The sequence below is a fragment of the Schistocerca cancellata genome, chromosome 1 (assembly GCF_023864275.1).
Source record: "Schistocerca cancellata isolate TAMUIC-IGC-003103 chromosome 1, iqSchCanc2.1, whole genome shotgun sequence".
Taxonomy (NCBI): domain Eukaryota; kingdom Metazoa; phylum Arthropoda; class Insecta; order Orthoptera; family Acrididae; genus Schistocerca; species Schistocerca cancellata.
In genome coordinates, this window is record NC_064626.1 from 1161838981 (window position 1) to 1161890008 (window position 51028).

At 41.5% G+C, this 51028-nt stretch overlaps 1 protein-coding gene across 1 annotated transcript; it reads right to left on the bottom strand.

The window, feature by feature from the left end:
• Nucleotides 1–241: 241 nt before the first annotated feature.
• LOC126093629 (mitochondrial inner membrane protease ATP23 homolog) lies at nt 242–40692 on the bottom strand. Its single transcript, XM_049908734.1, has 5 exons — nt 40333–40692; nt 9181–9226; nt 8109–8190; nt 1656–1880; nt 242–592 (listed from the first exon to the last, which is right to left on the bottom strand). The coding sequence occupies exons 1-5, from the start codon at nt 40616–40618 to the stop codon at nt 395–397; spliced, it is 837 nt and encodes a 278-aa protein (XP_049764691.1). The 5' UTR covers nt 40619–40692; the 3' UTR covers nt 242–394.
• Between the last annotated feature and the right edge of the window lie 10336 nt (nt 40693–51028).

Below are 51028 nucleotides of genomic sequence, written 5' to 3' on the forward strand. Positions count from 1 at the left end.
TCCCACCCTCATTATCTTCAACTTTTCACACATTTTCATATCTTTCCTCTTCTCTGGGAAACTAAGTGGGAGAGGAAAAGAAAACCCTTGGGAGTCAAAAGATTTGTGTGTCCGCTCGTCATACTGCTGCCAACTTCCCTACTAGTTTTAGCAAGTTGTGGCAATTAATTTCTTTCCTATGGGTTATCTATCAATTTTGACCGTAAATCTATTTTTAGATGAAAAAAGAAATAAAGTTGGATATTTTTATTGCTTTATTTCTAAGGAAATATTTACAAAAAATGTGTACAGTTAACTGCTTTCCAGCAATTCAGTCACTACTGCAGTTGTTCCCTTCAAAAAATGTGGAGATAATATGACTGTCACATGATAGAGCTCTACCCAGCACATAGTACTACAGTTCATACCCATACATAGGCCCTTCCATATAGGCACGATGCATATCGTATGAATTACGTCGGATACGACGCCCTACTGGCTCGAGATCAGCGTAGCACTTTGGGAAAACACGATTCACAGCTGCTCGAGCCTCTTCCATTGTCACATTACGCACAGCAATAATTGAATGTGCAGCCTTTCTCTTCACACATTCCTGTAATAAGATTTGTTATATTAAAATCAATTTATACTGAAAAAAAAGCAATAAAGAATCTATCTCACATGAACAATGTACACTCTGTTTTCCTAAATCTTAAATCTCCGAGTCCCACCAATATGAACAAATACATTATTTTAAAATTAACTTATTACCTTAGTAAGAAACATACGTGAGAAATTGGCAAGAAGTAAACAATCAATTGTTTCAGTCTTTTTGCTACGCCTATCTGACTCAGCATCTTCGCTATACGGTGAGTAGCAATTTTCCTTCTCATAATATTGTTACATTCCATCCTGGATTTTCCATTGTTTTAAGTTTTGAACACCCCCCCCCCCCCCACACACACACAATTTCGTGTAATATATTTGAAAGCAAATTCACATTTTTCCTAGACAAAGTCCCACATCTCGAAGCTTCCATGGACTCAATAATAGTACTAAACAATGGGCCTACAATTTAATAAGTTTGTATCCCAATTACATAATGTCCCAGTGGTTTCATTTTGATAACACTCATAAAAGCAGTAGTAAAAGCTCAAATTTACATTACAGTAACTTCAGATATATTTGCTTTCACTGTCAATGATGTCAATATGCCAAAAAGACCTCTGCTACAATCACACGGCACAATCTTCGTGCCGACTGTTGCTTTGAACGCTATAAGTGACTTCTGCAATGCACTACATTTGTAGAAGTACCTCAGGCTACCACTAGATGTACAGTAACATACATGAAAACAGCAACACCTAAAAGAATGACAAGTGAATCCAGATTTAGAACATGTCTAGTACAGTTTTTCAGCCATAATGGATTAAGATTGGAAAGACAGGCGTAGCACCACCAGTCTCATCACCAGAGTGGTCAGGGTTACACTAAACTATCGCAGAAGAGCATTAAAGTGAGTACGAATCTTGAAAGCAACTGACATATGTGCCACTATATCAGCAACCGAATGAGTGAACAGGGCAGAATATCAGTCTCTGGGAAAAGGTTTGTCACACAACTGTTGTACACAACACATACAAGTTAGTAACTAATCGAAGACTGAAAATACAAACCTGATGCCGCTGCTTAATATTAAAAGGTGAGGCATCACCCTGATAGAATGCACTCATAAAGCTGCAATGTGTAAGATTTGCTGCTCTCACTTCCGTACAAGCAAGATGGTCCAAGTTTTTGAAGTCAAGTTTGTTGCGGCAGTAGTCAAACATGTGTATCATTTCATGTGCCAATATGCCTTGAACAATCCCTTCTTTGAGTGCAACATTTTGGCAGACAACAATCTGAAATAAAATTCATGAACTCTCAATTTTTCCCTGTTACATAAATAAATATCAGCATTCATTCCACCAAAAAGGAGAACCTTCAGTGATGTGGAACAATTTGGCGTACATTAACATAAGACAAAAACATCATAGAAACTTATTATGTATACTGTCTTATTAATAAACTATCACTGTTCTGCTAAATGCTATCCACGCCTAAACCACCTAAATTGTATCCAGTAAATTTGTAAATATTTTCATGCTCAGTTAATAAATGTCATCAGATTTTTCTATATAGGAATAGTTTTAAGGTACCAAAGTACATAACACAGTGCTCATTTCCTAAATTATCTTTTGATATGGTACCTTTGTTAGATTGGAGACTGCTCCAAAGAAACAAACAACTGGCTCTAGGATATTTGCATCATCATTTGCAAAAATTCAATCAACATAATATCCCCAAAAATTACAATGTTAACACTAGCGTTAGGGTTACAACCACAAAGCAACACTTGCTAAATGTCCTCGGATTTCACAATATGTTTTGCACACAAATAACAAGGCAGTTATCACATCTGGAGAATGTTGTAACAAACGTAGAAATAAATATGTGTGAAACTGGGCTTTTTGTACCATGTGCCCATCATATCATGAAGGGATTTGGTTAAAATTGTTGACAAAAATCCCACAATGTGAACAACTCAGGTATGTTAGACTTGTTGACACTAATATCCACACTTTCAAGTCACAACTGTGTATGATGTAATGGTCCAACTTCCTGTCTCATTCACAAATGTTGATGAACCTTTTGATAGATTTGTCAACCTTGTTTCAATATATGCTGTCCTAAAGGGGACCAAAGGTTACCAAACACAAGTAATCATAGAAGTTTACAACGATGCTTCATACCTGACCTCAAAAAATGAAGAACGCAGGTCATCAGTCTCTATAACATATCAATGAACAGTGAAAAAGATAGACTTCAGTGTCTTCAACTAAAGAAAAGGTATAGATCAGAAATTATAAAACAGAAACAAATGATAACTATATTCAGCAACCACAAAACAAATAAATTCAATGCTGCCTGGAGAATTATCAAAGAACTGGGCAATACCAACAGAACCTTTTGTGATAATACCAATATCACACCCGATGAAATGAATAAAATCTTTATTGATTCCGGCAACAATGGACACTCAACTCAACAAAACAACAACTATGAATCAGGCACTAATAACCATTTACAAAAGACAAAGTTATTCATATCTTATGACAAACCTGCAACATCCTCAGTCAACTGGGTACAAATTGCTGTCCCTGGAATTAAAGTAGCTCTGGCAAAATCAGAAGACTTGTATGGACGGTCATATTTTGTTATTAAAAAAGATAGCGGACATTATATTACAACCACTCTGTGTACTAATGAAATGTGTTTATATGGGTTGTTCTTTTCCAGCCTGTTTAAAGATAACGATAGTTATATGTATACATAAAGAAGGAGACAAGAAATATTTTGATAACTACAGTCTCATTTCTCTTGTACCAATACTTTCGAAGATAGTAGAACACTGCATGTACCAACAAATTTACAAACATTTCACCTGCAATGGTACACTTACAAACACAGTATGACTTCAGTGAAAATTCTTCTACACTGAAAGCTGTTTAAAATGTTGCTTCAACAATACTCGTGTCTTTGAAGCAAAATCATCCGACAATGCGCTACTGATTGACATAAGCAAACATCTGACTGTGAGTCATCAGATTCTAACAGATAAACTGAGGTGCTCTGGCATTCAAGATACAGAACTTACCCTTATAGAATAATATCTTGACAATAGGAAGCGGACAGTACACTTTAATGGTATGAGCTCTGGATTCCTAGATGTTTCAAGAGGCGTGCCTCAAGGTTCTGTAATGGGACCCTTATAATCTGTATTAATGCCCTACCTAGTATAATGCCATGTAAACTGTTCTGTATGATGATACCAGTTTCATTGCAACTGGAAACGACAGAGGATCTAAAGAAACAAAGCAAATCCAATCTAAGAATTTCTAGTAAAGACAATAAATTAATTATAAACAAAAATAAAACCAAGAATGTAGTTTTTAGTTTATGCAATACCAACAATGGTTGTACACCAGTTACACTTCTTGGTGTACTCCCGGATACCAAATTAGTTTGGAACCTCCACACAGATTCTATATGCACTAAATTATCAAAGGCTCATATAACTGTTTCATAAACTTAGAGAATCTGTAAGCGAAAACGTGATTCTCAGCTCTTATTATGCATTTTTTTCACAACCACATAACACACTGCTTACTGCTTTGGGGCAGCTCCACTGGGGTAGAAAGAGTTTTGTGGCAGAAAAAGGCTATCACATGTGTAGCGGGTATTTTCAAAAACACTGTACCTTGTAGGCTGCTTTTCAAGAAACTAGGTGTCATGACAGTCCCATCATTATTCATACTTACTTGCCTAGTTTACACAAAGGAAAACCAAGAAAAATACATATTAAGACAATATTTCATTATCACACGTGACAAAGAAAATACTGACCAATCCTTTACAAGATTAACCAAGGGTCACAATAGCTATACATATCTTGGAGTAAAACTATTCAATGCACTGATGCCGGAAGCACATACTACCTCATGCAAAAGCTTCAGAAATGTCCTATAAAACTGGCTTAAAAAGGACGCTTTCTATACCAGAGAGGAAATTTTTGATTTTGTTAAGGAAGATCTAAAATTTTAACTTATGCTCATTGTATGTATTCAGCTCTACATGATTTAACCATTTTCTTTATTATTACACATATCATTATGTATTAGACAATTTGTACAAACTTAACATCAACAGCATACAAAATGCTTGAAAATGAAAACAGATAAATACAGGCATACTGTTAAAAGGTGTGGTATGAATAAAAATAAAAAAGGGGGGGGAGGCTTTGAACTGTTAGCAATCAAGTCCTTCACCTTAAAATGCATAGTATGACCATAAATACGAGATAAAGAGAGAGCAACTCTACAGCTCTCGTGTAACCATCTTCTGAGCACATTTTGCCTTTATTCCTAGTGTATTTGGAAAGGTTTTAAAAATAGATTGTTCAAAGACAGGTTTCAAGATACATCATTTGCCTTACTGTCAGCACAATACTCAATCGGGGACATGGAAATGAGTAACTGTTTATCATAAAAAAAAGGCAATTCTTCAAGTTGTATGAAGCTATCTTCAGAGAGAAATTTAAGTATTACACTCCAATCCACAGTCTAAGCATGATCACATCTTTTTATCATTGTATAGGAGGGTAGAGAGGTAATGATGAGTTCCTGGAGTAAGATTCACTCTGCATAATGAAAGCAGTAGGAAATTATGAGGAAAGTGTTACCTCCTTCTACAGCTGCCACCAAGGAAAGTGGAAACAGTGGTGGTAAAATCTGAAATAAAGATACCATCAGTTCCCACTTTTCCCATTTGCACAGAGCCATGAGCCAAATGGCAAAAAGATGTGCAGGGAATAGAACTGTTTACAATTATGTCTTAAAGAATATAACAAGTTCCTCTTACATAACAGGGTAAAAAGTGTGGTGAAGTTGGAACATCGTACCACCCATTATGCATCACTACTTGAATTAGCAAATGAGAAATGTGAACTCTGAAAAGTTTAGAATTAAACTAAAGCAACCAGGTTTAAATTAAAAACGAACAGTGCTGTAAACCATATTATCAATGACTGAATTATCTGTTCACAGAAGACCGCAAATTAACTAACTTTTGTGAGGATCTTCTCACATGCCTTCATTCATACCACCAGAAAAATCTTTTAGAGTTGCATTTAATGATATATCAACCTTCTTGTACAAAAGAAAAATTTCCACAATGTGATATACGGGGTGGTCCATTGATCATGACCGGGCCAAATATCTCACGAAATAAATGTCAAATGAACAAATGAAAAAACTACAACAACAAAACTTTTCTAGCTTGAAAGGGGAAACCAGATGGCACTGCCATAGGTCAAATGGATATCAACTGTGTTTTTTGAAATAGGAACCCCCATTTTTTATTACATATTCATGTAGTACGCAAAAAAATATGACTGTTTTAGTTGGACCACTTTTTTTGCTTTGTGATAGATGGCGCTGTAATAGTCACAAACATATGGCTCACAATTTTAGACGAACAGTTGGTAACAGGTAGATTTTTTAAATTAAAATACAAAATGTACGTACGTTTGAAAATTTTATTTCAGTTGTTCCAATGTTATACATGTACATTTGTGAACTTATCATTTCTGAGAACGCATGCTGTTACAGCGTGACAACCTCTAAATACCACATTAGTGCAATAATGTTCAAAATGATGTCCATCAATCTCAATGCATTTGGTAATACGTGTAACGACATTCCTCTCAACAGCGAGTAGTTCGCTTTCCGTAATGTTCGCACATGCATTGACAATACGCTGACGAATGTTGTCAGGCGTTGTTGGTGGATCACGATAGCAAATATCTTTCAACTTTCCCCATAGAAAGAAATCCGGGGACGTCAGATCCGCTGAACGTGCGGGCCATGGTATGGTGCTTCAACGACCAATCCACCTGTCGTGAAATATGCTATTCAATACCGCTTCAACCGCACGCGACCTATGTGCTGGACATCCATCATGTAGGAAGTACATTGCCATTCTGTCAAGCAGTGAAACATCTTGTAGTAACATCGGTAGAACATTACGTAGGAAATCAGCATACATTGCACCATTTAAATTGACATTGATAAAGTGGGGACCAATTATACTTCCTCCCATAATGCTGCACCATACATTAACCCACCAAGGTCGCTGATGTTCCACTTGTTGCAGCCATAGTGGATTTTCCATTGCCCAATAGTGCATATTATGCCGGTTTACGTTGCCGCTGTTGGTGAATGACGCTTCGTCACTAAATAGAACGCACGCAAAAAATCTGTCATCGTCCCGTAATTTCTCTTGTGCCCAGTGCCAGAACTGCACACAATGTTCAAAGTCGTCGCCATGCAATTCCTGGTGGATAGAAATAGGGTACAGGTGTAATCGATTTTGATGTAGCATTCTCAACACCGATGTTTTTGAGATTCCCGATTCTCGCACAATTTGTCTGCTACTGATGTGCAGATTAGCCACGACAGTAGCTAAAACACCTACTTGGATATCGTCATTTGTTGCAGGTCTTGGTTGACGTTTCACATGTGGCTGAACACTTCCTGTTCCCTTAAATAACGTAACTATCTGACGAACAGTCCGGACACTTGGATGATGTCGTCCAGGATAGCGAGCAGCATACATAGCACATGCCCATTGGGCATTTTGATCACAATAGCCATACATCAACACGATGTCGATCTTTTCCGTAATTGGTAAACGGTCCATTTTAACAAAGGTAATGTATCATGAAGCGAATACCATCCACACTGGCAGAATGTTCAGTGATACCACATACTTATACGTTTGTGACTATTACAGCGCCATCTATCACAAAGCGAAAAAAGTGGTCCAACTAAAACATTCATATTTCTTTACATACTACATGAATATGTAATAAAAAATGGGGGTTCCTATTTTTAAAAATGCAGTTGATATCCGTTTGACCTATAGCAGCACCACCTAGCGGGCCAACCATAGCGCCATCTGGTTTCCCCCTTCAAGCTAGACGAGTTTCGTTCTTTGTAGTTTTTTCGTTTGATGCTTATTTCGTGAGATATTTGGCCCAGTCACTATCAATGGACCACCCTGTATATGTGGTGGTGAAAGCAATCATACAACTCCCATAATTTCATCCCGTTTTGATGCCAGTGAAAAATAATGCATCCAAAAAAGCAAAATTTGAGACACTGTCTTGGAATAACATTTAACAAAGAGAAAAATTCATTTAGGAGATGACAGAGTGGCGGATGTCGAGCTGCAAGGTCGAGTTGTGAGGCATGCTTCTGTAGTTCAGTTGGTAGAGTACTTGCCCACAAAAGGAAAAGGTTCAGGGCCCAAGTCCCAGTCTGGCATGCAGTTTTAATCTGTCAAGGGGTTTCAATTTATTTAAAGACAGCAAGATTAATAACATGGTTTTGCATAATTATGAGTACAAGTCACTTAAACTGCTACTTGGATGCTACTGGTAGCTGATTATGTGAAAGCAAGACAGGAGAAAAGAATAATCATAAGTAGAATAGGTTCAAAATTGTTGCATGGTTGTCAAAATCATTTACCTGGTTTAGTTCTGGATCATAGCCACCTGTAACGGAAATGTCACATACTTCACAGGATATGTGCCGTCTGATGTCAACTGGGCTGAAAATAAAAGCATTTATTCTGAGATTCGACAAAAAATTAAATATGTACTTTCATTATCAAAGATTAATTAATTTCAAAATCAGTAATGTGTCACAAGATATACGCTGATCATTTTCTCAAAATTAGCCTTAATGAATTAGAGATGGACAGGTAACACGAGGGGAGCGGGAGTAAATGCTCTTGTAATCCCACGGACACATTGGCGGATCAATCAGTATAATTACCCATGCATTCGGTTAGGTCAATAGGTGTGGCAAGGAGTGATACATCTACTGGTGCCAGGTCACGTCGGCAAACATCAGCGGCAGATTTAATGATAGCCATGAATTGTCTCGGCCTCTTGATGTGTACTACATGCTCTCCAGTGGACTTATTTATGATAACCTTGTAATACTTGGGATTTTCTGGACACTGATTTGGACTCTTGTAATTCCCAGCCATTGACATTGCACATGATTGCATCAATTTTCCTGATGCAGTGTTGTCTCCGTTATCCATTCGACTGCATAGTGTGCTTACTGTGAATGCACCAATGGCGTATGCATGCACTGAGAGTATGGTTCATATCAGTGTGCTTTCCAGCCTAACAAAGTTACAATGGTCTCAAGTACTAACGTTTGAGTTATTCAGTAAATATCTAGCGCACTTTAACTGCCAAGTGGTATCATCCTCTAGATGTCTTTGTTTCTTTTAGTTCAAGAAGAGTCATGGTCTGCTATTTTCTAGGATTCATTTGTATTTAATTGGTGTTCAATAAAACGTACATTGTTTAGGAAGCAGACTTACAACAGAGGGGTGTGGCTTACGAACATTTGAGATCCCAACACTATAAGTATGAAAACTGGCTTGAAGTCATGAGACATGGTATTTACAATCTACGAACAAGAATGAAATAATATCGCAGGATGTGAACAGCATGTGATACGAACAGAATATGGCAAATAACTGGCCAAATAGCCTTATTATAAATGGTTGCATTTGCCTTACCATCCAGAACTCTTTAGTGCTCCAAGCATGAGCTTCACAAGAGGACCTGAAAACAGAAAAGTCTTGATATTTATACTTATACAATGTAATGCTACACATGAAGTCAATAAATCAAAATATGACCTTCAAGCAGTCAATTGAAACAGTTTCATAACATAAACAAAATCTTCCCTAAAGAAAAAGAAACCATGATACTTTTTTCACAGAAAGAAAAGTAGGAATATGCCTGCTGATGCAAGACTACAAGGTTAGCACTGCTTCTCACTGAGTGCCCAACACTAATAATAGCATGAGGCAAAACGGAATCAGTTTCTTGCTACTGCACAGATTGGTAATAGTAAATCACTGCATAGAATATAGCTAGTACACCAGTTGAGACTAGAGAAAGAGTATAAGCAGTGACCGTGACCAGGGTGGAATAGAAAAAGTGAAAGAGAGAGGAGTGGGGGTGCATACTGATAAGACTAGTATGAAAGAAATTATCAAAAAGCAAGACAGAGTTGATAGACAGACAGAAAGGTAATCCAAACAGGTTAAAGAATGTTCTTGAGGAGAATAAAGAAGCATTTTTCCTTAAGCTATGTAAGTAATGAGAGCCAATTTAAGTGTTAGAAAGTCAGTTACAGATTGTTGTTACAAAGTAAAGGCAGAGGCAAAATAGTAGGTTTTACAATTGTAGACAGTTTTGCCTGCAGCCATTCATTCTGATTCACCAGCATCTACATACATACTCTGCAAGGCACCATATGGTGCACAGCAGAGGGTACTTTTTACCACTACTAGTCATTTCCTTTGCTGTTCCACTCGCAAATAGAGTGAGGGAAAAATGACTATCTGCCTGCCTGTGTATAAGCCCTAATTTCTGTTATCTGATAATTGTGGTCTATACATGAAAGGTACATTAGTGGAAGTAGAATTACTCTCAAGTCAGCTACAAATGCAGAGTCCCTAATGTTCTCTATAGTGTTTTGTGAAAAGAATATTGTCTTCCCTCCAAGATTACCATTTGATTTCACAAAGCCTCTCTGTAATACGAGGGTCGGTCAAAAAGTAATGCCTCCCATTTTTTTTCTACTTAAAGAAATTAAGTTAAGTGAAAAATTTGAATTTGGCGCCATTCCTCAAACCTTCTTCTGCAATCCACTGCAGTAGTAACTTTCTGTGTCAACAGGTGGCAGCACAGCAGAAGTTTGTAAGATGGCCGACATCGATGTTCGTTTGAGACAGCGTTGTGTGATTGAATTCTTGAATGCAGAAGGTGAAACGCCCATACGCATTCATGAAAGACTGAAGAAGGTGTATGGTGTTGTGACAGTGGATGTCAGCACTGTTAGACGATGGGTTCGTCGTTGTAAGGAAGCTGAAGGGCAAACACCGTTGACTGACGAAAAGCGGAGCGGCAGGCCGGTGAGTGCAGTGACTCCACACAACATTCAGCAAGTTGATGACATCATTCGTGGTGACCGTCGGGTGACTGCAGATGAAGTGTGTCGCATTATTTCTCTTAGTAAAGGCAGTGTGATCACGATTATTAAACAATTGGGGTACTCAAAAGTTTGTGCACGGTGGGTTCCAAGAATGTTAACCGATCAGAATAAAGAGGCAAGGAAAACAATAGCCTCCCAACACTTGCAGCACTTCCGTTTGGAGGGAGATGAGTTTCTGAAAAAAATTGTGACCGGGGACGAAACATGGGTGCATTTTTTTGAACCCGAATCAAAGAGGCAGTCAATGGACTGGCGTCACACAAGCTCGCCGAGGAAGAAAAAATTCAAAACTGTGCGATCGGCAGGGAAAGTTATGGCAACAGTTTTCTGGGATACAGAGGGTGTGATTCTGGTTGATTTTTTGGAGCAGGGATGCACAATAAATTCTGTTCAATACGTCACAACCCTCAACAAACTTAAAGCACGTCTTCAGCGAGTTCGCCCAACAAAATCAATGGCAGATGTTCTTCTTTTGCATGACAATGCAAGACCACACACCAGTCGTCACACCTCTGACGAGATTGTCAAAATTGGATGGGAAGTTTTGCCTCATCCCCCATACAGCCCTGACCTGGCACCATCAGACTTCCATCTGTTCGGGCCACTAAAAGAAGCTCATCGTGGGATTCATTTTGAAGATGAGGAGGCCGTCAAAACATCCGTGCGTCAATGGCTTAGGAAGCAGAGCTGTGATTTTTACCGTGCTGGGATACATGCCCTTGTTCAAAGATGGACCAAAACTGTAGAGATGGGCGGAGATTACATTGAAAAATGACAAAATGATCCTCAATGTTGTGGTTTTCAACTTATGTAATTGCATTTAAATTTCCTGACAATTAAACGTAGAAAAAAAAATAGGAGGCATTACTTTTTGACTGACCCTCGTACTTGCCTGTCGATCGAACCTGCTGGTAAAAAAACTAGCAGCACACTTCTGTATTCCCTTGATGTCTTGCTGTAATCTGACCTGGTGGGGATCCCAGCTACTTGAGCAGTACTCAAGAATGGGATGCACTAGAGTACTATAAGGGGTCTACTTTATAGATTAGGTATACTTTCTCAGAATTCTCCAAGTAAACCTAAGTTGGCCATTTGCCTTTCCTATTAGCAGCAATATGTGCTTGTTCCATTTTGTATTGCTTTGCAATATTATGCCTAGATACTTAATTGACGTAACTGTGTCAAGGAGCACACTACTAATGCTGTATTCAAATACTACAGGATTTTATTTCCTGCTCATCTGCATTAACTTCAATTTTTCTACATTTAGAGGAAGCTGGCATTCACCACACCAACTAGAAATTCTGTCTACATCATCTTTTATCCTCCTACAGTCACTCAATATAACACTTTCCTGTACACCACAGCATCACCTGTAAATAGCCACAGCTTGCTGCTTAATGTGTCTGTCAGGTTATTTATACATAGAGAAAATAAGAGTGGTCCTGCTACACTCCTAGCAAGCTCCTGACAATACCCTAATCCCTGTCGAACTTGAGTTCTACAACTTAAGAAGTCTTCAATCCACTCTCACATCTGTGAATGTAGTCCATATGCTTGGACCTTTGTAAAAAGCCTGAACTGCAACACTGTGTCAAACAATTTCCAGAAACCTAAAAGTAATGAAATTGGCTATTGCCTTCCATCCACAGTCACAGGATATCGTGATGAAAAGACAAGTTAAATTTCTCATGAGTGATTCTTTCTAAATCCATTATTATTTGTGGAAAGAAGTTTCTCCATCCAAGAAAATTTATTATATTAAAACTCAAGAGTATATTCAAGAATTCTGCAGCAAACTGATGGTAAGAATATTGGCATGTAATTTTGTGGGTCTGTTCTTTCACCCTTCTTGCATATACGAGTTATCTCCTTTTTCTTTTTTTTCTAGTCACTTGGGACTCTGCACTGGGCGAATGATTCATGATAAATGCAAACTAAGAAATGAGGCAATGTCATTGTGTACTCTGTAAAACCAAACTGTGATTCCACCCCAGACACTTATTTGCTTCCAAATCTCTCAGATGCTTCTCTGTGCCAAGGATGCCTATTACTATATCCTCCATATGGGAGTCAGCGTGACAGTCAAACAACAGTATGTTCATAGCATCCTCCTATGTAAATGATTTTTTAAATGTGAAATTTAAAACTTAAGGTTTCCTTTCGTAATCTTCTACTCCCACACCAGACTGCTCAATAAGTGACTGGTTAGAAGTCTTCAATTTGATTACTGATTGTGTGTAAGATCAGAATTTTCTTGGGTCAAAGCAAGATCCTTCAAAAAGTTATGATGGTGGAAGTTGTATGGTTTTGTATTGATCTTTTTACATATGCAGGAATTTCTGCTAACTTTTGCCTATCATCATTTGTGTTCTTTTTTTAACCGACAGTTCAACATTCTCTGGTTCCTCAGCATTTTCTAAATTTTGTTACTAAATCACAGTGGATGTTTCCTGTCCTTAAACATTTACTCAGCACGCACTTGTCCAGAGCACAATTTACAGCCACTTTAAGCTTAGCCCATAATTCCTCTATGGCCATCATATTGGAACTAAATGATGTCCATTCACTTTCTAAGTAGGATTGTCTTCGTTTTGCCAAAACAATGTTCCTCCATAGGAAGGATCACATGTTTGTACAGAAGTGATGGATTGCTTAGATTTGTTCAGAAACTTTTGTTGTATACTTTCGTAGTTTTAGTGAAGATTACGTGCTTGTAAGGGTTAGCAGTTTTCTCGTAAATGCTTGTGTTTAGATATCTCTGCACCAATACTTATATTTGAATGTGTAAGTGAAAAACAAAACAATTAATCCCTTTTTATCTGGTGACTACATGTTGGTAAGTACCATGAACATCGTCCAAGAGTTGTCTACTGTTTTTGAACAGTTGAAATTCGTGATAACGGTGACGTGGCTTTATGGAAATGATCCACACATTACTGGAACTGCTATCTCCTGCTGTCATTTAGATCTCCAGCTTTATTAATGTCACTGTTTCTATGATATGCCAAATTAATCGACTAAATGTTATAGTTAGATCTGGGATGCTTTTCTCAAGAAAGCGTCTGCTAACACCATCTATAACTGAAAGTGAGTTGGAGCAAGTGAGAGATCATTAAATGTCTCAGAAGCAGCCTCATAAATCTCAAGTTCCACGCAGAAGGGGCAGAAATGGATCGTTAGTTACATGCAGTTTTGGTTTCCGGGACTTAATGGGAACTATAGGGATAAATGGTAAGAAACAGAAAGGAGATCGATGTGCCGTCAGTGTGAGTGGAAGACTGCACCTTTGGGGAGGTTGAGAGTGCACGATTGATTCTCTACCAGATAAGGCTAACAAGGCTGAATGATGATGATAATAAAACACAACAACGAGGTTATCAGCGCCCGTTCCCAAAATAAATGTTGACAAGCGCAGCCAAGATTGTTTAAACAAGGATCAATTCAGAGCCGATCTTTGCGAGAATTGTAAATGCTCAAATTTCAAGATTGGACACAGCACATCAAAACAGGTAAAAATAATTAACTGTGGCTGGGTGACCACTTACAAATAACGGGTGACCAAACCACTTTACAACATATTAAGATCTCAATCCCAACATTTTGGGAAGAAGTCCAGACATCACACAAAAACCTGAAACTTTAGCCACACTCGCCTCGTTATTAGTTAAAATAGAGGGCAGGCTTGGTGGAAAACTTAAATCTTCCCTCAAACCCGCATATAAAACACACTCAGTTAAAATATGTTGAATTGACAGCTGTGTCCCCAACAAGGCTGAAGATGAATTAGACTGTGAACATCTCTGCAGCAGAATAACAGGCCGAAGTGGGTTCACATTTACACGAGTTGTTCCAACTGTCAAATTTGGTTACAATGACCCTTAGATCAATTCTATCTACACATACTGAAAGTTGATAATGTGACAGTTGTGAAAGATGAATACAAACATTTCAACAGAAGTTTTGTATCACCCCTTCTATTTCAAAATTCATGGGGGAAAAAAAAACTGACTGTGAGGTGTACGTATATAATCCTTTTCAATGTGCCCAGATCATCAAATCTAAAAGAACATACATTTGTGTAACACAAAAACGTCTGTTTAACACAAGGGAGTTTTTTCTTTTTTTCCTTTTTAACAGCAATCCTGAGAAACGTCAACATGTGATGGGATGTCGCATTCATGGATGTAGGCTCGAATTCACTGTAGCATACCAACAATAAGATCATTAAGCCAGCCCTGGTACAAGTTGTCCCACTCTTCCATGGCGATTCTGTGGACATCGCACAGAGTATGTGATTGTTGTCAACATCCAAAAAGAGCTTGTTGCAACCCATCCTAGATATCTTGCAGTCATGTTCATTGAACAGGCAGGCCAGTCCATTCTGGTGATCGTAGCACGTTGAACGAACGTGTTCATGAGAATAGGGCAATGAGCACATGAGTTATCACTTGTCAAGATGAAATGGTCACACCAAAATTTTGATGATGTGGTCCCATTATTGGTTTAGGAATTTTATCTGTACTGTAGAGCAATGAGTTTGCCCTTAACAACCACATCAACTGAGCAGTTTTTTTTTTCTTTTTGTGGGGTTTTAGGGCGCTCAACTACTGAGGTCATTAGCGCCCAGTCACAAATGTAACTGCACATATCTACATCTACATCTACATCTACATTTATACTCCGCAAGCCACCCAACGGTGTGTGGCGGAGGGCACTTTACGTGCCATTGTCATTACCTCCCTTTCCTGTTCCAGTCGCGTATGGTTCCCGGGAATAACGACTGTCTGAAAGCCTCCGTGCGCGCTCGAATCTCTCTAATTTTACATTCGTGATCTCCTCGGGAGGTATAAGTAGGGTGAAGCAATATATTCGATACCTCATCCAGAAACGCACCCTCTCGAAACCTGGCGAGCAAGCTACACTGCGATGCAGAGCGCCTCTCTTGCAGAGTCTGCCACTTGAGTTTGTTAAACATCTCCGTAACGCTATCACGGTTACCAAATAACCCTGTGACGAAACGCGCCGCTCTTCTTTGGATCTTCTCTATCTCCTCCGTCAACCCGATCTGGTACGGATCCCACACTGATGCGCAATACTCAAGTATAGGTCGAACAAGTGTTTTGTAAGCCACCTCTTTTGTTGATGGACTACATTTTCTAAGGACTCTCCCAATGAATCTCAACCTGGTACCCGCCTTACCAACAATTAATTTTATATGATCATTCCACTTCAAATCGTTCCGCACGCATACTCCCAGATATTTTACAGAAGTAACTGCTACCAGTGTTTGTTCTGCTATCATATAATCATACAATAAAGGATCCTTCTTTCTATGTATTCGCAATACATTACATTTGTCTATGTTAAGGGTCAGTTGCCACTCCCTGCACCAAGTGCCTATCCGCTGCAGATCTTCCTGCATTTCGCTACGATTTTCTAATGCTGCAACTTCTCTGTATATTACAGCATCATCCGCGAAAAGCTGCATGGAACTTCCGACACTATCTACTAGGTCATTTATATATATTGTGAAAAGCAATGGCCCCATAACACTCCCCTGTGGCACGCCAGAAGTTACTTTAACGTCTGTAGACGTCTCTCCATTGATAACAACATGCTGTGTTCTGTTTGCTAAAAACTCTTCAATCCAGCCACACAGCTGGTCTGATATTCCGTAGGCTCTTACTTTGTTTATCAGGCGACAGTGTGGAACTGTATCGAACGCCTTCCGGAAGTCAAGGAAAATAGCATCTACCTGGGAGCCTGTATCTAATATTTTCTGGGTCTCATGAACAAATAAAGTGAGTTGGGTCTCACAGGATCGCTGTTTCCGGAATCCATGTTGATTCCTACATAGTAGATTCTGGGTTTCCAAAAACGACATGATACTCGAGCAAAAAACATGTTCTAAAATTCTACAACAGATCGACGTCAGACATATAGGCCTATAGTTTTGCGCATCTGCTCGACGACCCTTCTTGAAGACTGGGACTACCTGTGCTCCTTTCCAATCATTTGGAACCTTCCGTTCCTCTAAAGACTTGCGGTACATGGCTGTTAGAAGGGGGGCAAGTTCTTTCGCGTACTCTGTGTAGAATCGAATTGGTATCTCGTCAGGCCCAGTGGACTTTCCTCTGTTGAGTGATTCTAGTTGCTGATTCCAGTTGCTTTTCTATTCCTTGGACACTTATTTCGATGTCAGCCATTTTTTCGTTTGTGCGAGGATTTAGAGAAGGAACTGCAGTGCGGTCTTCCTCTGTGAAACAGCTTTGGAAAAAGGTGTTTAGTATTTCAGCTTTACACGTGTCATCCTCTGTTTCAATACCTTCATCATCCCGGAGTGTCTGGATATGCTGTTTTGATCCACTTACTGATTTAACGTAAGACCAGAACTTCATAGGATTTTCTGTCAAGTCAGTACATAGAAATTTACTTTCGAATTCACTGAACGCTTCACGCATAGCCCTCTTTACGCTAACTTTGACATCGTTTAGCTTCTGTTTGTCTGAGAGGTTTTGGCTGCGTTTATACTTGCAGTCAAGCTCTCTTTGCTTTCGCAGTAGTTTCCTAACTTTGTTGTTGTACCACGGTGGGTTTTTCCCATCCCTCACAGTTTTACTCGGCACGTACCTGTCTAAAACGCATTTTACGATTGCCTTGAACTTTTTCCATAAACACTCAACATTGTCAGTGTCGGAACAGAAATGTTCATTTTGATCTGTTAGGTAGTCTGAAATCTTGCTAAACAGATAAACCTTCCTCCCTTTTTTTTATATTCCTATTTACTTCCATATTCAGGGATGCTGCAACGGCCTTTTGATCACTGATTCCCTGTTCTGCGCTTACAGAGTCGAAAAGTTCGGGTCTGTTTGTTATCAGTACGTCCAAGATGTTATCTCCACGAGTCGGTTCTCTGTTTAATTGCTCGAGGTAATTTTCGGATAGTGCACTCAGTATAATGTCACTCGATGCTCTGTCCCTACCAACCGTCCTAAACATCTGAGTGTCCCAGTCTATATCTGGTAAATTGAAATTTCCACCTAAGACTATAACATGCTGAGAAAATTTATGTGAAATGTATTCCAAATTTTCTCTCAGTTGTTCTGCCACTAATGCTGCTGAGTCGGGAGGTCGGTAAAAGGAGCCAATTATTAACCTAGCTCGGTTGTTGAGTGTAACCTCCACCCATAATAATTCACAGGAACTATCCACTTCTACTTCACTACAGGATAAACTACTACTAACAGCGACGAACACTCCACCACCGGTTGCATGCAATCTATCCTTTCTAAACACTGTCTGTACCTTTGTAAAAATTTCGGCAGAATTTATCTCTGGCTTCAGCCAGCTTTCTGTACCTATAACGATTTCAGCTTCAGTGCTTTCTATCAGCGCTTGAAGTTCCGGTACTTTACCAACGCAGCTTCGACAGTTTACAATTACAACACCGATTGCTGCTTGGTCCCTGCATGTCCTGACTTTGCCCCGCACCCGTTGAGGCTGTTGCCCTTTCTGTACTTGCCCAAGGCCATCTAACCTAAAAAACCGCCCAGCCCACACCACACAACCCCTGCTACCCGTGTAGCCGCTTGTTGCGTGTAGTGGACTCCTGACCTATCCAGCGGAACCCGAAACCCCACCAACCTATGGCGCAAGTCGAGGAATCTGCAGCCCACACAGTCGTAGAACCGTCTCAGCCTCTGATTCAGACCCTCCACTCAGCTCTGTACCAAAGGTCCGCAGTCAGTCCTGTCGACGAGGCTGCAGATGGTGAGCTCTGCTTTCATCCCGCTAGCGAGACTGGCAGTCTTCACCAAATCAGATAGCCGCCGGAAGCCAGAGAGGATTTCCTCCGATCCATAGCGACACACATCATTGGTGCCGACATGAGCGACCACCTGCAGATGGGTGCACCCTGTACCCTTCATGGCATCCGGAAGGACCCTTTCCACATCTGGAATGACTCCCCCGGTATGCACACGGAGTGCACATTGGTTTTCTTCCCCTCTCTTGCTGCCATATCCCTAAGGGGCCCCATTACGCGCCTGACGTTGGAGCTCCCAACTACCAGTAAGCCCACCCTCTGCGACCGCCCGGATCTTGCAGATTGAGGGGCAACCTCTGGAACAGGACAAGCAGCCATGCCAGGCCGAAGATCAGTATCAGCCTGAGACAGAGCCTGAAACTGGTTCGTCAGACAAACTGGAGAGGCCTTCCGTTCAGCCCTCCGGAATGTCTTTCGCCCCCTGCCACACCTTGAGACGACCTCCCACTCTACCACAAGTGGGGGATCAGCCTCAATGCGGGCAGTATCCCGGGCAACCACAGTCGTAGTCCGATTGGGGGATGCGTGGGACGAGCTGGCCGTCTCCGACAAACCCCCATCCGTACCCCCACAGTGATGCCCATTGGCAACAGCCTCAAGCTGTGTGACCGAAGCCAACACTGCCTGAAGCTGGGAGCGAAGGGATGCCAACTCAGCCTGCATCCGAACACAGCAGTTGCAGTCCCTATCCATGCTAAAAACTGTTGTGCAAAGAACGTCTGAACTAATCTACAGAGAGCGCAAACAAATCGACACAAAATTTAAACGGTTATTAAAATACAAGATTGCCTAGTAAATGCAGTAATGCTGCTACTTGCGCACTGCTGACACACTGCTCGGCGGCGGAAGGAGACTATGCGATTTTACACTATTCGGGTACTAAAACGCGATGCTACAACTCTCAAATACTATAATACGCCCGAAATTTATGAATTAAACAATGCAAGTACCAAAAACACGCAAAGAAATTAAGAATTAAACTATGTAACAAATGAGTGAGCTAGGAGTATACGACTTGCTGCTGCAGCTGCTTATCCAACGGCGGCAGGGAGCACACGATCTGGTAAAACTCAAGGGCGGGAGGGGGGGGGGGGGGGGGGGGGGACACCAGAAAGTTCTTACAAAGATGCAGATAAAATAATTAAAAGAGTTAGATGTCTTTGGACAAGTCCGTCAAAGTAATAAAACGAATAACACGAGCAGCTGCTCGAGCGTCACCAGCTAAAATTTCCTGTAAAGTAGATGGCAGAGACAGGACAACACGAGATTGATTAAAACGGGGACACGACAATAAAACATGGCGCACTGTCAGTGCATGACCACAAGGGCACTGCGGGGCGGGGTCACCGGATAGCAGGTAGTGGTGGCAAACCGGCAATGCCCAATCCGCAACCAGGCCAAAAGGACCTCCTCTCGCCGAGATGGTCGGGAGGAGGTTGTCCAAGCTGTTGGGAATGGTTTTATGGCCCGGAGCTTATTTTCTTGAAGTGACGACCAAGTATCCCACCATAATGACACAAGCCTCTTACAAACAACCCCACTAATGTCAGACAATGGGACACAAAGGGAGGCTGGCCGAGGCAGGAGTGCTGCAGCCTTGGCCGCAGCATCAGCAGCCTAATTCCCAGGCACTCCTACATGGCCTGGAACCCACATAAAGCTAACAGGAGAGCCATCATCAGCAAAAGAATGGAGGGATTGCTGGATCCGTTGCATCGAGGGATGGACCGGATATGGAGCTCCGAGGCTCTGAAGAGCACTGAGTGAATCAGAGCAGAGTACATACAGAGAATGGTGGTGGCGGCGGACATACTGAACGGCCTGATTGAGAGCAAAAAGCTCGGCCATAAAGCTGGAACACTGGTCGAGGAGCCAGTATTTAAACGTGACGTCCCCAACGACAAAGGCACAGCCAACACCATCGTCAGTTTTGGAGCCATCAGTGTAAATAAAGGTGTTACTGGCAAGTCGCGCACGAAGTTCGACAAACGGTGAGTACCCTCCTTCGGGAGCGAGCAGAGGTCAAGCTGAATGTGAACCGGAGCCTGGAGCCAAGGTGGTGTTGGGCTCTCACCCACTCTGAAGGTGGTAGGGAGGGCAAAATCCAATTGTCAAAGCAGGCGACGAAAGTGGACTTCTGGGGGCAGCTGTGCAGTGGCCTCATATAACGCAACCTCAAAATATAGCTCCATCACCAGCTTTTTGTACATCTGGAACACAGTGTTGGATGTGTTCAGTGTTACCAGGTTGTCTCAAAACACACTGTCTGTGATTAACAGGGTAAACAGGTCTGAGTTTCGTCCTTAAACATCTGGCACCAGTTGTGGGGCACCCAACCTGCATGATTTCTTTCCCATCTGTAACAGAGTCAATGGTGTTGTATATGATGTGGTGCTCACCATGGTTGTCAGGAGGGAGATTTGCATCGTGCAATTGTTTGACACAATAGATGACATCCTGTAGTCTCTTCAGGTGCTGAATTAAGTTCTAGAGTGCTCATCCCATGGTCGCTTTGACTGTCAAGTCATACAGATTGATCATCTTGGGCATCCACTGAACATGGATGGCTATGTGGCATATGCAATCAACACTACCTGTCAACTGGAACTGATTCTGTAGCACCTTTCAAAGGTTATTTTCATGCCTGAGATACAATCAGTTAATGAGACACACTGCTTTGTACTATGGAGAAAAGATTCCATCCATGCAAGAGTTATGTCATTAATCCCATAAAGACTTTAACAGATTTTGTGATCATTGCAATGAATCACCAAGGTCTCGCAATATACCAACAGGATAATATTTCTCAATTACTTCTACTAGTACTTCGTTCATGAAATCTTGGATTGTATTCCCTACTGTTTTTTAACACTCTGTATTAATTGCACTCAGACCATGAGCTGTGGAGCTAGAGGGAGGAATTACAAAATTCTCAGACAATGCACAAACACACAATAATGAATTGGAGTCCACACCATCGACATACAAGTTGCACATAAATAAATCCTGGATTTGATACCCCACACACACACACACACACACACACACACACACACAAATGCAACTTGCACACACGTCTGCAGTCTCAGAGAGCTGAGTGTGTGTATGTGTGTCTACTGCTGACAAAGGCCTTAATGGCCAAAAGCTATGAGTGTGTGAATCTTTTTATTGTGCCTATCACGACTTAGCATCTCCGCTATTGTATCAAATCCAGGATTATTATATGGTGAGTAGCAACTTGCAACTTTCCTTCTCTGGTATTGTTACATTCCATCCTGGATTTTCCATTCCTGGATTTGATACAATTACTCTTTGGAGGCAAATAATGAAAGGATTGAGCAGTGCACTATTTATAATTTGAGTTGGTGTTAAGATGTGGGGCAGTGAGAATTATGCATTGTCAAGGCTGATTTCGAAGGTAGACATACTGTCATCACAAAATATAAATTCTGATCTCACTGTATTGAGTTGTTTACACTAGGCCTAAATAACCTTACAAAAGATGGTTGTGCAAGCAAAAACTGAATGGATGTAACTACATTAACCAATAAGCATGCTGTAACTAACTCACCATAAAAACATCTGCTTAAAGATAACTTTGATTTCAATTGAAGAAGTTCACTTATTTGCTTTGTGCAGAGCATTCAATACTTAGTAGCAAATAATGCTCCATTCTGTCCACAGTGAACAGGTTAGTGTTTGATTTGCTACAGCAGAGTTTGATGTCAGACACTAACGCACCATTGAAGAATGCAAAGCAGTTACACTAATTTCTAAGTATTCCATATGGGCATTAGGTAACTATTACAGACTAAAAGATATGAATGTAGTTGTGTAGCAACACAGTCTAAACTGGTCAGCACCATAATACACATAGCAAGATTAATGATGATCTTATTATGGAAAGGTTTACATGTCTGATCTCACAATTAAGTGATATTCCAAGGCCAGTGGTATCCCAGCAATCTCATGTCTCTTCCTTCCCTTGTGAGTTCCTGAAGTCTTTATGTTTATGGAACTTCCCTTAAGCTATCTCTGTAGTCGATCTATAACCTGGGGCATATTTGTTCCAAGTTAAATACACTGTCACTTGAAATTTTCACTCTGCAGCAGAGTGTATGCTGATACAAAACTTCCTGATAGATTGAAGCTGTGTGCTGGACTGAGACTCGAACTTGGGACCCCAGCGCTGATACAAAACTTCCTGATAGATTGAAGCTGTGTGCTGGACTGAGACTCGAACTTGGGACCCCAGCGGTGGCTAAGTCATGTCTCTGCAATATCCTTTTTTCGGGAGTGCTAGTCCTACGATTTCCACAGGAGAACTTCTGTGAAGTTTGGAAAATATGAGATGAGGCAGAAGTAAAGCTGTGTGGACGTGTTGTGAGTCCTGCTTGCGTAGCTCAGATGGTAGAGCATTTGCCTGCAGAAAGGCAAGGTCCTGAGACCAGAAAACAGTTTTAATTTGCCAGCAGGAACTTTTGTTACACTGTCATGTATATCTAAAACTGGAGATAAGCAAATCACCTCTAATTACAAGCCCATATCACTCCTTTCAGTCTTTTGAAAAGTTTTGGGAAAGTAGCCTACAATACCAACTCATTTATCTGAGCAGAGCTTGTTAACAGACTTTCAGTTTGGTTTCCGTAATAGATTCTCCATTGAGAAGGGAATATAAGGCCTTGCAAATGAAGTCCTGGCAGAGCTAAAAAATAAAAATTATCATGTTGGTATAGTTTGTGCCCCGCCAAAGTTTTGACTGTGTGGAGCACAAAATTTTTTTGGAACAAACTAAAGTGTTGCACATAAGTGGTGTCTTACCTTCATAATAGAAAGCAGGGGGGTCTTAGAAAAGAGTGTCACAGGTCTGAAACTAACCTCAGACTGGAAGAAGACAACACGTGGGATGCCCCTACAGTCGGGTACTGGGTCCTCTCGTTCTTAACCTATATAAACGGCCTCCATTATTATTTTAGAGCACTTGCGGGCACCTGGCAGCCTGTGGGCCAGATACAGCCCATGTCTGTTTTCAGCCTGGCCCATGGAAGAAATCCATGGGAGAGAGGAGAGTGAGGCACTGAAGAATTCTGCAACGGAAGTTTTTAAGACAGCTATTGTTGCTGGCAATTTATTGAACATGAATGTTCCAGAGTACTGGACCCCTTTTCGGACAAAGGTAAGTGATTTTATGATCCCAATTGACATAATAGAATGAAAGTAAGCAAAGTATGCAAGTTTTTTTTTTTTTTTTGTATTTGTGTCTCCTACATCTGACATCCTTCATACTGCAAATATAGACTTGTTTACAAATTTCAGCAATTCTGTGGTATGTCCTTCCCAAATGAATTTATTACTTAACTGTCATCCCAGAAATTTAACACTGTCAATATCTTCTAACTCCATATCTTCATATATCATACACATGCTAGAAGGAAATATCTTACAGATTCTGAACTGAATATAGTGAGTCCTTTCAAAAGGTATTTTCAAAGTTTAGTGACAGGGAATTAGTTTTAAACCATTTATTAACATCAGTGAAAATTGAACCAGCAGCAATTTCTAAAGCTGTGCTTGACTTGCTATTTATTGCAATGTTTGTATCATCTGCAAACAAAAGAAACTTAGAATCTGGCATGTAACAAATGGGAGGTCATTAAAGTATACAAGAAAAAGCAATGGACCCAAGATGGAACATTGAGGAACACAACATGTAATTAATTCCCAATCAGATGAAGACTGATTCCTTTCCCCACAGATATTTCACTATGACATCATTTGTTTCCTGTTAGATATGACTGGAACCATTCTGCAGCATTGCCAGTGACGCCATAACATTCTAATTTACTTACAAGAATGCTGTGATCCACACAGTCAAAGGCTTCTGACAGGCCACAGAATATGCCAATAGCCTCTAATGTGTTACCTGATGAATTAAGTACATTTTCAGTGTAAGGATAAATAGCCTTTTCTACATCAGAACCCTTACAGAAACCAACCTTTGTCTTGGACAATATATTATTTGCAGTCAGATGCTTAAGAAGACACATGAACACAACCTTTTCATATATTTTTGAAAAACGTGGCAAAAGTGATATTGGTTGTTTGATGGTATGTCTTTGTCTGCTATGAAAGACGGTCAATATCACAATGCATGCATGATACAGAAGGACGCACTTCACAATGAGATTTCATGTATCCACAGGTTCACAATAAAGAGGGAAGGGATATTAGAGTTTCCAGTATCTTTGACACAATGCTAATTAAGGACTTAGCAATAGCTCAGCTGGACATAGATGGAGAGGGAAGGAAGTGGACATGCCTTTGTTCACTCAATCATCCCAGCATTTATTTGTCTGAGTGAAACATCTAAACCAGGGGTGGAAAACTATGGGCCACATACAGTCTTCGGGCAGCCACAGGCATTTATTTACTGGCGCACATATTGTTAGATCACCCTGTCTACATATACACAGAGACTCCCAAATCACTGAAGTGCATGGCAGAGTGGACTTATCATTGTAAGACATCGGCATCTCTTCCCATTCTAGTCGCATATGGCGCACAGTCCCTATGAGAGCAGTATATAAGGGGCTACAGATTTTTTTCTAAATTATTCACTTCATAATGGTTCTTGAAACCTAGTATGTGGGCTATCATGTCATGGGATACTTGTTGCATACTATGTCTGCAAGTTCAGGTTTTCAGAATCTCTGAGAATCTCTCTTGGGTTAAACAAACATGCCATCATTCATTCTAGCCTTCTCTAAATATGTTCAATATCCCCTGTCAGTCACTAAACCTTAACCAACATGCTAAGACAGAATGCACATGTGTTTTGTAAGCAGTCTCCTTTGTAGACTGAATGCACCTTACTAGTAACCTACAAATAAACCAATCTCTGTCATCTGCTTTACCTGTGGCTAAGCCTGAATGACCATTCCATTTCATATCTGTACAAATTGTTATACCCAGTTGACTGATTCCAACTGTGACTCAGTCACAGGACAACACTTTTTTGCAGTACTTTTTTGCATTTTGAGAACTGCCCCATTTTACATTTCTATCCACAGAATATGAAGAGCATCTGCTTAAAAAAAAAAAAATCTGGATTAACAAGTTCTCCCAGCAGTCATCAACAATATCAAGATTGCTCGTAATGTAATTCCACAACAGTGTGTTTTCATAACACCAATGAATGATGTTTTTTCTTGACTAATTGTTTGTTATTGTTAGTGCAAAACATTTTAACAAAGATGAATTAAATATGAAACTAATAATGTGGTTGTTGGTTGGTTTGGGGGATGAAAGGGACCAGACTGCTACGGTCATCGGTCCCTTTTTCCAAATACAAAGAACACCCACAGAGAATAAAAACGAGGAACAGAATAGATCACAGACGATACAGAACAAGAGAAACTGAGACAAAGACAAGACAAAACGAACTAAAACTACACAGAGTGTGACAGTGGTTGGCCGACCATAGAAATAAAAAAGGAAAAGCCGACCACTTAGAAACACATTAAAAGATCAGTTTAAAATCATAGGCCAAAGGCCAGAATCAACACAAAAAAATAAAATAAAACAGAAACACTCAGATTAAAGAATAAAAACTCCCTGCCCTAATAAAACGTAAAACTAAGGCAGCCATAACAGAGTCATCAGATAAAACGGCAGGGAGCGTATCAGGCAGCGCAAATGTCTGCCTGACCACAGCTAAAAGGGGGCAGGCCAACAGAATGCGGGCCACCGTCAAAGCCGCCCCGCAGCGACATACAGGAGGGTCCACCCGGCGCAGTAAATAACTGTGTGTTAGCCGGGAGTGGCCAATGCGGAGCCGACAAAGGACGACTGAGTCCCTGCGGCTGGCTCGCATGGAGGACCGCCACACAGACGTCGTCTCCTTAATGGCACGGAGTTTATTGGGTGTAATCCGATCGCGCCATTCAGCGTCCCAAAGCGCAAAAACTTTTCGGCGGAGGACTGCCCGCCAATCAGCCTCTGGGAGGCCAACATCCAGAGATGGTTTACTCATGGCCTCTTTCGCCAGGCGGTCAACATGTTCATTGCCCGGGATACCAACATGACCGGGGGTCCACACAAAGACCACAGAGCAGCCGCAACGCGCAAGAGTATGCAGGGACTCATGGATAGCCATCACCAGACGAGAACGAGGAAAACACTGGTCGAGAGCTCGTAAACCACTCAGGGAATCGCTACAGATAACGAAGGACTCACCTGAGCAGGAGCGGATATACTCTAGGGCTCGAAAGATGGCGACTAGCTCAGCAGTGCAAACGCTGCAGCCAGCCGCCAAGGACCGTTGTTCAGAATGGTCCCCTAGAGTTAGCGCATACCCGACACGACCAGCAACCATCGAACCGTCGGTGTAAACAATTCCAGAGCCCTGATACGTGGCCAGGATGGAATAAAAGCGGTGGCGGAAGGCCTCTGGAGGGACCGAGTCCTTCGAGCCCTGTGCCAAGTCGAGCCGAAGGCAAGGGCAAGGAACACACCACGGGGGTGTACGCAGAGGCGCCCGGAAAGGAGGTGGAACAGGGAAAAACCCAAGCCCGCAGAGAAGCTCCTTGATGCGTACGGCGATCGGACAACCCGACCGGGGCCGACGGTCTGGCAGATGGACGACTGACTGCGGGAACAGGACACGATAATTTAGATGCCCGGGCAAGCTTAGAACACGGGCAGCATAAGCGGCCAGCAAACATTGGCGCCGGAACCGCAGTGGAGGTACACCTGCCTCCACTAGTACACTGTCCACAGGGCTGGTGCGGAAAGCACCAGTGGCAAGGCATATCCCGCTGTGGAGAATTGGGTCCAGCACCCGTAACGCAGATGGGGATGCTGAGCCATAAGCCAGGCTCCCATAATCCAGACGGGACTGGATTAACGCCTGGTAGAGCCGCAACAGGGTAGAGCGGTAGGCGCCCCAGCGGGTGTGGCTCAAGCATCTCAGAGCGTTTAGATGCCGCCAACACGTCTGTTTAAGCTGCCGGATATGAGGCAGCCAAGTCAACCGGGCATCGAAAACCACCCCCAAAAACCTGTGGGTCTCCACCACAGCAAGGAGTTCGTCGGCAAGATAAAGCCGCGGCTCAGGATGGACTGTGCGGCGCCGGCAGAAATGCATAACGCGGGTCTTGGCTGCCGAAAACTGAAACCCATGTGCTACAGCCCAAGACTGCACCTTACGGATAGCGCCCTGTAGCTGACGTTCAACAGCTGCAATGCCAGTAGAGCTGTAATAAAGGCAGAAGTCGTCAGCATACAGGGAAGCAGAGACAGAATTTCCCACGGCCGCAGCGAGCCCGTTAATGGCTATTAAAAACAGGCAGACACTTAAAACAGAACCCTGTGGCACACCGTTCTCCTGGACGTGGGTGGAACTATAGGAGGCTGCAACTTGCACGCGGAAGGTACGATACGACACGAAATTGCGGATAAAGATCGGCAGAGGGCCCCGAAGACCCCATCCATGAAGCGTAGAAAGGGTGTGATGACGCCATGTCGTATCGTACGCCTTCCGCATGTCGAAAAAGACAGCGACCAGGTGCTGACGGCGGGCAAAGGCAGTATGGATGGCCGACTCCAGGCTCACCAGATTGTCGGCGGTGGAGCGGCCTTTCCGGAACCCACCCTGAGACGGAGCCAGAAGGCCCCGAGACTCCAGTACCCAATTCAAGCGCCGGCTCACCATCCGTCCGAGAGCTTACAAAGAACGTTGGTGAGGCTAATGGGGCGGTAGCTGTCCACCTCCAGAGGGGTCTTTCCAGGTTTCAAAACGGGGATGACAACGCCTTCCCGCCATTGCGACGGAAACACCCCCTCGACCCAAAGACGGTTGTAAAGATCGAGAAGGCGCCGCTGGCAGTCCACTGAAAGGTGTTTCAGCATCTGACAGTGGATGCCATGTGGCCTAGGAGCGGTATCAGGGCAAGCAGCTAGGGCACTGCGAAATTCCCACTCACTGAATGGAGCATTGTAAGATTCTGGGTGGTTGGTGCGAAACGAAAGGCTCCGACGTTCCATCCGCTCTTTAATGGAGCGGAAGGCCTGGGGGTAATTCGCAGAAGCGGAACTCATAGCAAAATGCTCTGCTAAGCGATTGGCAATGACGTCGGAGTCAGTACAAACTGCTCCATTCAGTGAGAGCGCAGGGATGCTGGCAGGGGTCCGATAGCCGTAGACGCGTCGAATCTTGGCCCAGACCTGCGAAGGAGTGACATGGAGGCCAATGGTGGACACATACCGCTCCCAGCACTCCTTCTTACCTTGGCGGATAAGGAGGCGGGCCCGCGCACGCAGCTGTTTTAAGGCGATAAGGTGGTCTAAGGAGGGATGTCGCTTGTGACGCTGGAGCGCCCGCCGGCGATCTTTAATCGCTTCAGCGATCTCAGGCGACCACCAAGGCACAGCCTTCCGCCGAGGGGACCCAGAAGAACGGGGAATGGCAGATTCAGCGGCAGTAACGATGTCGGTGGTGACCGATTGAACCACCGCATCAATGTCGTCATTAGAGAGAGACTCAAGAGCGGCAGTGGAGGAGAACAAGTCCCAGTCAGCCTTATTCATAGCCCATCTGCTAGGGCGCCCAGAAGAGTGACGCTGTGGTAGTGACAGAATGATCGGAAAGTGGTCACTACCACACAGGTCGTCATGCACACTCCATTGGACAGACGGTACGAGGCTAGGGCAGATTGAAAGGTCAATGGCGGAGTATGTGCCATGCGCCACACTGAAGTGTGTGAAGGCACCATCATTTAAAATCGAGAGATCGAGCTGCGACAATAAATGCTCAACGATGGCGCCTCGACCTGTTGCCACTGACCCACCCCACAGAGGGTTATGGGCGTTGAAGTCACCCAATAGCAAGAAAGGTGGCGGCAATTGGGCTATCAGCGCAGCCAGGACATGCTGCGAGACATCACCATCCAGTGGAAGGTAAAGACTGCTGACGGTAACAACCTGTGGCGTCCACACCCGAACAGCAACAGCCTCTAAAGGTGTGTGGAGAGGGACAGACTCGCTGTGCAGAGTGTGAAGGACATAGAGGCAGACGCCACCCGACACCCTTTCATATGCTGCCCGGTTCTTATAATAATCCCGATAGCCACGGAGGGCGGGGGTTCGCATTGCTGGAAACCAAGTTTCCTGAAGAGCAATGCAGAAGAAAGGGTGAAGGCTGATAAGTTGTTGGAGCTCAGCTAGATGGTGGAAAAAACCGCTGCAGTTCCACTGGAGGATGATATTGTCCGTGGCTGAGAAAGGCGTGAAAGGACTGGGAAGGCAATTTACGCCGCTTGTTCACTCACTGCCACCGATTCAGTACCCGTACGAGAGGCATCCATGGCGCCTGAGGGACCAGCGAGATCAAGGTCCTCAGTGGACGCTAGAATCTCGACTTCATCCTCAGATGCAGAGCGCGAAAGGTGCGGTGGGGTTGGTGCCACCGCAAGTTCTTTGGCCTTAGAGGTCTTTCTCTTGGACTTCTCTCGCTGAACCTTGGGTTGCACCGGCTGGGAAGGCTTCACCGATTCAGTCTCCGGGACAGAGGAGGATCGTGAAGCCCTACGCCCGGCCGCTGGTGAGGACTTATGCCACTGGCGGCCGTCATCCTTCCCGCTGGTGGAACCCTGGGAAGGGAGGGTCCCAGGGGAACTCTTACGGGCGAGAGTAGCCGAAGAAGTTAGACGCTTCTCCGGCTGAGAAGCGGGGACGGACGTCCCCGACGGGTGGGAGGAGATTGCTCCTGAGGTAGGTGGTGCAGGAGCAACCGGTTGGGTAGAGCCCCCCACGGGCAAGGGGGCAGGAGGAGTCTTACTGCTTATCGAGCTGGCTGGAAGTCTCGAAACTGATGGGGCTAGCACAGTTGTCATAGCAGCTGCATAAGAAGATGTCATTCTCACAGGATGGAGTCTGTCATATTTCCTTTTGGCCTCAGTATAGGTCAGCCGGTCCAGGGTCTTATATTCCATAATTTTGCACTCTTTCTGAAAGACTTTGCAGTCAGGCGAGAAAGGTGAATGGTGCTCCCCGCAGTTCACACAGATGGGAGGCGGGGCACATGGACTATCGGGATGAGACGGGCATCCGCAATCTCGACATGTGAGGCTGGAAGTGCAGCGGGAAGACATATGGCCGAACTTCCAGCACTTGAAGCACCGCATCGGGGGAGGAATATAGGGCCTGACGTCACATCGGTAGACCATCACCTTGACCTCTTCCGGTAACGTATCACCCTCGAAGGCCAAGATGGAAGGGACCCCGATGAACGCGCCGGATGAAATGTACACCCCTGCGCTCTATGTTGGCGCGCAGCTCGTCATCAGACTGCAAAAGGAGGTCCTTATGGTAAATAACTCCCTGAACCATATTTAAACTCTTATGTGGCGTGATCGTAACAGCAACATCCCCCAACTTGTCACAAGCAAGCAACCGTCGTGACTGGGCAGAGGATGCCGTTTGGATCAGGACCGATCCAGAGCGCATTTTTGACAAGCCCTCCACCTCCCCAAACATGTCCTCTAAATGCTCGACGAAGAACTGAGGCTTTGTGGAGAGAAAAGACTCCCCATCAGCTCTCGTACAAACTAAGAATCGGGACGAATAACTATTACCTCCATCCTGAGACTTACGCTCCTCCCACGGCGTGGCCAGAGAGGGGAACGTTTTCGGATTGTACTTTTCAGCATTAAATTGAGCCCGAGAACGCTTAGAGACTGCTGGCGGCTGGCCGCCAGCGAGAGATGATGTACCACGCTTCATTGCGGGTCATCCGCCCTGATGCCACCTACTCCGACCAAGGGCCCTCCCCACGGGTGCCACCCAGCCGCAGCAATAGACACCTGGCAGGATGTCCATTGCCGGGAGAGTCCTGATGCCCCAGGGAGACGGGCATCTACTCCTTGGCATACGTGGGGAGTTAACGGCGCAGGCATCAGTAGAGCGATCCCTGTGTTGTCAGGGGGCTACAACCAAGAGGGTACATGGCGGCCCCACCACAACGGACTGGCTACCGTGCTGGATCTTAGGTGCAAAACTGTCCAAGGTCGTCGTCGCAGTTAAAAGAAACACTGCAGAGTGCAGCGTGGGAATCGCACCCAGGGACGTATCCTCGCCCAAGAGATGGAAAACGAGCGGGACACCATTGCAACGACGAAAAGCCGGCTAAAGGTCTCAATGCACGACGGATACAGTGCACCACGTAAGGCGCCCTTCCCCAATTGGCTCGCTCTTCGGAATAATTTAGAAAGATGGAGGTCAAACCCGAGAGGGGACCATCACATAAGGCCGAAATATTTGGGACTCCTTTTAGTCGCCTCTTACGACAGGCAGGAATACCGCGGGCCTATTCTAACCCCCGAACCCGCAGGGGGGAAATGTGGTTGTTGCAGCTGACACTGTGGTATTGTTCAGAGTCTGACAGTGTTCTGTTGTTAATCCTCTACGAGTGAGGAAGGTCTCTTCCCTCGCAGTGAGCTGTTGTCACAGTATTTCAATGTGATAGGGGTTGGGTTGTTTGGGGAAGGAGACCAAACAGCGAGGTCATCAGTCTCATCATATTAGGAAAAGAAGTCGGCCGTGCCGTTTCAGAGGGATCATCCAGGCATTTGCCTGGAGTGATTTAGGGAAATCACGGAAAACCTAAATCAGGATGGCCGGACGAGGGATTGAACCGTCGTCCTCCCGAATGCGAGTCCAGTGTCTAACCACCGCGCCACCTCGCTCGGTTTAAATGTGATAGGTTGCAATAAAAAAGGCATAAAGAGATAAGAGAGTAGCAAACACTTTGTCAGATGCTGGCGATTGGGTAGTGTGGTTAATTTGTTATTTTCAAAGAGCCAGTCTCAAGCAGCATGCCAAAACATAACATTACTGGTCCTGTGGGGAACTTTCCAAAGATGAAAGAATACAAATGTCATGTCAAATATTGATTTCGTTCAAGAAACAATAAAATTTTATACACAAATAGAGCAAAAAATACCATAAAAACTTGATAAAAGTTATAAAATTTATTAGGGAAAGAAGAGTAAAAGAAGACTCAACCACTGACAGTTTAATTCATTTTTGAAAGGCATGTTTGATGACAAAGCAAGAGAAAAGATGTTAATTGTAGAAACAGTGAGTATAGGTTCTGTCTTAGATAGTGAAGGAAAAGAGAAATGTTTCCCTGAATCTCATGGTTTCCAATAGCATACAAATTCTATCTTTCTTGTTGGTATTATATACCATTCAAATAAGAAGAATTAGACCATGTAAGCCAAAGTTTTCTTATACATGAATTATATTTCACTGTGTTCATGTTTGAAGTGACAGTTGGTGTCTACTAAGGAGAAAAGTACTGCAAAATGTTGAGTAATCAGTGAGATGTCAAATATAGTCAAATCCATTTACCGTGGACACAATGTGTGTCAGACAGCCAGTATCTAGAGCTGATGAATTTACAACGTAACAGCGTGTTGAAGGATTCATTCAGTTCCAAAAATGTTACCGACTTCTTCAAATCACTAAGAAAGGACAAATTTACAATCTCAAAGGGTTTTGCCAAAGGAATTGTGGTAATGTTTTCACCTAGGTATGTGAGCAAGGTGACTTTTTCATTCATGAAGCAGAGCAAGTGTGGGCACAATTAGCATATGACGGTCAATCATTAAATGAATGTTCTCCAAGTTACATCAGAAATGCAAACAACCAGATTTTGAAGAACCTGGGAGTGAATTCATCCTGCTCCAACTTTCACATTAATCTTCATAAGTGAGCACAATTATTTAACACTCATTTACTCTGAGTTTCTTTCCAAATTTGTACTCTATCAACTAGACTACCAACATGGGCATACACCGTGAAAGCAGTGTCCACTTGCAATTACTTTAATCTAATTTGATGTATTACAGGCTTTTCACTTTGTATTGGATGTCGTTATTTTGGTTTGTTGAGCACATTTGTTCACTTTCCCAGTCCACTCACCTCTTCTTATCACAAATGTGAAAAGTGACTTTTGAAGGCAGATCAGACATTGCACATCGAGCCCTATTTTGGTCATCGTGATTTTTTCTTGATTGCTGGAGACAGCTGATCAAGGCAGTAGTGTGTTTGTTTCATGTCAGTGTAATTTACATGGGTACAATGGACACAAAATTTGGGGAACAGCCTAAAATTTGAAAATTCTCAAAAAATGCTCTGCAGTATTTGAAACTACTATTTAGATGTAACTGAATAGTAATGAAGGAAAAATTTTTCATACAAAAGTTTAGTAATTAAGTTAAGTGTGCCTTTGTAAGATTTTAAAAATAACCCATGAGAAATTTCCAAAGGCAGACTTTTGTGGCATCCAATTACATGGACAAAATGCCTGTTCACAGGGGGAGGGGGGGTTGCAAAATCAAAAGCATCTCATGAGCAACTTTAAATTCACACACTTCTGAGCCAACCTCACAGCACTGATCACATTTCCTGAGATTTCTTTCTCACTGCAAAAGTGGAATTAAATCATTTTTTGGTGTCATTTTCAGTCCCTGGACAGGTTCTTTCTGCTTAAAATGTACAGTATTTCTAAACTTACTTCCCCCACAGGTGCACTGGAATTTCTTTCACTGATTTGAGAGGAAGTATTTAGTACATACAACCTGAGAGGCCATACTTAAGAGGGTGCACAAACTAAAGTAATTTACAGTGAAGTTTTTGAATGTGCACCAAACCTGCACTGCTCTCTCTAAATTATCAGTGACTACCCCATACTTGCAGTGAAGACTATGATGTTCCGGTACATCTGCAGTCATACCACATTTCTCTCAGATAGTTTGGCATTCACATAAAACACTTTGGGAGATTATACTATTAAGAGTTGAGGCATTACAGCTGATTAGGTTTGTAAAACTTAGCTTTAAATGGCTGCAATTTGTCTTGCGATCTAGAAATCCGGCTTTGGTGACAGTTAATTATTTATGTTTTCTCCGACTCACAGTCTTATTAATTTAAACCATTTTCGGTGTACAGCCATGTCATCAAACAAAATATTTAACCCTTTGAGCATGGGACCTGTGTTATGATGGACCAGTAAGAATGTAACCTCACTACGACACCGACCAAAGTGCGCCATCACTACGACGCACAATATTTCTCTGCACCGCAGAGGGCACTCGCACAGGTGATTTTGTACCACATGAGGCCACAATGTGCAGCAATCAGCAGCATTACAGGGTCGAGTTCTAAAATAGCCAATATTGCAATGGCCTTACTCAGGGTACAGTATTTTAAATATTTAATATATTTATGCAGCAGTACATCCAGAAGGATTCTTCCAACAAAGTTGGCATGTATTTTTACAACAGAGTTGCTTTACACATCTTTAGGTACATACCATACTATATTTTCATTTCCACAGTAACTGTGGATACACCAAGTTTTATCATCTTGTAAATGACATCTAGCTTATCCAACACTATACTATAAATGAATCTGTCCTTTTACAGTATAATATAAATGGATAGATAAAAAAAATCTACTCACCAAGTGGTGGCAGGGGAACACACACACAAAAGGATTTAAATTGTTACAAGCTTTCAGAGCCAGTTGCCTTTGCCCTTCAACTCTTCTGCTAGGAGGATGAGCCCCTGGCTCCAAAAGCTTGTAAAAAATTTATATCCTTTTGTGTGTGTGTTCCCCTGCTACCGTTTCTGAGTAGATTTGTTTTATCTATCCGTTTATATTATATTATCAATAATTGAATATTTTCATTGTTATCAAACAGTATGAATTTCAATGAGGAGGTATAAAAATTGTAACAAACTTTGGTATGCTCATCAGTTGCTCTAATTCTTTACATATATAGAAAGGAGGTATTTCCTTCTACATCTACACTTGTAATCTGTATGTTAGTTTTTCTCCCTCTCTCTTCCATTCTAGAAGGATAAGAAGAAAGAAAGATATGTTTGAGTGTGTGTATTGTTCTCATACGCATTGCATGAATTATAAATTAGAGGAAACAACATCTTTCTTGACTCACATGGAACAAGGACTTCTGCATTTTGAAAAAAGAAATCTCTCCACAACACTAAACTTACTTCTAAAATATTCAATTGGAATCTGTCAAGCATTTCTGAAAATCTCTCTCACTGATTAAACAAACATGTGGTGAAGTACACAGCTCATCTTTAAAGTTCTCCATTTCCCTCTGGTGGTCTATCACAAAAAAGGTCCTACGGCAATGCACAATATGAAAGATTTGGGTGAAGAAGGGATTTGTTGGCAACCTCCTCACTGGGCACATCACTGTTTCTTAGGACTCTTCCAATAAATCACAGTCCGACATCTGCATTTCTCCTTATCTAGACTTGCAGGCACATACCACCACGAACCACTTCAGACAGATATATCAAACAATGGAAAGTTCAGGATGAAATAACAATTATGTGGAAAGGGCTTACCACATAAATGAGGCTTTCAGACAAAAACAGGCACATTAAAAAATAATGCTACAAACATTTCAGCTTTAGACCTTCGGAAGTAGAAAACACACATATCGATACAGTAATAAAAATTAATACACACACGACCACTGTCTTCGGGTACTGAGGCCCATCTGTAACTGTCTGATGAGAGCAGCAAGCTAGCTGGAGTGGGTAGAGGGGTTAAGGAAGAGGCTTGCGGCAGGGAGGGATGGTGGAGTAGAGCCAGGGGAAGATGCTAATGCTACCTGTGGAGGTGTGCATGGACGTGGTGGGACAGGATAGGGCTGCTACATGCAGCATCGGGAGACTGTGCTGGGATAGGGGGAAGGAAGGGAGAAAGGGAAAGGAGAGAAGTAGAGAGAGAGCAAAAGACTACATAGGTGCGTTGGTGTGATGGAAGACGTATATAGTAAGGGATTGGAAACAAAGATGGGGACAGACAAGCAGAGGAGTGGTATTAGTGAAGGCTGAGGCCAGGGTTTTATGAGAAGGGAGGATACTTTGTAGGGAGGGTTCCCACTTGCAGAGTTTGAAAATGTTGGCATTGCTAGGAAGAACCCTGATAGCACAGACTGTGAAGTGGTCATTAAAGTGCACATCATGTTGGTTGGCATGTTCAGCAATTGGTTGGTATGGCGGTGGCCATTCATGTGGGCAGTAGCTTGTTAGCTGACATGCCCACGTAGAATGTAGCACAATGGTTGCAGCTAAGTTGGCATGACCGGTGGTCCCATACGTCCTCCCACTACGACTTACTTCAGTACTGTCACTGGCATCATCTACGGTATCAAAGACCGTGCCACAAGTGGAAGCAGCCATGTGAACTACCAACTTAGCTGCAACCATTGTGCTGCATCCTACATGGGCATGACAACTAACAAGCAGTCTTTCCACATGAATGGCCAATTAAAACGCACACTGGTATGTAAGCATAAACTTTTTTTTTTTTTTAAATCAGTTAATAGGTGGCAGTAGGAAACTGTGTAGAAGGTCTTCCAGAATCTGTCGTCTGTTTTCACAATGGAAAACATGTTCTGAATTACAGTTGAACAATTAATGTAGTGACACTGACATACAAGTTTCTGAAGTTATATCAGGCTGACATGCTTTCACCCAGATGGGAGTCACATGACATTTATTTTAGCCTTTAACAAATTGTTTTTAACCTTAGGAGTTACATAATTTTGTATCTATGTTGTGTGCTTGCATCTTTCTCCCCCCCCCCCCCCCCCCCTTTATGGTTAGTAATACCCTCAGCAACAAGCTATCTTAACTGTATCATACATAGCTACATTCATTGTGCTATACCTACAGTAGAGAAGTCTTACATAATTATTACTAATTAGCTACCTATATCAATTACACTACACAATTCACTGTACAGTGTGCAGCTGAAGGTGAACGTTGTTCAACAAAAGTGTCCGATTCCACCCGTCTACTTTGACCCGTAATGTAGTGGTGGTGTGGTGCGTGATGTCACTATGGCATTGTGTTTGTAGATTTTGTGTTGTTGTATTGGATAGTGCCCTCTGATGGTGGCTATGCTGTGTTTAACATGTGGTATTGGGCTCATTTAAGTTTTGGTTGTCATTGTGCTAACATGGTTTTGAGTTTAGGTAGTTGGTGTGATAACGTGGATTGTGGAAGTATTTTTAGTGAGTTACTAAGGGCATTTTTTTTTTAGGTCTGTCTGTTTGGTTTTATTGTGCAGAAAGAAGTCTAACTTTTTCACTGCTTCTTATTTAGGACATGACAGTGAAGTTCACAAGTAGGTGATTAAGAATTTTTTTTTGTTTTTGCTGTGTGTGTGTGTGCGTACATGCGTGCGCGCTCAGAGGGGGGGGGGGGGGGCACTGGCCAACCTAGATGGTATTGCCAGAGACTTTTCTTGGTAAGTTATTTTTGTTTTGGTTTTACTCTACAGTAATTGTGATGTTTTGTTTGTTGTGTATTTACCATAGGTCAGTTGTGTTTTAATTCATGTAGTGAATATATGGTGTTTGGGTTATTGAGTTGTTGGGGTTTGGATTCCACTTCTCGGAGTCGTAGATGTTGGTATTTTCGTATCAGTAGCTGCAGTTTAGCTGTATAGATCAAGAGAAATTTATTATTCCACTTTTCAGGGGTTGCAGGTGTTGGTTTCCTGATATCGATAGTTACGGCTGAACTACACAGGTCAAGGGAACTATCCAATTCTTGTGGTTTTGTTGGTGTAGTGGAATTATGTAATTTAATTTTTTATATTATTTTTTTTTCAGATGGTGTGGTGTTTTTAGTTTGTTTTATCTTTAGCTTGTCCTAGCCCTAAACACCCACTTTTCCACGGCTGTCCCATTAGTTTCATTTTATTTTTGGAGTGAGACATTATTGTTCCAGTTTTATTTTTGTTTGCATTTGTTGGTATGTGAACATAGTGATGTCATTGTCACCATATTGTATACACTGGAACTACCAGTTTCCACCATACTGATGACATCATCGGTCATAGCAGATGGGTGGAATTGGATGCTTCTGTAACATCTAAAATTCCCCATTCATAATACAATCACAGATGGAATGTGGAAGGGGGAAAAAAAACACTAATATGCCTACTTCAGTATGCAGAGTGCACTTCACCACAGAAAATATGAAAACTGGTAATGATGTATGATTATCTAAGTGTATAAATGCAATTTACCTTTTTCGAAACAGTTAATCGAATTGGCTTCTTATAACTATTTTTATTGTTGATATCACAAAAGTAATGACACTTTATAGCCTGCAATAATACTTTGAATGTTACCTTATGCTCACCAGACGTGTTGAAATTGACAGCAGATAAAGCTTTTTTTACTAGTCACAAATGGTGTTATATAAAAACTACTTAAATTTTACACGAAACATATGACACTTTCTAGTAATACCTGCCATAGAATTTGTCGAGTACTCCTGTCATGCTTTCACAAATTTTGACATATATCCGCACAGCTGTGCTGAGGCATTAATGTACTTTTTTAAAATTGTTAACATTTGTAGCCAACCCTCCTCAGCTGCTACTTTTATGAGTGACTTGTAGATAAGCAGAAGGGTTAAGCATAGTATACAGTAACCATAATTATGCCCAGTGAAATGCCCGCTTGAGATACACAGAATTAACTGGAAACTTAAATTGCATTTATCTTGCACCTATGTAAGACCCAATGGCCACACGAAAAGAATACAAATGTGTGAAAGTTGTTTGGATAAAAATAATAAACATTCAGATACAAAAGATTAAAATATTTATTCGTATCTATATAATAAACAAATTTATTTCCCAATACATCTACTCAATAGCTCAAGGGCAGTTTGTATTTAAATTTCATGGAGCATCGCTCTCTCTCTCGCTTTCTGTGTGTATTTCTATAAAGACAGGGAATATGTACTTAGCACTGTTCTGTTTTCAAATGCCATTCAATCCTCAATTCTCATAAAATTAAGCACTATACTTATATATTGTGTGTGTGTGTGTGTGTGTGTGTGTGTGTGTGTGTGTGTTTTGAGCTATTTACTTTCACTGTATCATCATGTCAAAATCTATATCAGTGTGAGACGATCAATGGATGACCATATAAATAATCAAACTTTTCGAGCCTAGCTGGCAAGCTTAGTAACATAAAAACAACTTGTATTTAAAAATGAGTTCAAAACAACTTGTACAAATCAATATTTTTGATTTTTTAACCAACTTTGGCCTACAGCACGGTCACTCCAAATTCCCCCCAGGTCGTGTACGTGACTCAAATCTGGAAATAGTTAATCATGGTTTAATATGTTATGTTTATAAGAGCTCTGAGTACTTACATCCTCGCAGATACTGAACTTCGTTAAGTCTCAAAACTATCACAGTGTTCAAGTAAAAACCTCAAGATGTGTCTACACATGAAGGAAAGTAATTAAACGCCCAAATCCATCTTAATTAAGTTACTATTCCTATAACTTGTTCAAAGCTCTGATATCCGTGCTCTTATCAGTGACAAAAACTAAACAATTTCATGCTTTAGCTGTTTCACAAAAACAGTACGTGTTCAGTAAATTTACTGTTTCTACAATCCCTAGTGCACACTGAAATCGAAGTAATGAACTAGTCTAGCTCCATAAAAACAGACCGCACCTAATAGGCCTACTGACTGCCTGCACAATTGTACTTGGGACATCTGAGCACCATAACATCTCCACAATACATACAGTTGCAAGAAACTGGTAAACAAAAGTTTAGATCTGCTGCGTTCTATCGAAAGCATCTGTAACGTAGGGTATTAAGTATGATATATCCATCTCATATTACGAAAAACACCCACAAAATTGTGTCCCGTATTACTCTTGCTTAGATGTACTAGCATGTTTCACTTACTGTTCTTCACACACGAATACACATTCCGTTCGCATTTCACTTTGTCGATGTTTTCTGTTCCCTCCCCTCGGAGTAAAATACTGCTCAGTGTGGGTCGATACTTTCCTCTCCTCTCAGGATACAAATCATACCCCCAATTTTCTTCTGAGTAATCAGAGTCAAGAGAGGAGCCTTGGTTAGCATTTTGAGTTGTGTCACTATTCTTTACATCGCCGGTTTCATTCCTCTCATCACTGTTCACGTCCTTATTATTTGTTTTTGAAGAACATTTAACATTTCTGAACATTTCACACAACACAATCCATCTACATTAAGGTTAACCACGACCACTACTGTGCCTTGCATTTTCAATTGTCTATTCCTACGAATTTACGCAATTGTCAAAGATTTTCAGTAAATAACTCCGGCAAATACCACAGTGCAGGGTACCCCACCAGAGATGTGCTGAAGAAACAATGTGGACATCACTGCAATTGGAGCCCCCTGTTTTCGTAATAATTCTACAAGAAACTGTATACGAAAAACTGTTGGAATACAGTTCGAGGACTAAGAAATAGTTTCTCCTGATAAATAAAGATGTACTATGTATCATTTTAAAATAAAGATGTACTATGTATCATTTAAAAGTAGAAACACAAATAAAAAGGGCGGTATAGCGTGATGTATCCCGGTGGTGAATAATTTTTTTCTGCTACTCGTCGTCTAACAACAACTCTTGTCTTGCTAATGATAACAGTTCGGCGAAGAAGAGCTCCACAAGTTTCTTCAAGTGACGATAGCCTGCACGGATGTTGAGTGCTACGTTTCAATTGCTGTTCCTAATAGTCCCAGACATTTTCAATGACATTAAGATCGGTTTCCTGGAAGAGCTATTCGAGAGTCCTGTTCGTCAAACTAACACATATGCGCAGCCCTATGAACACTGCTGTGAAGCATACTGATCATGGCGATGTAGAACAGAAGTATACTCTTGGCCACAGAGTGTGTTGAAATAAACATCCTGGTTCGTCTTCACAGTAGCTTTAAAGAGTCGGTCAATGTCATTGTAAGAAAAATACGTCCAAAACATCACAGAAATAACTCCGTCCCTACTACACTCTCCACGCTATGGGTTAGTCGTCTCATTATCTTCTTCAGCATCTGACTGCAAATAATGTATTGTCCAAGACACAGTATGGGTTCCTTCAGGGTTTCGATAGAGAGAAAGCTATTTGCACATACAGTGAGAATGTATTTAACTCGTTAGATAAAAAATTAGATGTTACTGGCGTTTTCTGTGTCCTGTCAAAAGGCTTTGACTGAATCACAGCATTCTCGTAAGTAAACTAGAATATTATGGTGTCACTGGTAGTGCTGTAAAATGGTGCGAGTCTTACCTAACTAACAGGAAACGAATGCATTTGCGAGACACCTGTGGAGTAAGCAATCAGTCGTCATCTGATAGGGAATTAATTACGTGTGGTATTCTTCAAGGTTTCATCTTGGGTCCATTGTTTTTTCTCGTGTCTCTTATCGACCTCTCGTCTATTATATTGCCAGAACCTAAGTTTGTTTTGTCTGAAGATGATACAAACTTGCAGTAAATAGCAAGTCAAGTATAGCTTTAGAAACAGCAGCTGATTAAATTTTCATTGATATTAATAAATGGTTTAAAACTAATCCACTGTCATAAAACTGTGAAAAGACCCACTACATTCAGTTCAGAGCCTGTAAGAGATATCCTTCAAACATGTGTATGATATATGAAGACATGCAGATAGAAGTGTCTGAGAGTGTTAAATTTCTGGGTTTACAATTCCATGATAAATTCAGTTGGGAAGGGAGTACCACAGAATTGGTGAAGTGCATAGACAAGTCTGTATTTGCAATGCATCAGGTGTAGGAGATACACATATAAAAAAAACTTGCATACTTTTGTTAGTTTCATTCTATTATTTCATATGGGACCATATTTTGATGTAACTCATCAAACCAAGCAAAAGTTTTTGGAGTGCAAAAACGTTAATAACAATCTTTTGTGGTGCAAATTCAAGAACAGTATGTAGAAAACTGTTCAAGGAACTGAGCATTGTAACCACTGATTTTCAGTTATTTATTCCCTAATGAAATTGGTTACAAATAATACACCTCTGTTTCCAACCAATAGCTCAAAATATAGTGTCAATACTAGGAATAAGAACAATTTACATGAAGACCTAAAATCACTTACCTTGGTCCAAAAAGTGGTAGGGTACTCAGGAAAGCACATTTTCAATAAATTGCCAGCAGCCATTAAAAACTTAGTTTCTGATGAAGCACAGTTTAAATATAGTTGGGAAGGCTTTTTGGTAGGTAACTACTACTCTACAGATAAATATCTTAACAGGTAGTATTAGACTAGCTTAAGTAAAAATGTCTGTTAGATTTCAATTTTGACAGCACTTGGTCACAACAGTCGAGACTAGATGTTTTGTATATGCTAAAGTTATTAAAAGTGCATAACTATGTTTCATTCTGGTAGTGTATTAACTCTGTAAATATCAGCAGTTCCAGTTTCCTATAATGTATTCACATATTTTGACAGTTTCTAATGAATTCTCTTACTACTTTGGTTTTGATGAAAGTCTATGTGTGTGTTAATGCAGCTAGCCACTAACTTGGTGTAATGTTTTGTCTGTACAGAAGTGTATCTGTCGCCTTTATCGCTCTCTCACCCTCACAAACAATTCTGTACAATAAAGTCAAGGGCTTAGGTTTTCTTATCAGGCTTATCCGTGCAAAGACAGACAAAACATTATACTAATGGGAGGATTCTGAGTAACTTCTAGAATTCCATTCGCTCTCTCTCTCTCTCTGTCCTTTATCTGTGTACAGTTCAAATATAAGTTACATGAAATCAGCCTAGTAGAATCTCTGGTGGAGCCCTTCTTCTTAATATTCAGCGGCTGGCTTGCTAGAAAAGATCTTTACATACGTTATTATTATTAAGCGCTGCATTCAGTTGGGAAAATCGATCGTTTGAACACTTCGTTCAGTTTACGACAGATCTAAAATTTCAGATGTGGACGAAGCCTTTTTGGACGATTTCAAAACCTCTCAGAGATTGCAGGCTCTCTTCGTCACAGCTGAAACTTCCCAATTAATTACAGGGCCCAGACAATCATCAACGATTCAGACAGAGAACGCATTCGTCATTCACTCTAAAATAAAATGGTCACAAACCTTATTTCTGAGGAAAATTGTATATTGAATCCATTTCCGTACATGTTCCGTTTCCGTGGATTTTACGTCTCATGCAATTTACTTTTACAAGTCCTTCTTTCTCTTTATCTACCACGCTAGCGGCACAAACTTTCCTGTCTCGCTTTAGCGCGAAGAAGAGTAAATAAATCTCCTTTAGCAATCCGAAAATCTTCCAACCGATACTTTCCGAAGCTGTTCCTTTCTCTCTCTCTCTCTCTCTATAATGACCATGGAGCATACATCTCTGTACCTCTGTTGTTCCAAAGAATAAACGTACTAGAAAAATACCTTGGCGTCGACGAGCTGTCGGCGCATATATTACTAGAAAATCTGCTCAGATACTTTTCAAACGTAAATAAATGTGGATGATTTGATTGACCATTATTAATTATTGCGGGGTAGAGGGTAATTTTCCGTGGGGAGATTACAATGCCCCTCGCAGCGAGCGAAGTTTGTGAGGTCAAATTTTATTCACCGAACACACTTCGCGAGCTATCTATTAGCGTGGATAACCCGGAAGTGATGATTGTCAGTCCTCCGACTGAAAAAGAATATTATGTTTGAACTAGACGAAGAAAAGAAATGTTGAAGACAGAAGAAATGAAGAGACCGGTACCGCGGCTGTATTACTTTTACGTGCATCTAGGTGTTATGTTTGCTGTGCACAACCAAGGAAGATGATCTTTCATGAACTTATGTCAGGGTCTACCCATTCGGGAACTTTCTTAAGCAGGGAAACCTTGGAAAACCTCTTAAGCTTAGACCCCCAGCCTACGGTACATAGAAGATAGGAAAGCCTATAGAAGAACAAAAATAATTTTGAAATTTATCTCTAAAGGAGAGAAAGGGCTTAATTTGTATCACGATTTGGAGAAGAGTAGTTTGTGCCTCTAGCAAAAAAAAAAAAAAAAACGTTTTACAATAAACAACGTGAATTTGCGTTTTACAATCTTGCTCCTAGGACAATATCTTGCGGTGCTAAACTCCCCCGGGTCTTGCATGTCCCCGACGTCCACATTTGTAGTTGGTCTTCTATGCGGCCCCCTCTGTCGTTGATCTTCTACGCGGCCCACAATGGGAAGAGTAGAAGGGACAGGGATACTCGAATACACATGCAACATTCATTCCAAAAGAATTAGCAATGACCAAAAGGGAAACTCTTCCTGTAAGAGAACTGATTAGGTTGCACCGTCCAAGATTCTCCTTTTTGAAAGCAAAATCCTTGTGGCTTCATGGATCCTTTTTGTTACGACGTACTTCAAGGAATTCAACTCTTAATTAATGATGTTGCCAAAAGCATCATCCGATTTACTCTCGTTTGAATACTCCTTTTGACTTTGCCTCCCCACTTGTGCTTATAAGTCCAAAAGTTTTAACAGATTTTCTATGACTGATTTGTTCTTCGTAATTTAAAGGATTCATGTAACTGACTATAGATTTTGGATTCAAATCATCGAATAATGGAAAGTGTAGTTCATTTTATTCCAAGACATCATCCATATTTCCTTGATAAGTCATATAATTTAGCTATACTCAAAAAAAACTTTTTATTCTAAATACATATATTTCTACGCTTGAGTGCTGAAATGTAGAAGTTATTAGCATTGAGGAATGCGGATTCACTTCTTTCATTTACTCTCTGATTCATACGGCGTTCATCCATGCTCATATATGGAAATGGATTTTTCACACAAAATTCCCAAACGAACACAAACCATTAAATTACTACTGAATCTGTGAATACTACTTTCTTTAATCATTCAATAATAAATTAAAACTCTTAACTTCAAATTATACCACCTATTCCTTTTAAAGTTCAACATGAATCAGTTTATCCTCGCGTTTGGTGCGAGTCTCTTACAAAGGATATCTGTATCGTCTATATCGATTTTAATTCTCGCGCCGACGTCAACTGTTTTGCGCGGGAAATAATCTTTGCGATGTTAACCGTCACTCACGATTCACTACCACAACACATCCCTTCACATATTTACACATTTAAGCGTTCACATGAGATTATATATGAATCTTCACTCGAACCTCTTTGGATTATTCAGCGTCATTTGCGGGGAAACATTTCATTCTTCTTGAAGGTCAGTCAGATCCTTTATACATCTTGATAACATTAGCAATGCTAAAGTTCTATGTTCACCCAAACCACAGGTGAAGCCTATCTCCACTATCTTTTTTTTTACAACACTCAATAGTACTAATTAGTCACTATTTCTATACTCTATGTCACTGACTAACTATTTCAATTTAAAGGCTTTTAACACTACACACACACAGTTTATTGTTATATTTTTTACGAGCGTTCATCTCTGTCACTCGGAACACCATTCCTCCCTATCTTCTAATCTTCATTATATCTTTTTAAGTCGTTATGAGGAAATAACCCTTTTATTTTGTTCGATCCCGGGTATGCTAACAGATAAGCTCCAGGATTCGGAATTTGTAGGATAATGTATGGTCCAGTATATAGTAACTCCCATTTCTTTATACTTTTCTTTATTACGGATGATTTGGTATGTCGTTTAACTAGTACCTTCTCGCCGACATGATATGTCTGTACCCTCTTGATTAATTTGTCATATCGTTGTTTTCTTTGATCAGCCTTTTTCGTCATATTTATGATAGCCTGTCTTATTTTTTCTTCCCAAGGCAGCTCGGTTTCCTGAGTTTTGGGGATATGGTCAGTCCAGAAGTTTTCCTCTTTTGCTTCGAACATCAATTCACGAGGTGTATATCCAGTTGAGGAGTGGGGCATGTTATTGTATATTTGCTCAAACTCTTCTACATAATTTGCCCACGCAGTTTGCTTATTATGGCAATACGTCCTCATAAACCGATTGAATTCTTTAAAAATCCTCTCCACCAAATTACCTTGTGGGTGGTAAAATGATGTTAGTACATGTTTCACACCGACTTGAGACAAAGTCTGCTTCCACCGGAGTCCCGTGAATATTTTAGCATTGTCAGTTATGATCGCCTTTGGTGTACCAACATGTGGAAGATAATCTCTTATCAATCTTAATACAATTACTTTGGCTGTAGCTGTCTTTATCGGGTATAGCTTTACGTATTTCGTGCACACATCTAGAAATGCTAACACATATTTAACACCACCTCTTGAAGTAGGTAACGGTCCACACAGAACACACGAAATTAATCCTTTTGGTTCTTGTACTAATATAGAGCATAATGGGTGCTTAGTCCCTTTTGAATCCGGCTTTGTTTTTTGGCAGATTACGCACCTCTTTAAGACCTCATGCACTCTGTGCTTTATGTTGGGGAAATAACAGTACCCACTTATCTTGTCTGCACATTTTGTCGCACCGAAATGTCCCCAGGTTAAATGAGTGAACCAGACAAGTTTCTCTATTTGTGCCTCAGGTATACAAACACACCAACGGACTTTGTTTGGCCTTCCACAGCGGAAAAATAATACGCCATTTACCAGCTTGTAATAATTTGCAATCTGATCCGAAGGTTGCTGTTGTAACCTTTGAATGACACTTCCCCATTGAGCATCCTTTTTCTGTAACTGGGCCATATGCACACACAAATTGATGTAGTACGTCTTATATGGATTTTCCTGCAGCAGCAATGTAGGGAATTCTGAGGAATTATTTACTTCAATCTCTTTGGTTAAACCCTGCGGTGACCTTGATAGAGCGTCCGCAATAATGTTTTGCTGCCCTGAGACATGTACGATCTTAAACTGGTATTGTTGCAGAGCGAGAGTCCATCTAGCCAGTCTGGGGTGTAACAGTTTACACGTTTGTAAAAACGTTAATGATTGGTGATCGCAATATACGATAGTCTTCGACCCATATAAATAATAATGAAATTTTTTAAATCCCCAGACGACCGCAAGAGCCTCTAATTCTGTCGTCGTGTACGTTCGTTCACAGTTGGACAAAACACGACTAGCAAACGCAATAGGACAAAAGGTAAGCTGTCCATTTATCTTGCGTACTTGGAAAAGGCACGCTCCAAGACCCACATTTGACGAATCTGTTGACAAGTAGAATTCCTCTTGCATGTCCGGATGGTACAAAAGCGGTGCATTTACTAATTGCTTCTTTATCTCTTCAAATGCTTCTTGACACTCTAATGTCCAGAGCCAGGGCACATCCTTCTTCAGCAAACTATTCAGAGCTGCTGCATTCATAGCCTGATTCGTTATAAATCTTCTAAAAAATGATGCAAGACCCATAAACCCTTTTAATTGCCTCCTATTTCTTGGTGTTGGAAACTTACTAATCGCCATTAGCTTCTCCTTGGTCGGTAAAATTCCCTTTGCGTCAATTATATGCCCCAGGAACTTGATTCTATTTAGTGCAAAATGTGATTTCTGTAGGTTAGCAGTTATTCCCATGGTTTTGAAAACGTCCAACATCCGACTCAGTAAAGTAATATGCTCTTCCCAGGTCTTCGATGCAATAAGCATATCATCAACAAATACTGTTATCCTGCTTCTTAGTTCTGGGCCTAATGCGTAATCTAGCGCTGCTATAAAAATTCCAGCACTAATGTTGAGTCCGAAAGGAACTACAGTAAATTGGTAACTTCTTCCTGCATAAATGAAAGCTGTATATCTCCTTGATACCTCATCCAGCTTGACTTGCCAATAAGAACTCCGCAAATCGATGCTCGTCAAATATTGGACATCCTGGAACCGTTGTATCAGTTCGTCTATGCTTTCCGGATGTGTCCTCACTGGAATTATAATTTTATTTATTTCCCTGGCGTCGAGTACCAGTCTCACAGTTCCATTTGCTTTTGGCACAACCAACAATGGGGAGCAGTATGGGCTTGTAGAGGGTTCGATCAAACCCCATTTCAACATGCGATCTATTTCCTTTTGAACTTGAGCCTTTAACCTCCAGGGAACAGGATAGAAAGTTCTGCAATACGTTTCGTGCGGCTTAACGTAGAGATGGCATATGTATCCTTTAATCACTCCTGGCCTTTCATCAAACACGTTTTCATACGCTGATAATAATTCTTTGAGCTGCTTCTTCTGATCTTCAGTGATGCAGTCGGATTCATTTAACTTCTCATACACTAATTGACCAAAATCTCCTTTGACTTTGAACTCATTATTCACGTGCTGTTTAGAATTTTCTGCAGTCCTGATTACTTGCACACTGATCCCACTATTATATTTACTGGTAAGGCTTTCTTTTTTCAACAAGTCCAACTCAATTTCTTGTTTATTTACATTTAACCAAATTTTTCCTGTTTTAAAATCTATTCTGCATCCGTATTGACATAGGCTGTCGACTCCGATAATGCAGTCTACCACCAAATTTTTCACAACAAGGAATGTGCTTAATATTGCTACCTTTCCTACTTCTACACTAAGTAGTGACTGCACTTTTACATTCGCCGATCCAGCCCCAACGGCGCCTATTATTTTGCAATTTTGAACTGGAAAAATTGGTACTCGTCTTATATTTCTGATCTTGTTGAATAGAGCCTCCGAAATAACATTTGTGGTTGCAGCTGTGTCTAAAACCGCCACTATAGTTACAGTTTCCAAAATGACTTGCACTTCGGCTACTGCCACCTGTTCCTTATTCTCATCTTGGGGTTCTAAGTCCTCGGTCAATTCATCTGCCAGTAATCGTCCATCATTATACGTTAGCATGGGTACCCATATCCTGTTGCCCCTCGACCTATTGTTGACCGCTCCTCTGGGGCACGAGTGGGTCCTTACAAGTTTGTTGGATTTTGATTCACCTGGTGGTTGACCTCATCCGTCACTTCGGTAATTACCGGTTGATTCGCGGATGTCCGTCCCCACTGATGTTGGTTATTTGAGTTTATTCCCCCCGGTTGGTTCCACTTTCTATTACTGTTATTGTTCCAAGCTTGTGGTCTGAAATTCCTTTCGTTCCAACATACGGGATTGTATCGTTTCCCATTCCTGTTGTTCCTTGGATAGCCCCTCGCAAGACTATTGCCGGTATTATTATTGAGATTTTGAGGGTTTTCTCCACTATTTATCGATCTCTGTGCGTTCCCTTGCCTACCATTTGGCGGAGGTTCTATCTCCCTATATTGGAATCTGTTGTTACGGGCTTTCTGGTTGTTCTCTTCTATAATGTCTATATGATCTAACGTCGTGAGGAACGACTCCAGGTCTTTATCGTTGCCGTAAATTAATTGATTCCGGATGCTGGTTGGTAATCTTGCCTTAAGTATGTTTATTATGTCTGGTAAAGGCATAGGTCTGTCCCAATATCTAGTTTTATTTATATATTTTTCAAAATACTTCCTAAGGCTTCCTTTCGAAAAAGAGAAAGGCTCTGGGTAGAGCACCTCCTGCCTTAGGCGTTCCTGTACTCCTTCTGACCAGAACTTTGCTAAAAACGCTTTCTCAAAATCGTCATAGGTCGAGCAAACAGAAGTCATGTCCGAGGCCCAGATCGCCCCCGAACCTTGTATATATACCCAGTAACGAAACTGATCTTCTGCCACTCCGACCAATTTCTGGGTAGAACTCCTCTAAAACTTCGAATAAAAACAATCGGATGGACCCCCCTTTTGTCAGTGTTAAAAATCTGAAATTGCCGATGCTTTATCATTTTTTCTTCGGCATGGCAAAGGCTTTCGTAATCTCCGTCAGATAAAACTTCACGCGAACAACTAGCTCGTGGCAATTTAATATTTGAGTTACTCACACAAGTCGGTATTGTGTGCGAATGTGCAGTAACTGGCTCTATAGTCGCTGGCAACTTCTGCTGCTGGCCTGTATTCATTTGTTCTGAGCCTTGTTGTGAAACGCGTATCGACTCTGCTATCGTTTGTTTCCAATGCTCGAGATCAGCACCTAACTGCTGTCGCACTTCCTCTAGTCCTTTCGCAAACAAATTCTCTTCCTGTTTGCCGCACAGACTCTGGAATGCTTCTTTAACATTTTGCTCAACGTTTTCACACATTAGCCTTTTGTTTTCTAATGTGATTTCGGATAATTTACCCGTTAATACATTAATCTGGTGGTCTATAACGTCTTGACGTTCTGTCAGATGTTCCACACTTTCCTTTAGGTTCGTCTGCGTACGTGCCAATTCAGGAAGTTGCACAATTGCACATGACATGGCGTCTTGCTTTTGTACTAATTGCGGAACCATTTCCACCTGTTCGCGTACGGTATCTATCTTAATAGCCACGTACTCCTTCATTTCTACACGTATGCGTTGAGTAGATTCCTCACATTGAGCTTTAACCAATTCGATTTGTGCAGTTAATTTTCGTTCCGTCTCTTCGGCCTGATCTTTAAGTTCCTTTGTCTTTGCCTCTATCCGTTGTTCTAATTCGGAAAAACTGTCATGTAACTGCTGCTTAATCTCAGCTTTCAGCTTTTCCTGCCCTTCAGTAACTGAGGCTAACTTCGCATTCAAATCATTTTGCCCTTCATTCACTGCGGCGAACTTCGCGTTAATGTCGGTTTTCAAATTTTCTT

What these genes read in the sequence shown, in the direction of transcription:
- LOC126093629 (XM_049908734.1), bottom strand. Translation starts at nt 40,618, where the DNA reads ATGTTCAGAAATGTTAAATGTTCTTCAAAAACAAATAATAAGGACGTG. An exon ending in ATGATCCAGAACTAAACCAG is followed by an intron (nt 1,881 to 8,108) that starts GTAAATGATTTT and finishes ATTTTATTTCAG; the next exon opens with ATTGTTGTCTGCCAAAATGT. An exon ending in ATATTAAGCAGCGGCATCAG is followed by an intron (nt 593 to 1,655) that starts GTTTGTATTTTC and finishes ATCTTATTACAG; the next exon opens with GAATGTGTGAAGAGAAAGGC.